The 72089-nt window shown below is 42.5% G+C and overlaps 2 protein-coding genes across 4 annotated transcripts in view; one reads left to right on the forward strand and one right to left on the reverse strand.

Annotated features, from left to right (window-relative positions):
- Positions 1–26275: 26275 nt before the first annotated feature.
- Positions 26276–55883, forward strand: LOC117450052 (carbohydrate sulfotransferase 11-like). 3 transcript variants are annotated; one of them, XM_034088041.1, is made up of 5 exons: positions 26751–26822; positions 42656–43109; positions 52450–52526; positions 54193–54357; positions 54852–55883. In XM_034088041.1, the coding sequence occupies exons 2-5, from the start codon at positions 42692–42694 to the stop codon at positions 55530–55532; spliced, it is 1341 nt and encodes a 446-aa protein (XP_033943932.1). In that variant the 5' UTR covers positions 26751–26822; positions 42656–42691; the 3' UTR covers positions 55533–55883. The 3 variants fall into 3 exon arrangements, with proteins under 3 accessions (XP_033943934.1, XP_033943932.1, XP_033943933.1); XM_034088042.1 differs by having other exon boundaries at positions 54196–54357; XM_034088043.1 differs by lacking the exon at positions 42656–43109 and having other exon boundaries at positions 26276–26822.
- A 3771-nt stretch (positions 55884–59654) lies between these two features.
- Positions 59655–72089, reverse strand: part of gss (glutathione synthetase) — a 15531-nt gene continuing 3096 nt past the window's right edge. Inside the window, exons 5-13 of the mRNA XM_034086128.2 lie at positions 69427–69566; positions 68891–69007; positions 68230–68310; positions 66393–66470; positions 63931–64000; positions 63275–63469; positions 62654–62735; positions 61627–61816; positions 59655–60640 (exon numbers count right to left, since the gene is read on the reverse strand). Coding sequence (XP_033942019.1) covers positions 60517–60640; positions 61627–61816; positions 62654–62735; positions 63275–63469; positions 63931–64000; positions 66393–66470; positions 68230–68310; positions 68891–69007; positions 69427–69566 — 1077 coding nt within the window. The 3' untranslated portion in view covers positions 59655–60516. The remainder of the gene's footprint in view (positions 60641–61626; positions 61817–62653; positions 62736–63274; positions 63470–63930; positions 64001–66392; positions 66471–68229; positions 68311–68890; positions 69008–69426; positions 69567–72089) is intronic.

The following is a 72089-nucleotide window of genomic DNA, read 5'->3' on the forward strand; positions in this document are numbered from 1 at the left end:
CTGATGGAGTGTTAGGGCGTTGGAAGGAACACTTTGAGGAACTCCTGAACCCGACAACTCCGCCCTCTATGTTAGAGGCAGAGCTGGAGTATGACGGGGGATCAACACCAATCTCCCGGGGGGAGGTCACTGAGGTCGTCAAACAACTCCACAGTGGCAAAGCCCCGGGGGTGGATGAGATCCGCCCAGAAATGCTGAAGGCTCTGGGTGTTGAGGGACTGTCATGGTTGACACGTCTCGTCAACATTGCGTGGAAGTCGGAAACAGTACCGAAGGAGTGGCAGACCGGGGTGGTGGTTCCCCTTTTTAAAAAGGGGGATCAGAGGGTGTGTGCCAATTACAGAGGCATCACACTACTCAGCCTCCCCGGGAAAATTTACTCTAAGGTACTCGAAAGGAGGGTCAGGCCGATTGTCGAACCTCAGATTGAGGAGGAACAATGCGGATTCCGTCCTGGTCGTGGAACGATGGATCCGCTTTTTATTCTCGCAAGGATCCTGGAGGGGGCCTGGGAGTACGCTTATCCGGTCTACATGTGTTTTGTAGACTTGGAGAAGGCGTATGACCGAGTTCCCAGGGAGTTACTGTGGGAGGTGCTGCGGGAGTATGGGGTGAGGGGGTCTCTACTCAGGGCCATCCAATCTCTGTACTCCCAAAGCGAGAGCTGTGTCCGGGTCCTCGGCAGTAAGTCGGACCCATTTCCGGTGAGGGTTGGCCTCCGCCAGGGCAGCGCTTTGTCCCCAATCCTGTTTGTAATATACATGGATCGGATTTCGAGGTGTAGTCGTGGGGGAGGGGGTCTGCGGTTCGGTGGACTAAGGATTGCACCACTGCTTTTTGCAGATGATGTGGTTCTGATGGCTTCATCGGCCTGCAACCTTCAGCACTCACTGGATCAGTTCGCAACCGAGTGTGAAGCGGCTGGGATGAGGATCAGCACCTCCAAATGTGAGGCCATGGTTCTCAGCAGGAAACCGATGGACTGCCCACTCCAAGTAGGGAATGAGTCCTTACCCCAAGTGAAGGAGTTCAAGTATCTCGGGGTCTTGTTCTCGAGTGAGGGAACAATGGAGCGTGAGATGGGCCGGAGAATCGGAGCAGCGGGAGTGGTACTGCAGTCACTTTACAGCACCGTTGTGACAAAAAGACAGTAAGGGGAATACTTACTTCCCGGGTGTACAATTCTCCGTTATCCAATGAGAATGGACGCTCACATTGCCTTTAAGGGCAGCCGACACAAACGAATGCCGTGCTTCCATGAGCGTCAAATCCCGCCGCAGATGGGAATACATTGCAATCAGTTGAAAGCTATTTGCGTCCCTTTATGAAGCTGAAGGAGCCTAGGAGCGTCACAACTGCACGCCACGGACACTGACCAAACGTCGCTCCTGGACGATTATGGAGTGAGAGTGTGTCGCCCAGAACGTCTCGTTGGAGATTTCTCTTTTTCTTCCTGGGTACAGTGACATGCAAATGGACCCATTGGTCCAAATGGACCAATCCGTGGAGCCGTTACATTGCGTCTGCGGAGGCGTTACGTTAAATGGACCAATCCACGGACTTCCTCACACACAATCTCAATCTGTTCTCAGCTGCAGCTCCGCCGATTTTTCCTCCCTGAGACGGCGGGACGCGGCGAGGCTGGGCGTGTGTGTGTGTGTTTGTGCGCTCGGGCTGGTTACGGGCTGGGTTTCGCTGTGTCTTGCTGTCTAGCAGACGGCCACTGGGTTCACAGGGAGGGGGGGGGGCAGGAGCTCCATCAAGCCGTTTAGGACAGAGAGTGAATACACATACTTTACAGAGATGCTGTATGAGAAACCAATGCGATTTTGGAAAGTTGCACAGTATAAATCTATTCTAGTAGACCTCAACAATGGAATTATGATCAGTAGAAATGGCCATGACATGGGCCCTTTAACAATAAATTACTATTCAACATCTTTCCTACAGTGGAATAATCTGCACTTTAATCTCTATAATAAACATTCAACTTCAATCCAATAAAAACTACCATCCTTTTTATGTACCTCAAAGTCAGGTTAATTATGCAATAACATCGTACCCATGATGTGACGTTAGGAAAAGTGACCTCAGACCTGTGCCTTTCTTGAGCATTGGGAAAAAATATAGCCAAAAAATAGTGGAGAAAAAAGTGGAGCATGCATTTGAAAATGAATGATTCGTTGTCGGGAAACTAAAACCAGCAACATTTCCAACAGTGACTTTGTGCATAAAGGTGTATTGTCATCGCTCATAACTTTCCTTTTGCTATATTCAAATACTGCTTCACATTGTGTGCCATGTTTTGTGTTTTCCTTTAAACATGAAAACTCCGGCTGGACTTCTTCAGCGCAGCTCTCATCTGCTGTTCGCATTACAAAGGGGATGCTTTGATGGAGAAGGTACTCCAGCGCTCCCTCTCTAAAACCCTAATGATACCTGCCTCCAAGCCTATTTCTAGTACATCAAAGGATCAACTAGCCTAAGTGCTTGTGCCACAGTGTGAGTGGTACATATTGAAGCCTGTGTTTGTAAACTCCCATCATTACCATACTGAGTTATTTTGACATACATGCTGCAAAGAACTTCACCTGTAAGAGGCTCTTGCTCTGACGTAAAGCAATGGCACCATCAAATGGACAGCAGGGGTATAAACCCAGCTGCTGCTGGCTGATAGTCTTGGTGGATAAAAGATGCAACCGTAAGACAAAAACTGTTGGAAATGTATGCATGGCTCTAGTTAGACATCAACTTTTGCCATTTATAAGATTCAAATACAGATAAGGCACTGACCGTCATGCTCTGAGAATGAAAGCCTCACTTATTACTAAAAGTCTGAAGAAGACACAACATCTGCACGTTACTCAAGACCAACTGTGCATTGGATGGTCCCATTTCTCGAGTTGGGAAGTGGTTCATGAGCTATCAGTCGTTATTTGAAAACAACATGTGCGCTACAAATAAGATATGTTGTATTTTATTACTTGTAGCATTTATAAATCACTTTAGTCTTTTCTGTTTCCGAGAAGTCATTTTTGGTCATATTCACCAGCCTCACATGTTATCTCACATGTTAATGCAAGGTCATTCATATCAGTCATTGATTCGGATTCACCTTAAGTCAACGTGTTTCCTCAGTACATGCTACTTGAAATCTGGGCTGTAGATTTACCGCAATTCTAATAACAGACGGCCCAAAACAGAAACTCCTTGGCAGAGATTATGGTACTGTTTACACGAGAACGCAAACAGTTGTATCCGCTACTTTTCTCTTTCGTATAGCCCGTTCGTTCACACGAGGCCGTAACGGAAACGCGGAAACGGACCCCGCAAACGATAACGGGTCCCAGGTGGATAGATCTGCAAACGGAACGCTCTGGGGGCCAAACGGCTCAGTGTGTACGTTTGCGTTTCGTTTGCGTGTAAATGGGGTCTATAACATTTCAGACAGCAATCACCAAAGTGTCAATGTTGGTTGACTTGAGTGAGCCAACCTGATGTCAGCTTGTGATTTTCTGTCATGGCTTGAAAAACATCCTCCAACGGCATCTGCTGCGGGAGGAAGGCCAGAGTGATATATCTGTTGCTAAGCAACCACTTTTGACTCTTATTTTGTTGTGCAGGAACACTAAATTGATTTTTCAGTCAAGGTTGCATCAGTTTGGTTTGATTCTTGCAACACTGGAAACTTGCAGGAATCAAAGATAGGGCTATTTGTTATTGATGTGCCCTAATTAGTGAAATACATTGAATAAAACATGACTTTCGGCACAAGTGAAAATATTTAGTAAGGCAAACTCTGTTTTTTCATTATGTTTGTTGCAGATGCAGATAAAAGTCCAATCATGGAGTTAAGACATTACTGAAAAAATACGCTCTTTAAAACTCCTCTAAGAACTTTTACATTTTGTACTTTTCTTCAGTAAATAGGTTATTTAAGGGAAAGTTGCGAAGTGGTCGTTAATGAAACAAGAACACAAACTTGGTCCAACTTATAACATGAATACCTACTAAATTATCACACGACTCGATTCACAATATCATTTTTATAGATTTCGAAATATGGTTGTATTACTTCTATGTTTTCTATTACTGACCAAGTGTTCATATTTTCTTTTCCATGAACCAGTCTTTAAACACAGCCAGAGTCCATGCCGTGTTCCTGTTAGTGTTAACTTCCTGTCTCTCTTCTTCTGTTGATTTCTTTGAATTCCAGCACTCTTTCCTTCTCCTGCACTGTTTCTCTTTTCTGGGGACAGTTTAACTACCACGAATCTAAAGTATTGTGCCCCCCACAAATATAAAAATGAATATTTAAAAAGTATTCCATGGTGTTTACGAATGGAGAAACGGATGTTTGTTGTCCACAGCTGAGATAAAATGTACCAAACTTCTTTCTGTGGATAAGACTGCACATAGTCCCTTGATCCTCCTTAACAACGGTCTGCTCTCCTTGGCAGTGGTCTGTTGGCGAGAATCAGCAACCTCTAAAATGTCCAAATTGACCAATCAGAATCGAGTATCCAACTAAGCCATGTAATAACCAGTGATAATTGCCTGTACATCTATAAGGTATCATAGCCGACTAACAGAATCCATAACAATCTTTGCTTCCTGTTTTGGTTCAGGCAATGTAATCCGAGGGGGGGGGTCCAAACTGACTTCAACCTCTAATTCTGATATAAATAATTAAATCCATTCAACCCTATTTTTATGGAATAAAGCATAACAAGTGAGTGTTTTTATCTGCCCTATCATCATTCCTCAGATTTTAAATTCAATGCTCAAAACTAATAAAGTAATGGCATTGAATGTTATTTTGAATCATATTCATGTAAAATACTTCTCATTTTCAGTACCACAACATTATACTGCAAGGCTGCTCCAAAGCTTTTGTTCCGTAATACACTCACTGCATGAATGTAGCACACACCACATACAATGTATACTAGAGAGGTTCCAAATATCAGCCCACCATTGTTGCAAGTGCCCTTTAGCATGGCACTGATCCACAACTTGCTCCTCTCTGAGAACAAGTGTGTATGCCTAGAGCAGTGTACTGTAGGTGTATACAGGAGAGAGTAGCAAAGTACAGGTAATACACCAGGATACATGAATATTGCATACCCTATACATTATCATGTATAATACATACCACTCTATATACTACATAAGTTTACTGCAGTTTTGTTTGGCAGCTTTTCATCTACATAAGAGTAGAAAATGCATATTATTTACAAAAAGCTGCTGTTATTTGTACTTTTAAAAGAGCAATGTGTCACAAGTAAAAGACTAATGACAGGCTAGGAACACCACTGCACGATTAAAGACAGACTGGTCTTTGCCGGTATGACATTTAACGTACCCAACAAGCTCTGAAATGCCACTTCTAAGCTCTTAGTCACCTCAGAGCTACAGAATTCAAAATAAGGGAACCCCTAGTTAATATTGGGATTTCAGGAATGAATCCTGAAGCCATCTGTGGCTGCATGGAACTGTCTGATCTTTTAGCAAGATCCAAGCAAGACTTTAACAGCCACATGATGCCAGGAGGCAGCCTGATGAAAGACTCAGGACATTCTGAATCCACAACATAAGCTGCAGTTAACTGCCGCAGTATAATAACAACCATCTCAAATACAAATGATGTATCTTACTCTTGTAACACAACATAGCAAAAGTCAATACAATCTAATTCCCAGAACAATTGAGAGACATCTCATAACTGCAGAGCTGTGACATTCTATTATGCTAAGCATGGAAATATTAGAATTTCATTTTTCAGCGTTTTGTTGGTGACAGGCAGGGAGCAGAGAATAATTCTCCATATGTATCTGTTGTTGTGACTGCAGCGAGGAAAGTGACAAATTGTTTTTGGCAAGTTGCTAATAGAGGGCAGAGCTCACTTTGCGCAGTGACAAGTGTCTCCGTTTTACATTACAGATGGGACGAGTATCAAAGAGGAAGCCTGGGGCAACTGCCCCTGTGATATGAAGCTGTTCACATAGAAAAAATGGCTGTGTGTTAAAGTGTAATTGGAGCAAAAGTTTGAGGAACACCTGACATGGTTCAGCAGTATTAGTAGATTTTACATTTGCTAATTAAAAAATACCATCACTATTTCAGCAATGTCAGTCAGGCACATTGAGTAAATAGTCAATAGACTGGCATTTGGACTTCAGCGACTCAAACCCTCTCAAACTGTGCAATAAGAACTTTACTTAGACTAGATAACCTGGGCAATTATTTCACTGTGCATTGCTCTGCATTACATATTTAACTAAGATCTACATTAATTATGTCATAGTTTAATATATGAATAATTATTATCACTGAATTACATTTGTATCAATGATCAGTTATTACATGAGGGAACTGGGGATTAAAACAAGTATTTCTTGTTATGATGAACTAGCCTAGCTACTCTCCCCGTAAAACAGTGAACAAACCAGCTCTCAAAATATACCAGTAGCATGACTTGTAAATGTTATTAATGAATTATAAATTGTAATATGTTGTACTGCACAGTTTCTGAAATTAAAGAAAGAAACACAGCCTTCTCCCTGAGAAAATCCCCAGTATCGGTCGTCTTTGCAGGCAGATTAGTACAACCCATGTCGAAGTTTATTGTTAGGCAACGCAATCTGGTGGGTATAGTAATTATGACAGAGTCCATGATGACAGCCATACATCATTTGTACTCAGCTTCCAGAATCTATAGGCTGATTCATTCATATGTGGCATGATGTCATTTGATATATCACAGCAAAAAGTATCAATTAAAGGTGGGGTATGTCATTTTGGAGAAACCAGCTCGAGTGCGCTAGAATTTGAAACTAGGCAGCCGGAAAAAATCTGCCTCTTCCTTCAGACTTCCTTACAGAGCCCCTCCTCCAACACACACGAACGCGCACATGACCAATGAGGCCACGAGATCAGTTTGTGCACAGATGTAAGGCTGACCGGCAGGTAGGCCATCCAGTTATTTTAGCCGGGCCGGCTCAGATGATTGGTCGTGCTTTTTACAGTACTACGGCTTCCACAGATGACATTTGTTTATGTATTTATTGTGAAAGCATTTAATGTATTCATTGCTATCGGGATGTTAAGAGCATTCCATGGAATATAACAAAAAGTGTTTCTGAAGTGAATTACAGACCCCACCTTTAATCCAAATGGGTCTTTTAAGCTTTAGTCTGATTCTTTTTTACACTGGTGGTGGTTTTCTTTGTGATCAGTAGAGGTCATAGTTTACCCATCTTTATTGTGATTTCTAAAGGCAAACTGGGCACAGACCAGCGGAGACCAAACATGCTTTGGTTCACATTGCAATGCATTTTTCTTATATTTCACTATATTGGACAATACAGTCACATTGGACCAGATTGAATCAATGTAACAATTTCTTGTAGGAGTTGCTTCTGCTCATGTCTCTAACAAGAACAAAAGGCTGCTGTTCATTAAAGTTGCCCTAAAGAATCTAAACGGTGTGTGCTGTAAATCCACAGGGACTCCATAAAGAGTCCCCAGCTTCCTTCATGCGTTATTCATCTTTGCTGAAATGATTTTCTGCAGGCTTCCAGCTGAGTTCTCTGTAACACTGCTTGTGTGCTTTTGAAGACTGCACTGGCATTTATGAAAAATGGGGTAACGTGTTGAGAGCACATGTTTCCTGCCACATAAATCAGTCTAACAATAATATTGTGTCTGTTTCCCAGTAGGTTCACTCAGTCTATATTACATGCATATTATTTGAACCTTGGGTCATTTGCCCTGGCTTTGAAATGAGGTCTTATGCAACCTAGCCCAGGACTCTTCTACCCCTCTCATATTTATATTTCCTTATCATCTTATCCCAGATGTGTGGTCTGAATATGGTTTTTTGAACCATCAAACACATTGTAGTTATTGTGTCATTTCAATTTTATAGTTCTGAACTTACATCTCTATATCCTTCTCCTTGATCAGTCTGAGAATCGTTAGTCTTTAAAGGCGCCCTTTTGTGCTGATTTGCCGGCTCATATTTTGTGCCTCTAGTGTGACAAGCTCTTTATTTTTCTCATACTGCCATATCTTTTCACCCTCTGTCTGAAACCAGAGCCCAGTCTGCTCTGATTGGTTAGCTGTCTGGCTCATTTGTGATTGGTCAACTGCTTTGAGATGTGTTGGAAATGTCCCGCCGCCTCTCACATAGAAGGTGTTGGATCGCTAGGGCCTCTTCAATCAAAAGGAGACATTCTTGGTAAAAGACTACAATAGATTCAACAACCTTGTTGCAATTTTCATATAAACCTCCAGCACAAATCCTGAGAAAATACTGACATCCTATGAATAGTTGTTTTGAAGCTTTATTTGATTTCATACTGTAATTTACCAAGTTCCTTTGTTATTGTCATTGGCATTTTATAGTTCCATTCCAAGTTGGATGCACCTCTAATTTACTGAGATGTAGAGTATTCAGATCCAGGATGGAATATGAGTTTTTGCATGAATTTTATATCTTCAGTTGTGACAATAAAACACACAGTAGAAGAAACCCTGTCTTTGAATTCTTACCCAAAAATAATGACATCATCTGCACAATGATATGTATTATCTCTTATCTCTTTTTTCAAAATGGACTACAGTTAAACATAGAAGTAAAGTTGAAAAGTGTAGGGCTCATAGCTTTGTCCTGTAACCTTAAAATTCCTAAATATCCATGTACCTTAACTCTGGCAGTCAGTTCTTGATGTGGTACTAATTACCCAGTTTACACTAACCAAAGCCTTTTTTCTGCATCAAAGTATAGTTTTCATATAGTATAGTGTGTGTGTGTGTGTGTGTGTGTGTGTGTGTGTGTGTGTGTGTGTGTGTGTGTGTGTGTGTGTGTGTGTGTGTGTGTGTGTGTGTGTGTGTGTGTGTGTGTGTGTGTGTGTGTGTGTGTGTGTGTGTGTGTGTGTGTGTGTGTGTGTGTGTGTGTGTGTGTGTGTGTGTGTGTGTGTGTGTGTGTGTGTGTGTGTGTGTGTGTGTGTGTGTGTGTGTGTGTGTGTGTGTGTGTGTGTGTGTGTGTGTGTGTTTAACGCTGTCCTGCAGGAAGTGTGGAGCATGTGTGTACCACTGACAGCTCTACTGGCTACCAAGGCTTCTTAATTTAGGGCAGATGTGTCCAGAGACAATACTTCCTATTGTTTCCTAATCAATCAGGCACCCATTCAAGCTGAACAAACACATTGTTTCTGGGTAGAAGTGAACACCCCTTTGTTTCCTTGATCATTTACTGCTCAAGGCCTTTGTAATGGAGATTGAGACATGGCGAAATGTACAGTATGTCAACGGGAGGAGACGGACATATCCACAAGCTGGTCTGGTGACCAGGACTATAGTTATTTTGCTATACCTCTTTACTTGCCGCAGCCTTTTTCTTCGGATAAACTGTAGCCAATGTCATCTGGAACGTAGAAACTGTATAATAATAATATCAGACATGATCAGGGGTGCTACCAGGAATGTTGGATGAATGACTATTTAAATCCTTCTTGGATGTTTCTGTGTTTGAAGCGATAGGTGGAGTAGGAAATATTAAGGTGGCACATAATGTGCTGGCACTTCTGATGCCCAGCTGGCACTTAGCAGTATTGCCTGCAGATTCACTTTGGAAAATTCAGCCTGACTCGTCATTTTTTTTGTATGTGGTCGGTCACTCATTCTTTCGCTGGCACCTTCTCCACCTCCCTCCAGTCTCACAGTGTGATGGCAATTTGGATGTGGGATGAATAGCAGAGCCTACTGGTGGTACAACTGGCTCATAAGGTGTAGCATATCTAATTCTTTTTTTACTGTTCACATATACAGTATGTAAATATGTTGTAACACCCAGATAACTGGTACTTTTATTTGATCATTGATTCTAATTCCCCTGTGCAATAGAGCTCCAGGTGAGAGTCACACTGTGAGTGAAGCAGAGAAGAACAGCCTGGATGCATTTATTTTAACTCCTGGGGAATCTTGAAATACGTTGATGCCATATACAGTAGGAGTTGTAATCCCTCCAACATTTTGTATGTCAGCGCAGGGGTATTTTCACAGTGGGGCAGAATCAGAACTACCTCCCCAGGCTGACCCCGGCTCATCCTTTCTACTGTCACCATTGCCATTTTCTCAACAAAAACCAAGCAAAAAGGAACTGTTGCTTTTGAAGAATGTAACCTTGATCATCACCATAGGTACAAATTAATATCTCTTATTTATGTTATGTAACTTTTGTTGTGTCTCTGTGTTCAAAGTGAGAGTCCGCAGTTGATTAGCTTAGCTTAGCATACATCAGATATTCTGTCTCTGTAAAAAGGTTTCTTTAGTGATTAAATAAAGCACACATAACATAATTATCTCAAAAAATAACATTTAAATGTGTTTAAGAAGGCATTTCAGTTATTTAAATTACATATAAATTGCATTTGTAAATGAATTTAGATAAAGCTAGGCTTGAAGTTTCTTTAAAGTTCTTAAAATGGCAAACAAACAGAAAACAGTTGGTGGAGACCAAAACAGAGCTAAAAGGACAGTGAATTGAAGAATGCAGAATTGGACCATTTATCAGGTCGGCAGAAACAGACTCCAAATGAATGCCTATATTTCTTCTGATTGGTTGGATATGCGGATACTCAATTCCTTCTCAGATGTACATTTGATTTCCCATTGCCTGGGTGGGGCCTACAATCCCCAAAACGTTATTCTGTTGGAAATAGCTGTAGCCACATCTGCTTTGCTAATACCTTACATTCATTCTACATACTCCTCTCAACACATTTTTCATGTGAGGGCTTAGAAAGTAGCCAAAAGGAATAATGTGTGTTTGTATCAGCCCATCCTTTGTGGTCACTTCTCTACTTTTGAATGTTTAATTACGTTACCCTTCTGTTTCAAATGCCTCGACTTGAGCTCAGATGGCTGAGGCCTGAGTTCCACATGAGTGACGTTGTATACTCTGGGAACTTTAAAGTGGTTCCTCTGTGGTCAGGCTACCCATTTGCAACATACTCTTTGCAGTCTTACCTTCCAGCTGGATTGAAACTGAAGCTTTATGGACCAATTGCAGAAACATTCCACAGCCATGACCTCCCCAAACATTTGGAAAGGTACGCTCTACAATAATTTGCTGTGTCAGGGTAGATAATGGCCCAGTCACCAGGCATGCCTCGCTGCAGCGCAATACTTCATTTTGGATGCACAAAAACCATATGCAGTAGAAATCACTGGCCTTTCTGCATATTACAGTCTCCCCAAACTCCATTAGATCACTTTAATGACAAGCCCCGCATCCGGCTATTGATGTGGCATGATAGAAAGTAGCAGGACATGCTGAGGCTTGGGTTCTTATTAAAGCCGTGTGCCAAACCATTAGCTAAAATGCAGCATGTGTAAGTACTCAGGCTGTGTTAAGGCCACTCCCCTGTGAAGACCACCTAACTGTTGCTGCAGAACAGCAATTACTGCAAATGAGATAATCAAAGCTATGTGGGGTAGCACAGATTTACTCGATGTGACATCTGTGCCCTTTGGTGTGTGCTTCTGTTTTACCAGGCGAAGCAGCACATGGGGTAAACTATTGATCACAATGGATTTTCGTCCATTTGACTATTTACCATGGCATCATAACATTCCTTAAGGCAACATCATCAGGAATTGGGGTTCACTCAATTCACTTATAAACAGCTGTTGTTAATATGGACAGCTGCACATTTGTTATGATTACACAACTTACTACATTAGGGAGACAAGTACTTTGCTAACACAGCCAAATACCAAGCATGTGCAACAACACGAGACATGGCAAACCAGATAATAGTAATTACTAGTCTTACAGCAACAAAGCCAGCTGTCTTGCAGCCTTTTATTTTGCAAAGACCAAGATTGACTGATGAAACTATTCTAGCTGAAAGCAGCCGTAGATAGCAGCAGTTAGCAATTAGCCTTACTGTAGCAATAAATATAGATTTCTCTCCATCAGGAAACTCTGGAAAATCAGAGAGTCCAGGCAGATATCAGATGGAAAACCAAAATAAATGTTCTCTCTAAAATATGATCCAATTTCAAAAAATGCAACTTCCGTGAGATGGAATTCTAAACGATTCTATCTGTAAAGTTTGAGAAAGCAGATTGGGACTGACATCATTCTCCCTCTTACAAGTCATTGTTGCATCAAAATGATTTTAAAGCTGTTTATTTGAAGTAAATAGTCACAAAATGTTGCTTTAGATTCTAGTCTTTTGTGTCAAATTATTTTTTTTAAAACCTTGAAGACAATCAATCCAAGTCTTTAACGGTTTCTTTTTTCTCACCAACAAATTCTATTTAACACCAAAACCACCCATTAATAGAAACGCATAAACCACGGGGTGACATGCTTCTAAATTGCTACCGCATACAAAGACGTAATACATTTTGAATCACCCCCAACAAATCCATCACATACTTAGCTAAAGTTTAGAGTTCAATAAAGTTTTTAGTTTTTTTTACAACCAACTGTGTAGTTGACATAGTCGTAGAATCACATCCTGAGTGTGATGGAATTAAATAATTATGAACGCAACTGACTAGGATTTTTTGGCGGAAAGGACAAAATAAGAAATTAAACCAGCCTTATTTGTTAGAGCCAGACCTATGTTCTGAAAGGTTTGTAAATGTTGTCCTTTTCTTTCTCTTAATCAATACAGACTTTTGCAGAATTAGCCTTATTTTTTTTTCTACTGGCATTAAATAGTCATTGATACTTATCCTGTCAGCTCGCAGTATTTTAAAACATAAAACAGATTGTCCATCCATCTATCCATCTTCTCCCGCTTATCCGAGGTCGGGTCGCGGGGGTAGCAGTTCCAGCAGAGAGCCCCAAACTTTCTTTTCCCTGGCGACATCAACCAGCTCTGACTGGGGGATCCCAAGGCGCTCCCAGGCCAGCGAAGAGATATAATCCCTCCGCCTGGTCCTAGGTCTACCCCTTTGTCTCTTCCCAGCTGGACATGCCTGGAACACCTCCCTAGGGAGGCGCCCAGGTGGCATCCTAAACCACCTCAACTGGCTCCTTTCGATGCGAAGGAGGAGCGGCTCAACTCCGAGTCCCTCCCGGATGACCGAACTTCTCAATTTATCCCTAAGGGAGACACCAGCCACCCTGCGGAGAAAACCCATCTCGGCCGCTTGTATCCGCAATCTCGTTCTTTCGGTCATGACCCATCCTTCATGACCATAGGTGAGGGTAGGAATGAAAATGGCCCGGTAGACAGAGAGCTTTGCCTTCTGGCTCAGCTCCCTTTTCGTCACAACGGTGCGGTAAAGCGACTGCAGTACCGCTCCCGCTGCTCCGATTCTCCGGCCCATCTCACGCTCCATTGTTCCCTCACTCGAGAACAAGACCCCGAGATACTACTTCACTTGGGGTAAGGACTCATTCCCTACTTGGAGTGGACAGTCCATCGGTTTCCTGCTGAGAACCATGGCCTCAGATTTGGAGGTGCTGATCCTCATCCCAGCCGCTTCACACTCGGTTGCGAACCAGAGAGTGCTGAAGGTCGCAGACCAATGAAGCCATTAGAACCACATCATCTGCAAAAAGCAGTGGTGCAATCCTTAGTCCACCGAACTACAGACCCCCCCCCCCATGACTACGCCTCGAAATCCGATCCATGTATATTACAAACAGGATTGGTGACAAAGCACAGCCCCTCACCGGAAATGGGTCCGACTTACTGCCGAGGACCCGGACACAGCTCTCGCTTTGGGAGTACAGAGATTGGATGGCCCTGAGTAGAGACCCCCTCACCCCATACTCCCAAAGCACCTCCCACAGTAACTCCCTGGGAACTCGGTCATACGCCTTCTCCAAGTCTAAAAACACATGTAGACCGGACAAGCGTACTCCCAAGCCCCCTCCAGGATCCTTGCGAGAGTAAAAAGCTGATCCGTCGTTCCACGACCAGGACGGAATCCGCATTGTTCCTCCTCAATCTGAGGTTTGACAATCGGCCTGACCCTCCTTTCGAGTACCTTAGAGTAAACTTTCCCGGGGAGGCTGAGTAGTGTGATGCCTCTGTAATTGGCACACACCCTCTGATCCCCTTTTTTAAAAAGGGGAACCACCACCCCGGTCTGCCACTCCTTCGGTACTGTTTCCGACTTCCACGCAATGTTGATGAGACGTGTCAACCATGACAGTCCCTCAACATCCAGAGCCTTCAGCATTTCAGGCCTCCTTCTTCAGTCGGACGGCTTCCCTGACCACCGGTGTCCACCAGGAGGTTCGAGGGTTACCGCCCCTTGAGGCACCTAGGACCTTGAGACCACAGCTCCCCGCCGCGGCTTCGGCAATAGAGGCTTTGAACACCGACCACTCTGGTTCAATGTCCCTAACCTCCACAAGAATGCCCGAAAAGCTCCGCCGGAGGTGCGAGTTGAAGGCCTCCTGAACTTGGGCCTCCTCCAGACGTTCCCAGTTCACCCGAACTACACGTTTGGGCTTACCAGGTCTATCCAGAGGCTTCCCCCGCCACTCGACCCAACTCACCACCAGATGGTGATCAGTTGACAACTCCGCCCCAAAACATACGGCCTCAGGTCCGATGATACGATAACGAAATCGATCATGGACCTTCTGCCTAGGGTGCTCTGGTACCACATACACTTATGAGCATCCTTATATTCGAACATGGTGTTTGTTATGGCCAATCCATGACTAGCACAGAAGTCCAGTAACAAACCACCACTCCGGTTGAGATCAGGGGGGCCGTTCCTCCCAATCACGCCCCTCCAAGTGTCTCCATCATTGCCCACATGTGCGTTGAAGTCTCCCAGCAAGATTAAAGAGTCCCCTTCAGGAGCCCCAAGAAGGCCGTATACTCTGAACTGCTGTTGGGTGCATAAGCACACACAACAGTCAGAGTTTTCCCCCATAACCCGCAGGCGTAGGGAGGCGACCCTCTTGTCCACTGGGGTAAACTCCAACAACGAAGCACCCAACCGGGGACTTGTGAGTATCCCCACACCCGCCCGGCGCCTCACACCTTGAGCAACTCCGGAGAAGAATAGAGTGCAACCCCTATCCAGAAGTAAGGTTCCAGAGCCGACGCTGTGCGTAGAGGCGAGCCCAACCAGATCCAACTGGTAACGCTCCACCTCCCGCACAAGCTCCGGCTCCTTCTACTACTTTGGTATATTAGTGTTTGTCAGTTTCCCCGCCAAGCATGTTAGAGTTTAAATTGTGTCTGCATTTATTTATTTGATGTCAGCTGCATTTTAGGAGAAAAGTGTTCATAGTTTAATCTTGCATCATAGCTGTCTGCAGCAGGAACGTAAGCCTGTAAATTGTTGAGGTCATATTTGGCAGATGCTAGCGTCCTGAAGAGCGCTGTTAAATGCCAAATGATTGGCCTTTCTGAGAAAGAGTATTGATTTGATCTTTGTTAATGTTTATTGAAGTGAGGAACGGCAGAAACGTTGGTTCTCTTGAATATTCAGAGTATTCCCTCAGTCGGAAAATTAAATCATAATATGCATGACTGTAATAGTATGTACTTAAAGCTTTTTTAGTACCTTACAAATCTTGAATCCTTACATTTAGTAAAAGTTAATTCCAACTTTTATGTGCATCACAAATGAAATTATTTACATCTGCATAACCAAAGAAAATTAAGAATTCCAAGGCAATCTTCAAGGATTATTTATAGCAACGAATGTGTTTAATTAAAAAAAAATATTTTATTTTATCTTGCACTGTAAACATCTCTAATTGTATGGACAATAGGTAGTGATGGAGTTATTAGTCCACCAAGTAAAACAAAGGTATAAAGGTGTCTTCAAAATGGAAATGTAGCAAATGTATATTATTTGGGGGAAATATTTCAAACAGGTAGCCCTCTATATAACTCTTTACCCTTTAGGGAACTATCAGTCGGTATTTGTGATGACCGCTGCTGCATAAAATGGCCTAGCTGAGATATGCAGACACCTTTCATTTTATTGTACCCTTTTCTCTATGTTAATGCATTTAAAAAGGGCCCTATTGTCACAAACGAGCTGAGAACAAAAATGCAACACACGGGACACCAGGGATAGACTGTAACCAGCTTTATTAAAGGCAATAGGCTGGTAGGAGACAAAACGGCAGATAGTAGGCAAAGGGCTGGTCGGGGACAGGCGAGGGTTCCAGGAGAACGCATGACGGGAGTCGCAGGTACAGAACGGGTCAGGGAGCAGGCGAGGCAGGCTGGTCAGGGACAGGCAGGGTCGAAACCGGGAGAGCAATCTGAAGGGTAATGCGGGAAAGACTGGCATGCTGCCAAGAACGATCTGGCACTGAGGTGAAAGTGAAGTGGGCCTAAATACTGTAGCGATCCTGCATAGGATGTTCAGGGTGTCACTCAGGCATCCCCCGTCTCTCTGCCAATCATAGAGCTGCACAGTGATGCTGGTTGAGGTGCGGGCCTGTGGTTGGGGGAGCGGACGGGGGCGGGGAGTTGTGACGTAGACACTCCTATATATATATATGTGTAGTAGGGGTTTCACAACTACCAATATTTACTAGTCGACTATTTTTCAAAATAGCAGTCGACTAGTCGTTGCGTCATAATAAAGACACACAAAGAGAGGTGTTCAACTGTATTTTATTTTAAATTTGTGTGACATGGCTGAGTAAATAACAAACAGTGCCTTAGTACATAACAAACAGTGACTTCGTAAATAAGAAACGGTAACTGGACTCACCAAAATGTACAGCAAAAAACTCGCAAACTTAAATGTCACGTAAATCCATTGCGCAACACATTATTCGCTGTCCTCCGCGAACTTCGCAGCACTTTTATCTCCCAGGTGTCTGTGATGTAGTGGGCAGTTATGGTGATGTATGGATCCATGGTGCAAGATGTCCACAGATCAGTGGTTAGTGAGACACTTTTATCTTTCATCTCATTGGCAATCCTCGTTTTCACAGTGTTGTACTGTAGCATGATGTTGCTCCAAAGTGTAGCATGTGACGGGATCTTATAGCCTCGCTCGAAAAACTTCATAATGTCCCTGAAGCCTTCTCCGGAAAGGGCAGAAAGTGGTCGAACATCCTTGACGACAAAGTTGATAAGCAAGTCTGTTATCTGCTGTCTTCTTTTGTCCGTAACGGGGCGTTGGAAAAATCAATAATGCTCGTCTGTCTCTGTCCTGTGCTGACGGCGGTCCGTTGCTCGGTCCGTTGCTGGTGCTGCTAGCATTACTGCTACAGTAGTGCTAGCTGTCGGCAGCGGGTGTTTCATTTTTAGGTGGTTGCGCATAGCAGAAGTATTTTTGTTGTACTTTAGTACAGATGTACACAACTGACACTTAACTGTGGAGTTGGTTACGTCTTCTTTGAAGTACTGCCATACATATGAATGTCGGACGTTTTTTGGAGCATTTTGCGGCACCTCGTTCACCTCCATTTTGTTCACGACTAGTTGACTAGGGCCTCCAGCGCCGACTAGTGGTAAAGGTAGTCGACTAGTCGACTAGTTGGTGAAACCCCTAATGTGTAGGGGTAGGAGTTAAGTCAGTGTGGGAAGTGTGAGGTAGAACCCACGAAGTGACATGTACCTGTGATCATCTGTGAATAAGAAGAGTTATTAAAGCCTAATAACTAGAAGCCTGTTTCCGACTCCCTTTGTGAACGTTACAATACTAATGAAGCTGATGGGTGTAACAGAGTGAGAGAGAGAGACAGGGTGTGACCAGGTGACTAAGAATTAATGCAGAAAATAGGTGAGTGAGAAAGCAGACTGTGACACCTATTTTACAAATGTTCAGGTTCATATTTGCATGTTGTGCCTCTTCTGTGACATGTTTCCATGCTTTATGTTCAAAAAGCTCTTTATTTTTCTCATACTGCCTGTGCTGCAGCACCTCTTTTCACCCTCTGTCTGACACCAGAGCTCAGTCTGCTCTTATTGGTTAGCTGGCTGGCTCTGTGTCGCATAGAGATGTGTCGGAATGTCCCGCTCCTAAGCAAATCATGTGTTAGAGCCCGAGCAAATAAAAGAACAAATGTTACATAGTGATGTCTTTATGCTATGGAAGTTAACAAAGGAGTCCAATGGAGGGAACTTTTGAATATTAGCCTTTGCAGACCATTGACATGCACACACACACACACCTATACAACACCCCAAAAAGCTTTATAGGGCCTCTTTAAACTTCCATTGTGTATTTATGTTGTCTTTCTAATTGTTGCATTGAGTCAACAAATCATCTGGCTGTCTCCAGAGACCCACCGCAATAATCTAATTAAATGAAGGAATCATTCGGGAAGTTTACAAGTCAAGGGAGGAGTTGGTTTGTATTTACAGCTCACAGCAATCCCAAGATAGAAATTCCTTAAATTGTGGTTGATATTCAGTCTTGACTTGAAAAATACTATTTTGGCATTTTGAAAGGCCAATAAAAACATCCATAACACTTTAAGGCCAACATTGATTAATGTTGGAGAAAGTGTGTGCTGGATTTGCGTCAGTCAGATTGTCCTCACAGACTATCTTTCAAACTTGTTTTGCCCTGTTGCTCTTTTTCATATCAACTTGATACACTATATATTCTTGATAACGGGATCTATCGGCACCTAAATGCCAATTCAAATGCCATGTTTTTCAAGTCAACACTGAATGCTTTAAGGGGATGAAGAAGAGTAGCAGCACAGAGCGGACTGATATGTACGGTTTATTAACGGTGTGCAATGCTTAAAGGTGGGATAGGTAAGTTTCAGAAACCGGCTCGAGATACACTTTTTGTTATATTCCATGGAATGCTCTTAACATTCCGATAGCAATGAATATGTTAAGTGCTTTGACAAAAAATCCTCAACAAAATTTCATCTGTAGAAGCCGTAATACTGTAAAAAGTACAACCAATCCGTTTAGCCGGCCCTGCTAAAATGACTGGATGGCCTACCTGCCTGTCAGCCTTCCATCGGGGCACAAATGTATCTCGTGCCCTCATTGGTCATGTGCGCGTTCGTGTGTGTTGGAGGAGGGGCTCTGTACGGAAGTGGCATATTTTCTCTGGCTGTGTATTTTCAAATTCTAGCGATCTCGAGCCGGTTTCTCAAACTTACCTACCCCACCTTTAAGAATAACAGCGCGTAAGAGACAGCTGTCAAGGTGTTGATTAACTTGTGTTGATTGATTCATACATTTGCTGTCATCCATTCATCCATTACTAAGCTTTGATTCATGTACAATGTGTAATGCAGGGTTAATTCCAGACCCACAATAGGCAAGACCACTGGAAATGGTTGACAGGCCCTGATGGCATCCAATGTCAGCACTGCGCACCCAGCCAAGTCAGACCAATCTATCTCCCAGGATTTACTCAACCGTAAATACCAACTACTACCACATTAAAGGCGGGGTAAATATAATCATATAAACAGATGTTACTTTGGTAGAAGGAAACAACGGTACATTTACAGTAAATGACAGGTTTATCGTACTAACCCTAACTTGCTGCACATTTCAAACTACTGTTTCAGTGCTGGACTTCAGTTCACAAAACTCTTTGCAACGTTTTACGATTTCCCCTCAAATAATACTGCAGTGTGTATTGCAGATGTGTTGTCCAACTCTAAATGTTCTGTGTTGCTTTTTGTATGAATCGCTTCTTTGCCACACTGTGTCCGTGTGGGAAAATAAATGTTTGGACTGTTGTGTTTGACCCAGTGCCCTGGTTACTGTGACCGGAATGCTGAACCTGTGCAACTGATGTCCTCGTAAAAAATGTTAAATCTGAGTTAGGACACTAAAGTTGCTAAAGGTTGCAGGCCAATTATTGGTGCATTTGGTCAAATATGGTCAACAAGGAATACACCATTTCTAATCAGACAAATGATTGGACTTCTTTAAATTAGTTTAAATATATATTCTTTGTCCAATCGGAAATTAGTTTGAAGTTATAAAGTTATACAAGATTATAAAAAGGACTGCAGACCTACATGGGAAGATTCCCTTTAGTAAAGCATTACAAGTAAAGGTTGTTAAAGAAACATGTTACTTTTGTAAACAAAAATCATGTCACCACACCATCATGCACCAAATACTTTTTAACTTTTTTCTGTGAAGGAAACAAGCTTGTTTTTTTATCGGAAAAAGTAGACTTAAAAGGAACAAGTGGACATTTAAAATGACAAATTGGACAGTTAAGGCTGTGGTGCTTTATTAGCTCCAATAAACCTTCATGAGTCACTTCCTGCATTTAATAAGGGACATTTGCCTCTGCCATCTTCACACATATAGTTTTACACATGTTCAGATTAAATAGGCAGTCAGACTGTCATATACTAAACCAAAATGCCACTTTGTCAAACAGCTCATGGAAACATGCATATTCTCAGGTTCTTCAAAGGAAAATAAACCTCATGACCAATCTTAGTTTTCACTAAGCAACCTCAGTAGTGATTGCAGTCTAGAAATGTACGTTTGCCCCTATCTGCCGGGGCCACAAATAGTCACTTAATGGTTTGATGACCATGAAAACAAAAACACCTTTAGGGAGCTTCTGGTGTGCCATGTGAAGAACGGTACTTTCCACCGTCATCAACAAAACATCAGATGAGGTCATGGTTTGTGAAAGGGTCGTCTCCATCTTTTAAAAGTGCAACACCCTGTAAAGACGTGTATTGCCCGTCAGATTTATTTTGGCATTTATCTGAAGTTATAAACCAAAGTTAATGAAGGTCCCTTAGCAACAGTGTCCAGGCTGCTGTTTGCTTAATATCTTCTTTCGCAGCATTTAACATGTACTATTACTGCCATAATAGCAGAAAGTAAATTAGCGAGTGCACACACACACACAGTGATTCAAGCTTTCCATGGTGCAAGTAATGGCTTAATAAAAACGTTTTCAAAGTCCAATAATCCCCTAAAGAGCTTCATCAGATTGAACACAGAAGGGGGGAAGAGATCAGATGTCACAGCAGTCATCTAGCTAACGCAGTGATTCCTAACCTGGAAGTCAGGGCCCCGACTAAAAAGGAAAAGAAAGAAAACGTCTGTTCTGCCAAAGGTTGTTTATTTTTCAGATTGTTCTCTAACTTATGGTACTATTTTATAAAGTGCTAGGACATGGTTTCACATATGTAGGCCTCTGAGTTATACTGTACATATCCAGTAATCTGAGAAGTGAATCGGATTGATACTGACTTAATCGGATCAGGTATCAGCCAGATGGGACCAGTTCACCTTAGATACTTTCGCTTTCTCAACGCTTTCTGTTTTTCTCTGTTTGCTGCAGTGAACTTGTTTCAACATGATGATCAACTGCTGTCAGTGGCCGGGAAGGGTTGACAAATGACAATGGTTTCTGGACTGAAGAGTCGTAGAGACTGAAGACACAATGCCTATCCTGATTAACCAACTCCTAATAATCACAGTGGTAGAGTACGTAAACAACCATTCATTCACATCTTTTGGCGATTTTGGCAATACATTTGGTTGGAAAACCGTGCTGGTGACATTCACTGCTTGCAAAGCCATTTGGAATCATTGCGTGGAAGAAGAAACAAAGTGCGTTAATAGAGATGAATAAAACTAGGACTGATCTTAGGTCTTCTATCATAATTGACCATTTTTTGCCACTGCGACAAAACACCAAAAGGGAGCAGTTGGGTTCGTTTAGTACGTCGCTTTTGAAAAGGAACACACACACACAGGGAAAATAGGGCATACAGGGCAGTAAAAGCATGTCATGTAGCTGAATGATGAATTGTAACCCTTGCTCATGTGGACCTAATCACTGCTCTTCACAGCTTTTTCACAATAGTAATCTTAAATGAACTGTTGACTGTCTGTACTAAGGTCAGGATATGGTAAAGATGCATTTTTTAAATATTTAAAATTGTAAAAAAAGGAGAGCACTGTTATGACATTGATACTACTCGATATTGGCAGATGCACAGCTCGGTTAGGAACAAATCAAACAGTTTACACTGCAAGAAATCTCTCTCTATTGAACTGCTGTGCATTGCTTCAAAAAAATTGTTTACATACAAAATGATTGGGAACTAATTAGCTTGAGAATGCTCTTAGTACATAAGGCCAGTTCTTAGGAAGAGTCCTTCACAAAGTGGAAGTGTCATCATGTGAATAGCCAACATGCTGCACTTTTAATTAAAAACCCGATCATGTATGATCATGTTATTTTTAAACATAGACCTGCTTTACTGACATGGTTGTAGAGGTTTTTGGTAGGATTTTACCCAGACTGATTTAAGTACAGGCATGCAGATGACATACAACAAAGGCTCTGGTTGTTTTAAACCCGGGTCATACATGTGCAGCTGAGCTCCCTTACATGTAATATGTTTACATAGGCATCTTATGGTTGCATTGATGTTGCCTTGATGAGTGGGTTCCATGCTTTTTACAGGCGCATGCTCATTATGCAGTGAAAATTAAAGTAAAAGCAAGCCATGAGGTTTTTGTGGGACTTTTTTCTTGTTCTCACTTTAGGTCCAGGGGTTGAAGGATTCATTGAGGGAGGGTCATTTTCAGTTGCTGTTTATATAACATACAAGACACTGGAGATTTGATTAAAGGTCATAGAAAAACCTGATTTGGACTTTCTTTGTGAACTTTAAATGAAAGCATGGATGTTCCTGGAGAAGTATGGTCAGCAGATGGTGCACTGTATCATGACAAATTGTTCGTTTTGTTGCCAATATGACCTGGTTCATTTGTTTGACATGGTTGTCTATAATCTGATGTTAAACAGTTGGTGCACTACAGGCTGGCATTGCATGCTTATGATTTACCAGTTTAACACTTTAAAAACTGACTTGAGGTAATTTTTAGGGAAATATCTCTTTATGTCAGCATATTTTAGCACCCTATTATTGTGTTTCAGTTTTACAAGGGATGTCTAGTCTCAGCCCATCCCAGCACCACAAACAGAAAACCATATGAGATCAAAGGATGGTAATGAACCTAACCGCTAACTGCAGGTCTTAAAAGCACATGTTAGAAGGAAAACGGCATACGTTTACTTTCATGAAACTCCATCAGGCACAAACAAAATATATTCTAAGGACTGTGATTCCAGCCCGGATGAATGTAGGCCTACTTTCAGTCGGGGCTTGTCAAAACCAAATATTTTCAGATGGGTATATGTTTTTCACATCAATACTGAAAAAAAAGAGTAATCACTAGCATTTTGTACATTTGTACACAATAATTGCAAGCCGAGAACGCTTTATGCCTTTTCTGGACAGCCATTATAGTTTGAACATGTTCTCCACTACTGTATGTTTTGATTACTATCCTCTAAAAGGGTCTGTTGCAGAAGAGTGGCAGATTACAGGCAGTTTTTGGGACCATTATGGTAGCGTACACAACAGCAGAAGGTTGTTTTTGTTTGTCTTGTCTTCCTTTGAAAACCAAAAATAGATCTTGCTAGCCTGAATCCTAATAGCCTGCCAACATCAATACACTCTTGTTATCATTCGAAATGACTCACATTAATTGTTATTTTTCACAGCACTGGTGACAGTTCATCAAGTTTCTTAGCATAAAGATTGGAGAAAACGCTCTAGTAGCATTGCTCTTTTTGCAGTTGAAAGTCTGCCTAGCAACACCCTAGAAAACATAGAAATCAACGTTTTATTTTGCCAAGACTCCCTCGTTATGCTAAGCTATGCTAATCAACTCCCTGGTCTAGCTCGATATCTGTGTCGATATTTGTGTTGCTTTTTAAGGGAAAGCCAAAACTACTAAAAATACTAATCATTTTAAAGACATGAGTTGAGTTCACATCATTCCCAACCACTGTGTGATCAGCAGTGGTTCAAACATTCAACATGATATGATTCGCCTTTATGTCAGATCAAGTCTAAAAATATTCTTGCATCACAGGAAGTTCATAGCCTACTGTGAAGCATACACTATTTATGTATACTCATATAACATTTCAAGAACTTAATTAACCAATAATAAATACAATCAAATGTTATTAGATCTCTGCTAGCACAGGCAGGATAAACATGCTAACAGTTAGCATCGATAGAATCCAGGAAACTGACAACATGGTGAAACCTATAGAAACAAATATTCAGCTGACTACAAAACATTCTCATGCCAGAGACTATAACACCAAAGTGAAAATACACCCAGGATTTATTTCCTTCTAAAGTCAAAAGACATGGAGCTAAGGCAAAACAAGTTACATCCAATCAGCAGTCATTGGCCCAGTACTTTTCCTTGGACTAATGATGATCCTCCACCTAGTCTATGGTGATCTGTTAGACACAAGTAAGGAGTATGTCAGGACCCCGTGGGTGGTCAGTAAACATCTGCTGGTGAGAGTTGTGTGGTAAGAGCTAACATTGGCCCAAGCAACCACATCATTTGCCAAGTCATCCCGAACCAAGCCTCTCTCATTCTCACGTCTAAGTGTCTGCAAGAAATCCAGGAGGCGTTGCAAGGTGAGGGATAATGATGGGCATGTGTGTAATAACAGCATTTGTAGATATAACAGCACTCTGTGGCTAAGTTCCTGCCGTGTATTCAGACTTTGATTCAGTTCAATCCTTAATCAGCACTACGCAGCTTGGACCATTTTGGAAGGAAGCACATCACACGGTCATGGCTTTGCTCATTGGTCCATCATTATGTCTAATGAAAATACCTCAACAGGGAAGCTTTAAATTAAAATCAATCATCTTCAGCGACAACAAGCTAACACTGTTTAGATTTGTGAAATGTCCATCTTCTATAATTGCTATGTGGGTATACTGTATATTTCTCCATCATTATTTACCAAATGCACATTTAATAGACATACAGCTGTTGTGAAATGTGCATTTAATGGTTAACACATTCAGCATTTAAGCGTGCGAGGGTCAACGCACTAACAATGTTTATGTTTCTGGTGCTGCTATTCTTTATGTGAAGCATGCTAGTTCTGTATGTTAGACATATGCTGTATGCCGTAAATGAAACCATGACATGATGTAATGCCCTGAGCATATGGCGTGTGGCGTTACAAAGAATGTTTGGACAGTTTATAGATGGATAAGCAACAAGGATAGACAATCTACAAAATCCAATGCTCTTATAGATTTTACATTATTGGACTATTTCTTTCTTAATTGTGCTTTCAGTCATCTGTTATTTTGAAATATGTGTCTTCCTCCTTCAATGGTAATGTGCAACTATTCATCAAAAACCTACCCCTGTCGTGATGAGATGTGATTGAATGGTTTGCATTGAAACTTCAATGCTGCATTAACTTATCTGAGAGCTGCCATGTGGAGAAATGTGCTCTTCAGAAGGAGATCCAGGGGGAAAAATGCAATTTATCTGTGGAAGTCTGTGGAATTTTATAATGTCTAAAAGGTGGTGTTTAAGAATTTAGAAGAAAGAAACAAAGGCCAAAACGCAGTTTAGTCTGGCATATGTTACTGTACATATAACATTTACAAATGAACGTAAATGTACTTTGCATAATGTAATATGATTATTAAATAAACAGTATAGATTGATTCATACATTGAAGTATGCCCAGGTATGTCGTTTTTGTGAGTAGGCTTATTATCTTATAATGCATGATGTTACACAAATCAAAAAGAAGCTGGGTCAGTACTGATGCCAAATTAAGTTACTAACAGTGACACAACAGAAGTACAACACTGTTCCCTGCAGCTTTCATGTTTGCATCAAGAAATACAACGACAGATTTGAGTTACCAGCAGGTAGAATACGTTTAACTGTGTGAGTTTTCTTTGTTTATTTTCTGCCTATTTTGTTAAATGTTGATTTATGTCTGATAGTTTAATGTGGCTGCAGTTTATTTTACATGCTTTTTCATCTATTTATTTTATAAAATGACTTAGGCAGCGTAATTTAGCAGTCAGTTATTGCATGATAGGACATGCTGTACTCAATTCATGTGGACATCTCTCTGAGCGACTGCAATGCTGCCTTCATGTGCTCCTCGTGTGTCAAATATTCTGATTTCAATAACTATAGGCCTACTGGTAAGCCGCAGACTTACCAGTATAGTTACAGTAGAGGCATGGTACATTTGTATCGTTGAAAATAACCTTTATTTTTCCATCTTGCACACATGTTATACATCAACGACAACAACAACAACGGACAGCTGAGAATAAATCAAATGAAATATACGACTTTCTCAGACCACCTGTAACATTTCCGACACTCCTCGAAGGCAGCATGCAATCGGGGAGAGGGCTCGAGAGAGGAGGGGGCGTGACGTCATGGCACAGTGCCCCGTCCATGTTTGGCGAAGAAAAAGTTTATGTAGTTTCGACAAACTCTTGTCACCACCAACGACTTGGGCTAAGGAGCAGCAACATTTGTCTCCATACCTTTTACTTTTGCTTTGGGGTTTGTGATACGAACTTACCATCACGACATGATTTATCTTAGGTGACCTTGCTTGATTGGTCATCATTATTAAGTTAGCGTTACCAAAAAAAAAGACCATAACGGGCGGTTCTGGATTTACGTCCCACTCACGTTTCAATGAAAGGCTAATTGCTGGGTCGTTCAATAGGTCCAGCTAACGTTACCCCTGGATGGACTCCTGTCATTTTTTCGTCGCCCATAATTGATGAATAAGGTACTTATTCCTCGGGGAGTCTCGCATCCTCCGTCGGGTGGTCTCGTATGAAACGTTTCGTGGCAGCGACTAGGGGTCGGGGGCTCCGCTAGCAGAGCCCGGCTTCAGGATGAGGATGCCCAGAGGAGGACGCCTGCTCCTGGCGATGTGCCTCGGCTCGCTCTTCGTGCTAGTGCTTTACTTTCAGACCATCACCAAGCCAGGTATGACCCCACATACACTCCGCTTCCTGACCCAAATAACCACACTAACAGTATGGAAAGATTATTCGGCTGAAGTGTCGTTTTCACTAGAATAGGTTGCTATATGAACATAAGAATCACACAGCTACCAACTGACAGTGATGAAGTAAGTGGTTAACAGTGCGGTGGTACTGAATACACTTTTAATGCAGCATTCAGGCTTTAAATAAGTGTTCTAACAATAATGTGGCCACAAAAAGCATTACCGGTACACCTGTTGGTGTTAAACTGCTGTGAGGAACAGCATCATTACATTAATGTACACAATGTTCAAATACTGCTTACTGCACATATTCTTATTTCATATTCTATAACTCATTGCATTCCACTTCGCTATAAATTACTGCTTTATTTTATTGCTATTTAACTATATTTTATTACAAAAATATGTTTTGTTTTATATTAGAGTTTTTGTTTTATATGGAGATTCTTTGTTTTATATTTGATGTATGCACCATGACATCAAGTCAAATTCCTCGTATGTGTGAACCTACCTGGCCATAAACCCGTTTCTGATTCTGAAGTGAAATGAAGAATGAGCTCACTGTGAACGGTGTGATGTTTTTATAGCCCCCTCCCAGCGACCCCCTGCATTCCTGTGCGTTAACCCTCCTCTCTCTTCTTACCTCTCCTCTGCCTTTGTTCCCAACCCCACATCGAAAGGCAGATTGCCCCCCCAACTCTCAGGGGACTGCAGACACCTAGGAGTAGGAGAAAGAGGGAGATAGATGATTGATAGCATTGTGGATAGTATGGAGTGGAGAAGGAGCAAGAGAATGCTGCACAGAGGAGAAACCAGTATCCATTATTTGGTGATATTGTAGGGTATAATGTTCACAGCTTCACATATTAAAACATTGACAATCATCATTACACCCATAATTTCACCTTGATTATCTCCAGCACTCATCACATGATCTAACAGTTAAAAACCACATCAATAAATCAGCTTCCACCAAACATGGAACAATGTTGTCATTCACACAAGCTGCATGTAGCCAACAACAACAACAACACATGTTAGAACCCCTGCAGCAGCAGCAGAAGAGTGTATGTTACTCTTATAGCTTAGCTTGTGAGCTGTTCAGGCTTGTCTGCTTTACAGTAGACATGAGAGCCACATGTAAAGCATGTTGGAGCCACACTTGAGAGGACCAATTCACAGGATGTCAACAAAGCACAGGGCTTCCTTAATTACCGTGTATCTAAGTCTGTCTTGTTTAGTTCTGTGTTATCCCTTTCATTTCTCACTTCCTACCCTGTTTGAATCTGACTGCAGCACAGTCAAGTAAATCATGGCATAAGGAACCAGCCGGTAGTCCTTAACTAGAATAATCTGTTGCAAAACGTATGTGTCTTGACTTTGAATAATGAAATACACCTAAACCATGACAAGTTATTCATTAGGTGTTCATATTTCTAATTCTATCCAGATCGTTTTCTGTCAAAGTTCCTGGATAAAGTCGTATCTGCTATAGTGATAAGTTAGTGTGATGAATAGAGTATAGTGTCTGTCTGAAACATGTGAAACACGACAACACCTCATGATCACAATTCATGGAAATATCTTGAGTACGACGTGTTGTCACAACCACAAACTGTATGATAATGTGTCACAAGTCTATTTCCTTTAACACTGCACATTTAAAACGCATTTCCATAGTGTGTTTAACCAACACCCAGATTATAGAGGATAAGAGATGTACGTTTCCTTCCAGTAATGTCGCCTTCATTTTGGATGGAGTGGAGAAAACCGTTGTAATGTAATAAGCTTAACTCTGTGGTTGGCGTTGTTACTTGTGATACTGCTGGGACTGTTCCAGTCTATAAAATGATGATATGCAGTCACCTGTGAAGGTCAAATATGACAAAAGCCAAATCTCTGCAGCATCCTCTGATCTGATTTAGCTAATTTAATTGTTTTCGTGCAACCATCATTCAAATAAACAGTTTACCCCATAATCCAGGATGCATTTTTTTCCCTTTTACCTGCTATTAATCAATATTGACTCAGTTCAGTTGTGAGTTGCTCGTGTTATACATAATATTGTCTGTAAAGATGTCTTCTCTTTTTGAAATATAATGGAACTACATGGTGTTTGGCCTGTTGTGCGCCAACTTCAAAAAAGGACAAACTTGAAAAACTCAATAGCAATTTCCAAAAATCATTACCCCCATTACTCAAGATAATCAACAGGCTTTGTTATGAGAAGTTTTATTCAGAAATATTTTGATTTGAAGTCTGCAACTCCAGTGCTAGGATTGAGTCATAGCAGCGGTGCTAAGGCACGTGGGCCCAGCATAATGTAAGCGCGGGGAATTGGTTATTGCGTGCGAAGTCTGCCAGCAGCACAAGAAAGGCACTTGAGGCCTAGTACCAGGGCCGGTTCTAGCCAATTTGCTGCCCTAGGCGAGATTTTAGGCGAGATTTTATATATAAAGATTAAATGAAAAATCTCTACAAAAGACAAATACACTACAAAAACAGAAAATTATGGACATAGGTAAATACCTCAACATGGCTTGAAATTTATTGTATGAACATGTTTTAATTAGGGGGTGGACATCACATCCTCTAGGGGGGTCCGGGGGTATGCCCCCGAGAAGATTTCTTTGAACATTTTAAAGTAAAATGCTTCAATCTGGTGCACTTTGAGCAGAATTACTAGCGACCTGATCTAGTGGGTACAACTCTAAAACACCCATATGAAAAAGATCTGTTTACATTTTAATAATCAAATAAGTATGTGAACTTAATAGGGGTGTAACGGTTCACAGAAGTCACGGTTCGGTTCGTACCTCGGTTTGGGGGTCACGGTTCGGTACGGTTCGGTACAACAAGAAAAAGCAAAAAAAAAGTCCCAAATGCGTAATTCCAGGTTTGTTGTTATTTATTTTTGAACAGTAGTGCAAGTTTCAGTTTTAAAATAAGGAACTCTGACATTTTGAATAATTAACTGTATTAAACAGTTAAAAACAAACCACAAACAGCACCACACACTCAGATGGCCATATTATCTATAATGGCAGATGTCAAACTAAAAGGTTTCATCAAGCTGTAAAACTAAAAAGAATGTCTTGAAAATATTACATCATAAATAATAAGAAAGTGTTTCCAGAGCGCAAAGTCGTTGAAAAACATATGCCAAAAGCTTCCGTTATTTATTTTGGTCTCACTGCTTTCATGCCTATTGGCTTCTTAAAAACAGCGTGGATCAGCTGTTGAACAGCTGTTGTCTTTTGCCGGGCTCCGGTGATTGGCAAATCTGGGTGATGCCTTCTGATATGATTTAGCATGTTTGGCGTGTGTTACCATTAGCATACCGCACCGCTATCGAACAACGCCGACAAGCCGTCCTCTTCCGATCCACCACTCGCACACTCCATCGTTATTGTAGTCCACAGGGAACCCGAAATGTTCCCACACAGCTGATTTAAAAGAAGCAGGTGGGTTCTAGCTCCTGTGTGTTATCTGAACTCACCATACTAACTTTTCTTCTTCTTGTATTTAGTTCGTTTTGTTGTTGTTTCTTCTTGTTCTTCATTTGTTGTGTAAGGGCGGCTGGCAAACAGCTTTTAGGCGCAATACCGCCCCCTGGATTATATATAGTGTAGTGGATACTGCCCTGAATGACAGACTTTTTCCCCCACTCGTTAAAAAAAAGGCGTATTCGCCGTGTGACTGCATGTGCCGAACCGTGACGTCCGAACCGTGACGGTACGGGACGGATACCGTTACACCCCTAGAACTTAACCAATAACCTACCATAGCCAATAACAAATAAATGTAACTTGTTTTATTTTTGTTGTTCATTTATATCTTATTTTACCTTAACATTTATTTATTCATGCATATTTTTGTATCTCTCCAACTTTAAACAATATTTTTGGTTTATAGTCCTATAGTATATATTGAAATGATTTCAAACCTGTTTTTATTTATCCTAATTTATTATAAAGGAGTGCCTTGGAAATATGTGTTTACATAATTTGTAAACACATATTTGTTTGAGACCCACTGAGATAACTTAGACTAAAATGAACTATCTAAACACTCCTTTACCTCACCTGAGCTGTTTTTCTCTCTCAGTCTGACAGCAGAGGACTCTCCCTCCACCTTGTTGTTGAAACAGCTCCTTATGTCTTTTAGAGCAGCTAGCTAACCAGATGCTAACAACAAAAATACAAGTAACCGGTGCGCGCTCTCTCTCTCTTTCTCTCTCTCGCTCGTGCCATACATACACACACCCTCCCGAGCTTGAATAATACAGAGACCAATCGAGGGCTTTGATTTATGATCGGTATTGAAGTGGCCATGTCGGCAGGCCACATCATGTAGACAGACAGTCACCCTGTGTGAGGCAAACCCACATTTGTGCAGCGTTGCGTTCACAATACATAATTAAAAAAAAATCGCCAGACCAGCAGGCCACTTAACAGGCCAGGCCATCGGGAAACCTCCCGGTCCTCCCCATGGCCAGTCCGGGCCTGCCTGTTACATACAGTGGCAATGTCTCAAGATTTAGCAAAATACACCTTTTTGAACATACAGTAACACAAATACTAAAAATCCACAGAACAAACAATCAAAAAGGGTCGGCACTTATCATTATTTATAAATGTTTGGTACCTGGCTGGCGCCCCCTAGCAGCGGCGCGCATATTCCAGCAGTAGTGCAGCACCGCCGCTATTTGTATATAGGGGAAACACTGAACTCAGAGCAAAACTATACAGATTGATGAAAAGCACTAAAGGGAAAAGTATAAACACAGGCTTTCTATGAGTCATTTTAAAGTGTGCTCATGTTTCCAGTTCACTTGTCTTCAAAGTTAAATCTTGTAATTAAGCCTACTGTTTAATACCGGAGAGGAAGCACAGTCTATAATATTATTGTTGTGAGAGGTTTGGCCCTCAGGAAAACATTGGACTTTTAGTCCAATAGACTATTATAAACTCATTAGGTAAGTCATGTCAGATTTGTGTCTGTGTTAACTGTTTATTTATTGAGGAATTTGAGTTGGTTTTATTCAGCAATTAATTAAAACCTTTGTTCTAGTTCCTTTATGTGAGAGATTGCTGCACACATAGACCATTGAATGATGTTTAGTCCAAACCAAGATTCAAGGCTTTATAATCCCGTGCACAGTAGTACAGTGTACATATTAGAGATGTCCCGATCCGATCGGGGATCGGAGCCGATCATGTGATTTTCAAAAGATCGAAATCGGGAGAAAAAAATCGGGGATCGGGATTTAAAAAAATATATTTTTATTATTTTATTTAATGTTACAAAACAAAAATGACCATGTTGACGTCTTAAAGTCATCCTGAGGCCTTAGTTTTGGTTAAAAATTACACAACATCATGTATGTGTTGCTTCATTGGGCTTGTTTTCATAGACCTGGTTGCTTATTTCTCTCAAAGAGTGGGCGCAGTGTCTAATAGTAGCAGTAAGCTAACGAGAGGCTACGTTCAGCTGGTGACTCGGGAGTCGGGACAGAGAAAATGTCAGCAGTTTGGAAGTAATATAAAATTGAAAGCGAAGGCAGTGTAACAGCCAGATGCAATGATTGCAAGGCGGAGGTTCCGCGTGGTGGAAATAACAGAGCTACGTTCAACACGATCAATCTAATACGCTACCTGAGAAACAAACACCAACAACAACACGACGAGTACACAGCGGCCACTCAGGTAACGGCACTGAAACAACCGACACTTTCAGAGACTTTCAAAAGGAAAGAGAAACTGCGCCGGAACAGTGAAAAGGCCAAAAGAATAACAGCCAAGATAGCTGAATTCATCGCGTTGGATGACCAGCCGTTATCGGTTACCTTTTTCTCTTAATGCATTGCATAAAGATCGGATCGTGAAAAATCGGTATCGGCAGATTGTCAAAATCAAATGATCGGAATCGGATCGGGAGCAAAAAAAGGTGATCGGGACATCCCTAGTACATATGGCAATGAGAAACCTCAGTCGCAGGCTCCTCCAACAGTGCAACATGAAACAAGGTTTCAGTATTCTGTAGCAGTTACAGCCTGCAGGAGTGCACAAAGATTAGCAACATGGCTAACCCTTGTAGCCTTTTGACAATAATGGACCGTTTCTTTGATAGTATAAATTACCTTTGCAGAATCAACATTGCTAGTGCAATTTAGAAATTGCGGGGAACCAGTTTGTGAGACTGACCGTTGAGCGGCCCGACCAAGCAAGGAGGCAGAGGCAGAACGTCCAAATACAACCCGGTGTGGGCATTTATTCAAATCTTGGGCACATGATTCACAGCCTCAATTGCTGTCCACCTGAACACAGTCAGCAGCCACAAGGATCTCACACACACTACCTGTCCACTGACAGGGAAAACAGAGCCTAAATACACACACACACTAATCAATCAACAAGACACAGGTGAGGGGGGGAGGGGACAACACAAGGCACCAGGTGAACACAATCAGGAGCAACAGACAAAACGGGTTTGGGGAACACCCCCAAACCAAACCACATGTGCAATATTACAAGGCCCGAAGCCATCAGTCCACAGTGACGAGGTTACCTTCGTCACACAGTCAAATGTCCATGTGTCCACGAGAATCACTGGCCAAGTGCATCTAACATTATGTAATGCTTCTATTATGATATGGTTTGCTTTGTTGAGGTCCACAGTGTTGAGGACTTAAAAAAAAAAAAGCATATGTCCCCAAGATGATGGAGGATTTATATATACAGTAACTTGCAATGGCAGCAGCCATATTGGATTGTAGGGCTGAAACAACAAGACAATTAATTTGAGTCTTCTAACGGAAATTATTTCGACAACTTTTCTTTATGATTATTTATTAATTTAACCAAACATTGACTGGTTCCGACATACAAATTCACACATTTAAATATATGACGGTTTTCCTGATTACTCTATTATAGGAAACGGCAAAAAATACATTTGAAATTGTTGCCTTGGACTTGAAGAGTTCTCTTTGATTTGATTTATGTTGAAATGCAGGCAGCATCAGTTTCATCTCACATATCACCCAGTTAACGACAGGTTAAGATCTCAACAGATATTGATCATGCGTGTATTTAAGGTTGGCGTAGTTTGTTGCTGTGCTCGATGCTGCAGGGTTTTCACATGGTTTTAGCTAATGGGCAAGAGAAATTCGACCCTATAATCACTGATCTTCTATCCAAACTTAGGCCCAGAAACATTGGACTTTGGGATATTTCTGTTTTGGAAAAGGGGAACATTATCTCCTATGTCCCTGTTAAAATATTTTAAATGTCCTCTTGCATGTTGGCAAATGAAAGGTTTGCAGAGTAGTTCCTGTAACATGCTCCCATCACTTCTTAATTGTTACATTTCCCCCAAAAATCCTCCCTCAAACCAGTGTGACATTTTGAAGGGAAAATCCTCTGACATGTTCTATTTTCAGTCGTCCTCTCTTATTAAATACATCATAATTTCAACCAAAATAGACATGAAAACCCAGTTTCTATTTCCCCTCAGTACTCCTTTTATGTGGCTGCATTGACTCAGCAGCTGTGTGACGTTTGAGGTTAAATGTTACGATGCCAAGAATCTTACCTCAGTGTGAAAGGGTGGTACGCAGTGTGTGCACTTGTCAAAGGTGGGGTGACCTTGTCAGCATTTACAAAGAAAGTGAAATCCACACTTGTGCTTACAGTGCTAATTTCAAAGTGGTGACACAGGAAACCATTTTCTATCCTAATCCAGATTATCAAAAAGATTATAATTTGTTACGAGAACAACATGAATAGCACAATTTTAATGAAGAAGTAAAACATGTCAATCTTTAACCAACCTGCATTTATTTATCCTTGTCTTAAGATGTAATGATATATCATGGCTGTTAGGGTTAGGTTCATGTTTTGTTTGCATTATGGCTGATACTGAGCTAATATGTGTTGTCACTGGTCAGAGCCAGGATTCGTACTCTTGATCCAATCATAATTCCTGAACCACACACATATCCTCTGTTGGTGTTGATGTTTCCTCGACATTCACCCACTCAAACTTTTCCACTCTGCTTGCTGGGCAAAGCTTCGTGGCTTCACATCCTCGAGGGTGGGAAACACCCTTCTCTCTCTTTCCCAGCCATAGGAGACCATAGTGAAATGTCTGATCAAGTTGAAATGCCCACGGCATTTTATCACAATTTCGCACCTACACCATGCCAATGTTTGAGGTCTAGATTGTTCCGACAAAACTCTTGTCACACAATCATTAAACCTGAGCGGAATGACACATAAATAAATAAACCGCCTCAGATGGATGACAGGTGTTTGAAGATTGTTTTTGCCAGATATCACGGATGCTCTACTTTCTCGTTAACAAAAGCAGAATCCACTCTGCTGGCTTCTTTCTTTGTCCTACATACAATCAGTGCACAAATTAAAAACGTTATATTTTACAATCTTTAGGCACACACATTGTAATCATCGTCTTTGAACAAATGTATTTACCCACAAACGTGCTTTTTCACCACCAAACACAAAGTATAATCCTGAAAGCAAGCGTGCAAGTTGCTGACGACCATCTGACTTTTCTATCAATGCAGCTGTTGTGAATCAAACAAACAAACAAACAAACAAACAAACAAACAAACAAACAAACATATATCCTTTATTATAATGGCCCCCACAATGCCCACAGCTCTTTGGAGAGTGCTGCTCACCACATGCTGCACCTGCTGGCTATTTATTCTAAAAAGACTACTTGTTCATCTCTTTTACATGTTATATCTTGTACATCGTTAATCCTTCTGGCTGCCATCTTTCTTTTTAAACTTGCCAATTATTTGGCTTTGTAAAGGCCTGATTGGCCTCAACAGAAAGCTCAAATCAGTTGGAGATGATTTGAGCTTTGGGACATGGCGCGTTATCCTGCTGGAAGTAGCCATCAGAAGAAGGGTACACTGTGGTCATAAAGAGATGGACATGATCAGAGACAGTTACTCAGGTAGGCTGTAATGGTAAATGGTAAATGGACTGTACTTATATAGCGCTTTATCCAGTCTTTAAGACCCCTCAAAGCGCTTTACATACTACATGTCGTTCACCCATTCATACTGAGCAGGGTATGTTAGGACATGCACTAACATACATACACATTCACACACCGTTGGCCATGCCATCGGGAGCAACTCAAAGCTGTGGCTTTTAAACGATGCTCAATTGGTACTAAGGAGCCTAAAGGATGCCAAGAAAATATCGCCCACACCATTACACCACCAACACCAGCCTGAACCGTTAATATGATATTTATGCCAAATTCTGACCCTACTGTCCGAACATCGCAGCATAAACCAAGACTCATCAGACCAGGCAACCTTTTTCCAATCTTCTATTGTCAACGTTTGGTGAGCCCGTGCAAATTTTAGCCTCAGTTTCCTGTTCCTAGCTGACAGGAGTGGCCCCCCATGTGGTCTTCTGCTGCTGTAGCCCATCTGCTTCAGGGTTCCACGTGTTGTGTGTTCAGAGATGGTCTTCTGCATACCTTGGTTGTTTCGAGTGATTATTTGAGTAACTTGTTTCTATCATCTTTAAACAGTTTGGCATCAACACTGCATTTTCGCCCAGAGAACTGCCGCTCGCTGGTAGGGCTGCTCAATTCATCGTATTTTAATCGCAATTACGATTTTGTCTTGCAACGATTATGAAAACAACATCATTGAAATAAAACGAATATTATTTTTTATTATTTATTTTTTTTGTAATTGTTTTTTCAGTTGAATTATACTTAAAGTTCAGGGTAATCAACTGTTAAAAACATACTGTCCACATTTCTTTCTTCAATAAATGAATAATCGTTTTTAATAATCGTGATATCAATTATTGACCCAAATAATCGAGATTATGATTTTTGCCATAATCGAGCAGCCCTACTCGCTGGGTATTTTCCCTTTCTCAGACCATTCTCTGTAAACCCTAGAGATGGCTGTGCGTGAAAATCCCAGTAGATCAGCAGTTTCTGAAATACTCAGACTGTCTGGCACCAACAACCATGCCACGTTCAAAGTCACTTAAATCAACCTTTCTTCCACATTCTGATGCTCAGTTTGAACCTCACCAGGTCGTCTTGACCATGTCGACATTGAGTTGCTGCTATGTGATTGGCTGATTAGATAGTTGCCTTAAAGAGCAGTTGAATGAGGCTGCGGCCCCACGAGGACGAAAACGGCTAAACGCATAGGATTAACGCAAACGCAATCGCAAACGGCTTCCGTCCACATGCAATAATTATCCGGATAGTGTCTGCCCACACGAGACCGCTCCGTTTAGCTCCAACCGCTGGAGAAGCTGCAGTACATATGCAGGAGCCTCTACGTGGCGCTGTAACTTCCTCCACAAAAGCAGCGAAGAAGCATGGTTGTCATGGTTGCCCTTCTGTTTATTCTCCGCGGTGGGGGCCGAGGGAACCGGGCAGAGTTTTTCGCCAGTCAGCGTTTATTAAAGTTGAAATCTTCCGGACAAAATTATAAAAGTGCCGGTCAAAGGTCTTCTTTGTTATTTATTGAGCTTTAAAACAAATGAATAACGACTCTATATAATATAATGATAAAATACACGGAGCCTCTCTTTTTCCTCCTTCTCTTCGGACAGCGTCAGTGTCTGTCTCATGCAGCAGCTGATCCAGTAATGAGTGACCCGGCCGTAGTGTTGTCACGATACCAACATTTTGGTTTCGATACCGATACCAAGTCAAGAATTGCGATTCCGATTCTTTTTCGATACTTTTCTTAAAAAAAGGGAAACACGGAATATCGGCTTTAAAATTAGGAATAACAGATGATTTTAGCAGTCAGAACAACTAAAGCAGCAGGTAATAATAACAGAAACGCCAAAGAGTCACATCTAATATAAATATATATAAAAGCATTTATTTTAATTGTGTAGCAGTGAGTTTAACATTTTGGCAGCACTGTTGAGCATTTTGAAAATGTATTTTCATGCCTCTGTGCAAGACTTAGTCTTTCTATCTTTATAGCCACTGGTGTAAAGTAACTAAGTTCATAAACTCAAGTACTACTTGGGTACAATTTTGAGATACTTGTACTTTATTTAAGTATTTCAATGTTTCTTTTGTTACTTTGTACTTCTTCTCCTCTACAGTTCAGAGGTACATGGTGTACTTTTACTCCACTACATGTATTTAATCCCTTTAGTTACTTCACAGATCTGGATGAATGATGTGAAATATAACCAAGTGTTGAATCAGACTTTAGTTCCACCTGGAGTAAATCCACCAGCTACCCTGCAGTCTACAAAGTACTTCAGACTAGCTACACCTTCACCAGCTACCCTGCAGTCTACAAAGTACTTCAGACTAGCTGCACCTTCACCAGCTTTGAGAACACTTTCATGATCAATCATTATAAAACATATCATATATATTATTCTGAAATGGACCAATCTGCACAATGACTACTTTTACTGTCGCTACTTTAATACTTTTACTTGAGGAACATTTTGAATGCAGTACTTTTACTGTAACAGAGTTTTCCTACACTCTGGTGCTTCTACTTTTACGGTCGCTACTTTAACTATATTATATTTTGATGATAATACTTTTGTACTTTTATTTGAGGATCATTTTGATTGCAGGATTGTTCCTACATTCTGGTACTTCTACTTTAACTCAAGTACAAGACCTGGGTACTTCTACTTTTACTCAAGTACAAGATATATACTTATAACACCTCCGTTTATAGCCTATGAAAAAAACTAATAGAAAACGAAGGCTAAAGCTAACGTTAGCAGATAGTGATGCTAGTTTGCTAGTTAAGTTTGCTCAACGATAATATTGCGACAGAAAAACTTTTCAGTGCACATCACCCTCTGCCGCTCCGACAGGGAGCTCTGCTCTGAAACACCTGAACGGCCCGTTCACAGACTTCTGGCGTCTTTTCTGTCAACAAGCCGAGGCGCAGCGGCAGTTGCACTCCCACTTGCAGCCATGCTTCTCATTTTCTCACATGCTCTGGCAGCTAGCGCGTGGCTGCGTGCACGAGAGAGGGGAGGGACTTGAGAGGAGCGGGACTGCAGGCACGGCTACAGGGAGTGGAAGCAGAGCGCTGAACACACACGGCTCTTATTAAAACGGCGCTTTTTCACGGGAGTACTTTTCCCCGTCATTCTTAAAGTACCGATACTAATGAAACGGAGGAATCGTACCGTTTTTAACTGCAGGGTATCGCGGTACCTTTCAAGTATCGATACACCGTGCAACACTACCCGGCCGACAGTAAAAAATAAACATATTTATAACTAGTTTAGGGAGTTTGAGAGGTAATTAAAATAGCTAAGGGTGATGATCTGACTTGACGTGTGTGTTTTGCTGCAGCGGGAGGAGCTGCAGGTGGGCAGAGCTGCGTGTCTCCGTCCTGTCAGATTAGACTTCACTCGCGAGAGAAAGATAAATAATCTGAATTCAGGATGCAGTTTACTTTGACGTGGGGGTGAGCAGCAGAGGTGGGGAGAGGCAGGGCTATTGCCTCATCATTATTGCTGTAGATGTTGCACAAACAACTGTAGCATGGTCAATAGCGTCCGGAGCACGATAGCAACTCTGCGATCCGCCATTGTTGTTGTTGTTGGTGGCGAAACACTTCAGCACTGGCGCGGGGTAAGCGGAGGTGAGCAGAAGAGGTGGGGAGAGGCGGGGCTATTGCACAATCACTATCAGTGATCTGAAAATGTCCGTATAGGGCGCACACACGGAGCTGTTTGACCCCCCAGAGAGTGGCGTATGCATTTCTATCCACCTTGGGACCCGTTGTCGTTTCCTCAGTCGTTTAGTGCCATATTCGGTCGTCCTCGTGTGGCCGAACGGTCTATATGACACTAAACAGTAACGCAAACGACCGAATTCGTCCTCGTGGGGCCGCAGCCTGAGTGTACCTAATAAAGTGGCCAGTGAGTGTATATTGTTAGCTCTGTTTAAAACCTGTGCCAACTTAGACAGGAAACTGCACCAATTAACTTTATCTAACATCAAATGCAGAATATACAGTTGGTGCTTACCAGTATTTGGTTGCTTTCCTTGGAATAAGTCAAATGATACCTCTTTTCACCCTCTGTCTGAAACCAGAGCCCAGTCTGCTCTGATTGGTTAGCTGGCGAGCTCTGTTGAGATTGATCAACCGCTTAGAGATGACCCGCTCTTTAGCCTATCATGTGCCATGTGTTGGAGCAAGCCAATAGTAGTGCTAGTGTTGCATAATGATGCCATTTTGTTACGGAAGTCCCTCCGGAGGAAACACTGGGATTTGAGCCTTTGCAGACTATTTACATGCACAAAACCTAAAGAACATACTACAGGAAAGGGAAAACCAAAGACAGGGCTTCTTTCAAGGCAGTTGTTGAGCTCGACAGAAATAGTGCTTTGATGTATATTATGAGTATCAGCTGAAACGGAACTTGTATTATATTAAATTGTTTTCCCATATTGCCCAGCAAGTCTACACACATGATGTACCCTCCTAGTCACCTTATCCCCTTTGGCCCCTCTCATCATGGCCCCTACATGCATGCTGTATTTATACAGTGGTGAATAATAACCCAAGTGTGTTAACGCCTCACATTACTACCTTCATGTTAAATCTATCCGAGTAAACCCATAATCCATCAAACTGAAGCCTTTTAGTGTTAAGGAGAATTAGAGGGGCCTGCAGATGTATCTCCGGTCAGTTTGAGCTGTGATATCATACCAAGTGTGGAATTAGCTGGTTGGTGTAGTAACTTCATCCTTAAATCTGTTTAAGCAATATTTTAGTTGGAAGTGTCTTTATTTGAACTGTGCAACTTAACATATGGAGGGCGATGTTAAACTGGAACAAAGGAGATGAGTGATCGTAAAGACGCCTCATGTTGTCGGTCTAATTAGCACCATGTGCTCTCTGAGCGTGTTGATGGTGTGACATTCACAAGTGAATCAAGCTACGTTCAAAACAAAAACGGAAAGTCTGGCAGCTGTGTTAATCCTGATGACCCCGATGTCTCTTCCTGTTATCAGTTGTTTTGTGACTTTTAGTTTCTCTCAGTGAATCTGCCTTTTACATTCAGGTTTTCTTTCAGCTTGTGGAAACTTCCATTACGTGGCCCTCATGAACGCAGTCCTTCATTTCAAGTGCAATTAAGTGTAATTTGACCTCTTTAAGTAAATATTTCATTTTCATTTCAAACCTTTATTTATACAGATAAATCCCATTGAGATCATTGATCTCTTTTTCAAGGGAGACCTGGGGCCTGTACTACGAAGCTGGTTCAACCTAACCTGGATATGTTTGAGTTAGCCGGTTGGTCTAATCCAAAACATACGCGCTCTCGCTAAACGGTCCTACGACGCTGGTTATCAAGTGGATCGCTCAAGCCAGCCGTGTCCTATCTAGTTAGGTGCGCGTTCACATGAAAGCGGTGGTATCTGGAGCATTCGACCAATCACAAACATGGAGAAGCATACTGACAGCGCAGCGTCATACTTCCTGAATGAAAAGTCAACTATAATATTAGACATATGAAGAAGTTAAACTTTAAACATCCATGACTTAAACACTTTATCCAGGATAAAAGCCACATAGCTGCACCTGCAAGGTGAATACAGCTGGTTTGAATGCATACATTAACAGGTTTATGATATCACTGCCCTGTCTAAAACACGAGTGGATCTGACTTTAATTAGGCTACATTTGTCTCGAGTGTTTCGTCAACTTAATGTGTTGCTTAAAATAATACTTCTGCATACAGTAGGCCTATGTGACACTGTGAGTGTTGCACGGCCAGATACGGCTCAGCTGACTCGGATAAGAAAATATATGATACATTATGAAGTGATATGCCGCGGACTGTAGGCAACTTAATGTTACTCTGATCCGGTTACTTATGTTGTGGCAGATATTTAAGTAAGCTTTCTTAACGCTAATGTTATAATAGTCAGATTGCTCTGAAGATGGGAGGTGATATTCTATTAATGTTCACGTTCACACAGTCGGTGATTTTTGCCGGCCGTCTTTCCTGCGACGGCAGTTTTTCTGTATTTCCTTTCTCCTGTAATATGACTTGATCGCTTTAAACTCCGCACACTGAGCTCTGATTGGTCAGCAGGCGGTGCTTTCACTGAGTTGAGCTCTTAGCCTGCAACCTAACCTGGTCCCGACCAGGTTAGCTGCTTAGCATATATTACCATGGAGATCTAGCTTGCTAAAAAGAGAACCAGCTTCGGATGACCGGAAAGCCGGAGTTTTCCCTGAATTTAGCCGGCTAAGCGAAAATCCTGCTTCGCAGTATACCCCCCTGGTCCCGACCAGCTTAGCCGCTAAGCATAAGGACATCATACAGCATCATTTACATAATTATCCACATAAACAGGTACCAATAGCTTCCGATTGACTAGCATTCAACCGAGCTTTAAAAACATTTAGTGGCACCAGATTGTTCATGTTAAGATCTGTCTGTGTTGGTGTTTTGTCTTGTCTAGATCTGTCTGTGGTTTTCTGTCTGCGTTGTGTTTTGTCTTGTTTAGATCTGTCTGTGGTTCCCTGTCGTTAGTTTCCCTGGTGTGTCTGATTACCCGATTGTGTTCACCTGTGGCCCCTGTGTTTTCTCCTCCCTCCTCACCTGTGTCTTGTTTGTGTGATTAGTCTTGTGTCTATTTAAGTTCTGGTTTTTCTGTCTGTCTTTATCGGTTCGTCTTGTGTCATGACTTGGTACGGGAAAGTGGGAAAACAACGATATTTGGAATACAAATAAGTTGCTGTTTGTACGATCCTCTCCCCTAACAGCATTTCTGTGGGGGGGGCCCTATCTGAGTGTTCGTGATGGCTGAAAGAGGAGAAATTACGAAGGGAATTGACGTGCATTCAGGAATGCAGGAAGCTGTGTCAAAGAATGCGGAAGTGGAGCGGGAGACGGGGAAAATGGCGGCGGAGAAGTCTAATAACAAGACGAAAAGGCGTGAGGGCGAAGGAGAGAAAGCAGCGAAGGACACAGAGGCTGGAGAGGATATCGGGGCTGCATCTCTGGAAAGAGGGCAAGCTGGAGTGAAGACGGGAGTGACGGCCGCGAAAATGGCAGAGGTCCCGCGAGGCGGAGGTGGAGTTGAGGGAGCGGAGGAGAATGGTCCAAACGACGGAGTGACCGGGGGAAACGGCAGAAGAACAAGTGAAGATGGAAATAGGAGCGAAAAGAGAAGAGAAAAAGAGGGAGTGAGCAACGAGGAAGAGGAAGAAAATGCGGGTGAGCTACTCCGCAGAACTGACGTTGGGTGTGTACGTAGAGGGGCGAAGAGGAGAGGTATCAATGATGGACTTGCTTAAGGCAATAAGGAACTTGTGCGGGGTAATACTAGGGTGCAGGGTGAGAGGGGAGGGTGGGAGTGATGATGATGATGTGATGTTGAATGAAGGGAATGATGATGCGGCCAATGTGGGGGGGGGAAAGCGTGGAGAGTTTGGAGCATGATGAGGGGAGGAAGGGTAAAAAGAGGATGAAGGGGAGTGAGAAGGAGGGAGGAGAAGCTGAGGAGGTGGGAATTGAGGGAGAAAATTAGGTGGAGATGGAGGGGGGGGAGGAGGTGAAGAAGTAAGGGGAGAAAGGATGCAGAGCCGGGGGGAAAGGGTGGGGGGATAGGATGGATGAGGAAGAGGAGGAGCAGAGAGAGGAGGAACTTATAAGAGTGAAGATATTAAGGCATAAAAAGGACAACATTGAGTTGGAGGAGAGTAAGGGGAATAACGACGCGGTGGTGAGGGAGGTGGAAGAAGAGGTGGGAGATAGTGAAGGACAATCGAGCGATGAGGGGAATATGAGTGATGTTTGGAATAGTGAGAGGGAGGAGAGTGGGACTGAGGAGCAGGAGGTGCAGAGACAGAAGAGAAAGGACCTTAGATTTGAGAGGGGGTTGAAGGGGATAAAAGAGGGAAGAGGAAAATAAGCCATAAGAGCGAGGAGGGAGGAGCTCAAGGGTTGGAAGCGAATATCAGTTAACATAGGGGAGGGAAATGAGGAAGGTGACTGGGTGGAATGAGAGGAGAATGTACATCACCTCAGGGTTAGGCAAAGGCCGTTTGGGGGGAGGGAGGGGGAAACGGTGGCGATATGGAGGGACATGTGGGAAAAGAGAAGAGCAAAGGCGATAGCTATCACTCGGATGGACGTGGAGAAGGGAATTGGGGATGGGGATATGTGGGAATAAAGATGTGATGCAAGGTACGGGTGGGGAGGTTGAGCAGGAGGAAGAGGGAGATAAGGGAAATGGGGGGGAAAATTGATGTGGAAGATGGGTCGGGTCGTAATTCTGGTCTGTTTTGATGTGGTGTTGATATGAGGGAAGGTGGAGGTGGAGAGCACTAATTAATGTGTGTAATAGAGAGATGGTGATTTGTATGCAGGAATAACATCTATGGAAAATGAGATTGAGATGTAATTAAATTGGTAGGAAGCCTTGGGGTCCTTTCTTTTTGGGGATCAGTAAGGTGGGTGATTATGTGTTAAAATGTAATTTTTCTAAGAGAAAAAAAAAAAAGATTTGGCTTGTCCTCGGTGAGTGTTCTGTTCTGTCTTTGTTAGTATAGCCTTGAAATAAAGGAATTGTCATGTTAATCTGCATTTGGGTCCTACCTGCTTCACACACCGTAACATTACGAACCGACCCACGATATGGGCCCAGCAGATCCGTGTGAGCAGGAACTAGTGGATTATACCTTTTTCTTTGTCTGACTGCGCTCATCGATGGATAGGAGCGGACAGGGTTCAGCAGCGAGATGCTGCTCTGGCAGATGCAGTCCACCTTACGCTGAGGAATCAAGATTTGGTTAAATTCTTACCGGCCTGGCTTTTGGATTACCTCACAGTTTGTTTTCCCGATCCTGATAGACCCAGGTCTCCAGATTCCCTTTTTGATACCACACGCATCGGTGTGGTCCGTCTGGCGTCAGCCCCTGCTTCTCACCCAGTGTTTGCTACAGTCCAGGAGCCATTCGCTGGTACTCGTCTGGCTTTTGGCGGTCCACGGAGCCTCCGAATGGCTCCTAAGAGGAGTCGCCAGGTTAGCAACACGAGCCTAAAAGGCCATGGTTCCAGAACCAGTTCAGCCCCCAGCAGCCATGGTTACAGCTCCAGTACAGGCCCCAGCAGCCATGGTCCCGGCCCCAGTCCCGGCCCCAGCAGCCATGGTCCCGGCCCCAGTCCCGGCCCCAGCAGCCATGGTTCCGGCCCCAGTCCCGGCCCCAGCAGCCATGGTTCCGGCCCCAGTCCCGGCCCCAGCAGCCATGGTTCCAGACCTAGTTCTGGCCCCAGCAGCCATGGTTCCAGACTTAGCTCTGGCCCCAGCTGCCATAGTCCCTTCTCTGGTCCCCCCTCTAGTCCCTCCTCTAGTCCCTTCTCTAGTCCCTTCCCTAGTCCCTCCTCAGGTCACTTTCCTAGTCCCTTCTCTAGTCCCTTCTCAAGTACCAACTCTAGTCCCTACTCAATTCCTTTCTCAAGTCCTTTCTCAAGCCCCTCCTCTAGTCACTTCCCTAGTCCCTTCTCCAGTCCCCCCTTTAATCACCTCTCTAGTCCCTCCTCTGGTCCCTTCCCGAGCCCCTCCTCTAGTCCCTTCCCAAGTCCCTTCTCTAGTCCCTTCTCTAGTCCCTTCCCTAGTCCCTCCTCGGGTCACTTCTCTAGTCCCATCTCCAGTTTCCTCTCGAGTCCCCTCTCAAGTCCCTTCTCGAGTCACCTCTCAAGTTCCATCTCTAGTCCCTCCTCAGGTCACTTCTCTAGTCCCATCTCCAGTTCCCTCTCGAGTCCCCTCTCGAGTTCCCTCCTCTAGTCACTTCTCGAGTCCCCTCTCCAGTCCCCTCTCGAGGTCCCTCCTTTAGTCCCTCCTCTAGTCCCCTCTCTAGTCCCCTCTCAAGTCCCCTCTCGAGTTCCCTTCTCTAGTTCCTCCTCTAGTCCCTCCTCTAGTTCCTCCTCTAGTCCCCTCTGGAGTTCCCTCTCTAGTTCCCCTCTCGAGTCACGTCTCAAGTCCCTACCCAATGTCCTGGTCCGTTGGAGGTTCCGCTGGGGGTCCTGCCAACTCCATGTCCTGTCCCGTTGGAGGCCCCGTCGACTACTCCTCTGCCTGGGGTCCTACCAATCGTATGTCGGTCCCGTTGGATGTCCCGCCGTCTACTCTCCTGCCAGGGGTCCTGCCAGCTCCTTGTCCTGTCTCGTTGGAGGTCCCTCCGACTACTCTCCTGCCGGGGGTCCTGCCAACCCTTTGTCCTGTCCCATTGGAGGGGTCGCCGTCTACTCTCCTGCCGGGGGTCCTGCCAGCTCCTTGTCCTGTCTCATTGGAGGTCCCGCCGACTACTCTCCTGCCGGGGTTCCTGCCAACCCTTTGTCCTGTGCCGTTGGAGGCCCCGCCGACTACTCTCCTGCCGGGGGTCCTGCCAATCCTATGTCCTGTGCCGTTGGAGGCCCTGCCGACTACTCTCCTGCCGGGGGTCCTGCCAACCCTTTGTCCTGTCCCGTTGGAGGTCCCGCCGTCTACTCTCCTGCCGGGGGTCCTGCCAGCTCCTTGTCCTGTCTCGTTGGAGGTCCCGCCGACTACTCTCCTGCCCGGGGTCCTGCCAACCCTTTGTCCTGTGCTGTTGGAGGCCCCGTCGACTACTCTCCTGTCGGGGGTCCTGCCAACCCTTTGTCCTGTCTCGTTGGAGGTCCCGCCGTCTACTCTCCTGCCGGGGGTCCTGCCAATCCTATGTCCTGTGCCGTTGGAGGCCCCGCCGACTACTCTCCTGCCGGGGGTCCTGCCAACCCTATGTCCTGTCCCGTTGGAGGTCCCGCCGACCGCTCTCCTGCCAGGGTTCCTGCCAATCCCGTGTCCTGGTCCTCTTCCGTGGGGGATCCTGCCGAGGCCTGTCCCACCAGCTCCGACGCCGGTTCCTGCCCGGCCTCCGGCGCTGTCCCGTCAGCGTCTTCCTGCCCGGCCTCCAGAGCTGGCTGGTCTTCGCTCTCGAGCCCGGCCCTTTGAGAGCCGCAGTATTCACCCTCGATCCCGGCCCTTTGAGAGCCGCAGTCTTCACCCTCGATCCCGGCCCCCTGAGAGCCACGGCCTTCACCCTCGAGCCCGGCCCCCTGACTTTCCCGGCCGCGGTCCTCGCCCTCAAGCCCGGCCCCCTGAGAGCCGTGGTCTTCGCCCTCGAGCCCGGCCCCCTGAGAGCCGCGGTCTTCGCCCTCGAGCCCAGCCCCCTGAGAGCCCAGCCCCCTGAGAGCCGCGGTCTTCGCCCTCGAGCCCTGCCCCCTGAGTGCCGCGGTCCTCGCCCTCGGGCCCGGCCCCCTGACTCTTCCTGCCACTGCCTTCGCCCCTCCATAGCCCCCTTTTCAAACTCTGCTTTGCCCCCGGGCCGTCCGCCCGAGACCCCTTCCGGGTCCTCCGCTGTGCCTCTGGGCTGTCAGCCCAAGCCCGTCCTCCAGACCCCCTCCACCCACCCTGTTGGCCCTCGTTCTGTGTCCCTCCTCCGGGACGTTAATCTGCATTTGGGTCCTACCTGCTTCACACACCGTAACAGTTCAGTTTCCATTTAATTTGCAGACTATTCCAAGGTTTATTGGAAATAATCCAAGGATTTACAGTATTGGTGCCACAGAATCCTCTTTGCTGTACACCATGATCCCAGAGGGGGTTAGAGGAAACTTTATTTTTTTAAAGTGGGATTTTTGTCCGCCGATAGCAGATGGCAGAGATTTGTTTTGATAAGAAAAATAATATTGACAAAAAAGGTGCATGCAATGGTCCCACACACAGTGAATGCATTTTAGAATAGTTCTCAATAAACGTTTTCACCTTCTGTAAACTGATGAGATAGTGCTGTCTGTTTATAATGCAGCAGTAGAGTTTACAGGGTTAATGGAACCTTGTTTGTCTGTGAATGTAACATCATAAAGTTCAATGTGGGCCTGTAAGTGCATTTGTAGTAACACTGCGGCTGCGATTCAACCGTCAGCAATTGTGTCACTTCTGGGCCTCAGAGGAAGTGGTGATAGAACACATGTCACAGAGCGAGTGCTGGCGAGAGATAGCTGCTAATGAAAGAGAACATTTCAAGTATTTTTTATTAGTATGTACAACTACATTTTCAAAGATTGAAACCTTCCATGGGAATTAACGAGGATTTATGGGAATAAACTGGGAATTTTTAAATTGAAGGTTGGCTCTTCATAGGGAATTTAAATATAGTTGGGGAAAGTATATTTGAGCATAATCTTGACTAAAACAAACAGATGCCATTCAAGTACACTTGAATATCCATGCCATTCCTCAATCACATTACATTACATTGCATTTAGCTGACGCTTTTATCCAAAGCGACTTACAATAAGTGCGTTCAACCAACAAAATACAAACTTGAAGAAAACAGAATCTGCGTCGCTTTCTGGGTCAGCTGGGGACGTATCCTCCACATCTACATAGCACACTGCTTACTGCATGGCTATTGAGACCACACCCCCTAAAGCAAGGGTGGGGAACCTCCGGCCCCCGGGCCGTATATGGCCCGTGAGTCCATTTGATGCGGCCCTCGAGGTAATTTCTAAACACACGCAAAAAATTAAAGAAATCTAGAGTGCAAAATAATTAAACAAGTGAGTGCCTGTTTTTGCTGGCCGAGGTCAGGGTCCTTGACACAACACAAGCCTAACGTGTCATCACGTGGTATATGTCTCGTCTGACAGGGGTGTAGTTCTGACGGAGAGCACCAGAACGCCGCTCCAGCACTTCCAAAAATTGCAGTACCCATAAGGAGCCGTACACATGCCGCAGTTTTTGCATGGCTGTGTCTTTAGTTGAAAGCCCAGTGGTGATCTGTCATACTGATCATACAGTCAATAACTTTGTTGTTATTAGCATCTGGTTAGCTAGCTATGCTAACGAATATAAAACACTTTTTCTCCAGACAGTGAGGTAAAGGCACATCTTTATATGATCATTATAGTTATAAAAAAATAAGAGAATAAAGTAAACGAGTATAAAATACTATATGACAGTAAAAAAAAGTTGTTAAATAAACAAGAATACAGTTTAAAAGGGGAGTGATTTGTAAAATATCCATAACGAATAAGAAAATCTGCTTATCCATAGATCTCCTAATGTTGCTCTCACACCAGATTGATGCTTTTAACTTCAACATTTAAAGAAATATATTCCCGGGGGAGCATGCCCCCGGACTCCCCTAGAGGAGGTTAGGTCCCCCCCCACACTTAAATCATGTTCACATGGATAGGAAACTAAATACATTTGCACACATCTTGTGTCCATATCTTTCTGTCTGGAACAGATAAAACAAACAAAAAAATCGATTTAATTATATAAATAAAATGTAATAAAATGTATATTAAATGAGAATCGTATCCGTGTTGTTGATCGTATCCGTGTTGTCCTTCTCGGACCATGCACTACGCATTTCAGTGGTTTTGGGGGGGCATCAGCGGTAATTAAAGTTTAAAAGTCTCAAAAATGCTACAACTACTGTCACAAACTGGATGAATGTGACGTATTTTGTTAAAGGAGGATGAAAGCGTAATTAAGGAGCACTATTGGAGTGACTTTGATGGTTATTGGACTCAGGAGGGAGGTGTGTCTGTCTACAGAAGGTCCAGTTGTGATAGACACGGTTCGCCACTGGTAGAATTACTTTAGATATATTTAAAGTATTTATTTAAACCAGAGCCCATGGACATGTGTAACAGCATGCTCCCCTCAACTTGCTTTCACATTCACACCCATGTAAACACTCACACATTGAGAGGTTGTATCCATAATTAAGTTATGCTAACGGCTCTGTGAGGCTGTACTTATGCCCAGTGATGCTTTGAGCTAAATGCTAACATCAGCATGCTTAATTGCGATGTTTAGCTGGTATAATTTTTACCACAGTCACCATCTTGGAGGATGCACACATTGGTAAAGTAGCACCTTACACAAAGCACAGCTGAGGTGGCCGTGAGTCTTGCCAAAAGCGTTGGGCGGAGTCAAACGATGACCTGATGATGGTTTTATATGAAAGCTCAGGGGATCATTAGGGTCAGTAGGCTGTGCCCACTGGGGACCATGCATTTCTAGCTGATGAGATGTTTCAATCTGTCCTCTCTAGAGTCACACTGTTAGCATAGCTTAAACAGTGTCTGTGTGTTAAAGGGCACACATTATGGTTCAGGGTTCATATATATTAGGGCTGTCAAGTTAACGCATTAATAAAACATTTTTTTTAAATTAACGCCACTAATTATTTTAACACGATTAACGCATGTGTATTTGTTGTCCTCGGCCGCTCCATAGTTTCAGAGCGCATCGAGTTTAAAATACCATCTACTGATGCTGACAGCCCCGCTCCTGCCGCCTGCTTGCGTCTTTACGATCACTTCCACGCTCACCGGCAGGCCCGGACCGGCCATCTGGAGGGTGTGTGTATGTGTGGCGCGCGCGCGTGAGAGAAAGACATTTAGAACAGATAAAAAATGTGCGATTAATTTGCGATTAATCGCGATTAACTATGGCCAATCATGCGATTAAATATTTTAATCGACTGACAGCCCTAATATATAGATATATATTTGTTTTACTTTTATTGTCATTACACAGTAGGCCTACTTACTATGTAACAAAATGATTTCTCTGCATTTGACCCATCCTAGTGTTAGGAGCAGTGGGCTGCCATTATGAACGGCGCCCGGGGAAAAGTGTAGGGGACGCCTTGCTCAGGGACGCCTCGGTAGCACTTGGTCTTGCCGTGACTTGAACTGGTGACCTTCCAGTTGCCAAGCCAAGTCCCTATCCACTTCGCCACTACCACCTAATTTTGTATTTTCATTACATGTTTTTTATTTGTCTAATGCTGCCTGTGCTGCAGCACCTCTTTTACCTTTTCACCTGTTTTTAGAGCGCATACACATAACATGTGAGTTTTGCATTAAACTACAGTCCTTTCTGAACAACTTGTAAAAGTTATCATCATATCGAGGCACTTTTAGTTGACAAACTATCTCTGTAAATACTCTAACATCTTTCCCTTGAGAGATGATGAATGTTTCCCCTCCCAAAGCAGACCATTAATATGAGGAGAGCTTCCACAAGTGACTGTTGACCTACTTTCCAGCTTTCAGAGGAAGCTTCCTGAGTTTGTGGAAAGCTTACTGTAGCTGCTTCTAATGTGCTGTTGACTGAGGGCTCAGACACCTCTTCCTTTATATTCAGCTCCACCTGGAACTGAAGAGTGTCTGATTTCTACGCATGATTAGGGTTTTTACATCTTAACACTGTGCCAAAATAGCATCACATGTTACTGTTTCCGTGCCCTGCTTCCATACACAACCTAAGATATGGGTTTCATGTGTATCCAGTAGAGCTTTCAACATGGTCCAGCAGGACTTGGATGTCTATCTCTGCGTGATTGGATGATGTGGCACTGATTCACCCAGAGGAAGTGGAGGATTCATGTGAGCTGAGGCAGAGCGGCTGCATCACGACACTTTCAGTCTCACCGTCTAGCTCAGATCCACTTATACTACACTGCATGTGCTCAGTCATCCAAGCTGTTCTCCTTTTTCACTTCCTCAAAAATATCAGGAAGTAGATAGGATTTACTGTCTGATTTGAATCCTTTTGTTAACCATAGTGTCTCAAACTGACACAGAGATGTATTGCATTTGGACTGAGCAAAAGGTAGAGAAAAAGTTTGAGAGAATAAGTTGCATCTCCTTCTGGTTTCTATTGCATAGCCCTCTAACTTGCCCTTTTTTTGGCTGACTGATATGCTTTCCATATGATGGTATGTCATTTTCTCCCTGTCATTCCACGCGTCTTCTTTCAAGTAGATTCCCTCCTGCTAACATTACATAAAGCACATTCCCATCTCTCTCCATCTCATTCCAGCCTGGTAGGAGGGAGGAGGGGTGTGGAAGGAGAGGACAGATGTGTTTATAGAGGCTAGAGGAGAGATGACAACAAGGTCTCCGGACTGATGTTGAAAACGTCCTCACACGAGCTGAGCCGCCTGCTCCAGCATTACAGATGCAGGATGTGCAGCCGGACGTAGTTCGAACCCACAGCTAATCAGCCATGTATTTTTATCATATGTTGGTTTTGTTGTGTTTAAAATAATTGGTTTTGAATGTTCTCCAAATCTCTTTTTGTCTTGACTGTGCCCCAGAGTGAATTTGCTGTGCTATTAGATGTCCTAAAGGCTTGCAATATGTTAGAACAAAGAGAGAGCTGAAGGGGAGACATGCAACTTATGTAAGAGTTACAAAGAGAACACACTGTTCCTATGGAATCTATCAATGAAAGGAGGGAGGATCACGTCATGACAAAGGGTTGGAAACTTGGCTCTGAATGATACGGACATCTTTCAAGTGTCCTTTGAACCTCTGTACTACAGTTTTTTCTAAAGTAGAGTGTTCAGACTTGAATCAGTGGTGACAAAGCAGCATCTGATAACACATGACACAGAATGACTGTATCCAATTCATTACGCCTGTGGAAAAGTAAGAAATGAACAGGACTGATGGAAATAGTTGAACTATTTTGTTGAATTGGGATTTGTATTGTTGTCTGTCTTTGTAGAACCTGGTGTGAACACAGACAGCAGACCAGGGAAAAGTAGGAGGAGTCCACTGCAGACTCTCTACAATGGAGACCAGGTGAGAACACACACACACACACACACACACACACACACACACACACACACACACACACACACACACACACACACACACACACACACACACACACGGGCTGTACCCGAATATTCGTTCATTGGAGTACTATTCGGGTTTCAATTTCGTTATTCGGATATTCGTTTTTCTTTGAATTTATTGAAAACTCCAACATCAACGTAAGAGCGTGTGCCTCTTCGGGGGGTGCTAACACTTAACCATAAAGGTAATCGTTTACTTTCTCCGTCTTTATATGTAGATATTACTTTTTCTCCATTAATCTCCGTCACGTTGTTTCTATAGCAACAATAACTTCCTGTCAACAGCGCTAACTCTCCTTCAAAATAAAATAAATAAAATGTCCATTCAAAATAGGAAGCCAAGCCAAATTACACTTAAGAGATCTACAACTGCAACGAAAGTAACACACACAATGCAATATCCTTTTCAATTTCAAAGAACACAAATTGGGTTATTTACATTAACAAATAACTATAAAACAACAATACTGTAGAATAACAAAATTAATGCCGTGAACAAACCGAAATACATGTGTTGAAGCGGTTTGCTGCTGATTACTAGGCCTCCCCCGCGCGGGCCGAATATTCGCCGCTGATTACTACCGAATATCCGGAGCCCGAAAAATGGTATTCAGCCCTAACACACACACAGAAATAATATGTTTGCCAAAACTGCTTTTTAAAGGTTGAATAATAGACTACCACTTAAGTCAAGACTGAAATGTCTCTACATTTCTGTATTCCCTTAAAGTTTTTTTAACTATCCGATTACTAGTACATTTAAAAAAAAAAAAAAAAGGAATAAATAAGATTACAATGTTACAATACATTTAAATTAAAAATAAAAAAGTGATGCAATTAAAATCAATATAATACAGCTAAAGGTACTGCCTTCTTTTCTTTTTGGTTTTACTTTCATTCTTCGTTATTTAAAATATATATATATATTTTCATCTTGTATTTATATATTTAAATGCAGTAGGTGGACACTCGAGGGGAATAAGTAGCACCAGTGTGACTGCAAACAGGCAGCTATAACGCCAGCTCTGCCACATTAAGAAGCCCCCTTTAGTTTTTCACCTGCTTAAACAAAAATACTGTGTTTGATTTGAGTTAAAGTAAGTAACGTTTATTTTCTCTTGTATTTATTTACATTACATTTCATTTTGAGGACATCCAAAATTAAAGAAAAGTAATCGGGTCACATTACTTTTAAATGGTGATGGTCAGATTGGGTTAGTGATTACGTTAACATGTAAATATAGTAATTGAGACAACAGCATAAATTCTTAAAGTAACCCCTCTTTAGCTTTGAAACCCCTGGCAACAAGCAGCAGACATAGTTCTAGCTGGTTCTAATGTTTCCCTGCAGAAGAGCCATGGACAGATCTAAAAATCGGTCAGAAAAGCTACAAATGCTTTTTTTGTAAGATATTTTAAGACAAAGGAGAAATCTGCTTGAAAAATAAATCCCCTGAATGTGTGTTGTGATAAGCACGCTGATGTCTGCTCTTATGAGTTTCTTTGGGCGCACAACATTTCTGCAACAAATTGAAAAGGTTTTTCTATTTCTGCTTCCCCCTCAATTCTCCATTTGGACCCATTCCTCGCCCTGATCACATCACAAGCAGCTGGAGCTGCTGGCGGCTCAGAGGTCGCTCCAAGGTCGCAGGGAGCTGCTGGAGCAGGCGTGTCTGAGCCACACCAGGAAGCGCCAAGTGCTTTCCCCCGAGGACCTCAAACACCTCATTGTGGATGATAAACACAGCCTCATCTACTGCTACGTACCCAAGGTTGGTGACAGTGAGATTAAGAAGTGCATCTGGGGGAGAGATGAAGGGGGGACGGGGGGAGAGATGTGAGGCAAAGACATGAGATGAAAGACACCGCTGCATGCAGATGTTCTAAAAACCAATGGAAGTTAATTATTGCTGTTTAGCCTCAAAAAGCGCCGACACATTTTAGAATCCATCGTAATTTTTCACTTTTTTGGAGGGGGGATATTCATTCCCATGGTGCAAAAAATGTATATTTAGCTACCAGTCTTGCCACCATTAAATTGACTGTTATTTGTGTTGTAATATTATAGTCTTACTGATAAATGTACTGGTATTTATATTTATTGTTTCTACTTTGATTTGTGTTATAATTGTAAGTGTGATGATAATATAATGAAAACATTTATGCTAATAGCTAAATAATAGCTACATTTAATTATAAGTATGAATGTGTATTTTGGCTTGAAAGATAATCTCCCTCTCTTGTTCCCCCCCCCCCCCCCCCCCAGGTAGCCTGCACCAATTGGAAGCGAGTCCTGATGGTCCTCACCAGTGACGGCCGCTACACGGACCCCCTCTCCATCCCTGCCAACGAGGCCCATGTGGCGGGGAACCTCCGCACGCTCTCCGAGTTCTCCGTCCCCGAGATCAACCGACGCCTCCGCAGCTACCTCAAGTTTATCTTCGTGCGGGACCCCTTCGAGCGCCTGGTGTCGGCGTACCGCAACAAGTTCACCAGGAGCTACAACACGGCGTTCCACCGGCGCTACGGAACCAAGATCATCCGCCGGCACCGGCCCGAACCGGATCCAGAGGAGATTGAGAAAGGAAATAACGTTTTATTCCACGAGTTTGTCCAGTACCTCGTGGACCCCCGGACCCAGCGGGAGGAACCCTTTAACGAGCACTGGGAGCGGGTGCACTCGCTCTGCCACCCCTGCCTCATCCACTACGACGTGGTGGGGAAGTACGAGACCCTGGAGCCGGACGCCCAGGCCGTGCTCAGCTTGGCCGGGGTGGAGGGGACGCTTCAGTTTCCCACGTCTGGGAAAAGCACCAGGACTGATGGCAACATGGCCGCACGCTACTTCAAGCACATCAGCCCTTTCTACCAGAAGAAACTGTTCAACCTGTATCGTATGGACTTCCTGCTCTTCAACTACTCCACCCCAGAGTACCTCAGGACTTGATGAGGGGGGGTGGGGGGGTGAGAGCGTTGACATCAGTCTGATGGTTTTCCCTTCAGAGTTTCAGTTTGTGATGGTCACGTTGCACGTTTCGGCTGCCATCTCTGCCCAGCGTAGTCCATCACACGCTCTGGCTTGTCACTAAGACCCACGGAAAGAAACCGCTGTGGAGAAAGAACCAAAAGCAAATGGAACCAAAAGACAGTTTGCCAAGCATCTGTAACACGTGTCTGCTTTCTAGGGTGAAAGAGTGTATTGTTCTGACGTCAAGCAGAACAAAGGGCAGACTGGTTCTTCCCAAAATGTGTTAGAACCATTCCAGGTGACACAAACAAGTCCTTTCTAATGGGGGAGGGGGGGGGGGCTTTAGGTTAATTTAGAACCCAATATTTATTTTTTATTCAGTTCCTTGTGTTTCTCGCCTAGAAATGGCCTCTTCAAATAGAACAAACGTTTCATTGACTTGTATCTTTGTCTTCCTTCCCCTGTGGATTTGAGCATTCTGCCCCACCAGCACGTCCGGTGCCCTCTACAGTGAAACATATCCCGTGGCTTATTCTTCTGAGAACCAATGAGCCATGAATCAAAGTGACACTTTGGGAGGAGCAGGTTCTCCTCTGGTCGGGTGAATGTGCTGACTGTGAACCTGAACACAGCAGATTCATCCAAAGCAGTAGAATATCTCTGGATGGCTTTTATTTATGTATGTTGGTGCATAAAAGTATTTATTATGTGTGTCAGTAATGGCCTGTGATAAATGTATTTGATATGAAAGAAGGGATTCCTTTCTGCATGGAAAGTTACTTGCTGTTTTTGCTTTTGCACATGCCAAACAGAAATCAAAAAATGTTGTTCTCCTCGGTGAGGTTCAACTCTAGCTCTAAAGCCATTGCCTGGGCTTGTTCTATCTAACATGTGACACATACTCAGGGACTCTACCTTGAGTCATTTCCAGGAAAGCAGCCGTCTCTCCTTGATTCCAGTCAAAGTGTGTTGCCATCCCTCCTCTATCACTGTCTGTATTTAGCTGTGGGCAGGTAGGCTGAACAAACAGCCACATAGCTGTGGTGGGCCAGGGTCTGGCTCAGCGCGGCCCCTCTCAGAGCTCCCCTTGTTAGCTCGTCCAGGGGTAAGGCCTCTCAACTGCAGGGCCTTGTTCAGCAGAGTGACAGAATTGACATTGGGGAGAACACAGAGGCTCGTGTAGGAAAATGTTTATCAATGGCCTCTGCTGGGGAAAGTATCAGTAAATTGTTCCTTTCATACAGCCTTCAAAGTCTAGAGGGGATGTTAAACTTCAAAGTCAGCTCATGGGGTGTTCTACTGCGTATAGCCATGTTTTGACAAGACAGAAAAATGCATGGAATTTTAAAAACGATATCTTTACGAGTCTTTTTTAAAGTGATAAGATGTTAAAGGAGGGTAATGCGAAATGGGCGGAAGCCCATAATAATCTATGTTGAAACTAGCAGTTAAGTCATCTCCAATGACATGATTTTAATTGGAAAAGTTTAATCTAGTGCAATTTAAAAAATATATATTTTTGAAGAAAGTGAACTTTAAATGTTTAAAGTAAATAAATAAATAATTTATTTGTCTCTGTAAAATGACTGAAACATTTCTTTTCAGGTTTCTGAAGGATTATATCATTTGGCACTATTCGTACCTACAAAGTGAGGCTGTTTTTATTCCAATGTTTTCCAACAACCTCCAGAAAGACAAACAAAACAGACAAGCAAGACATCATCTCATTGTCTGAGGGAATAACGATCTCAAAACTGAGTTTCTGTCAACCCTATGATTAAGCCAAATGATTGACTTCCTTTTCTCAGAAAACTTGCCAAGTCATCTCACGTCACAAACAGTTAAATGACAGGAAACTGTTAAATTAGTTTATCTTGCAAATGTATTTAGTCAGACGGGCCCAGGCACGTCCTCTCTGGAAACATTGCTTTTCTTTCTGCCTGCAGCAATGCTTTCAAACGTGCAATATCTCTGTTAGATCAACGCTGTGTCTGTGTGACTTCCTCTTGCATAGAAGCCACAACCCATGTTTCTGTTTGCTATGAATGCATCAATGGATTACAGGGTTTTCATTTCAATGCTACCCTTTGTAAAAGTGTGAGTAAAGCCATCATTTGCAAGAAGATGTGACTTGCCAAAAAAACAATCACACCCTTCATTTTTTTTCTTCCACTGTCTGGATGTCAAATATATGTTTTATCTTTCCTGGAAAATACAGATTACAAATAACCAGTAGGTTGATCTTTCGTGTGTGTGTGTGTGTGTGTGTGTGTGTGTGTGTGTGTGTGTGTGTGTGTGTGTGTGTGTGTGTGTGTGTGTGTGTGTGTGTGTGTGTGTGTGTGAGAATCTCATGACCAGACGCTGCTGTGAATTAACACAGCTAGTCAAAAATCTTTAGTCATACCTGTCTCTTGGTGAGTCGTGAAACAGTTAACAGAGAACAATCTGGAAGGTCTCCTGCACCAGTTCATTTGTGCCACAAAACTGTGAATGTGATAACTGAAGTGCACTTGCTGATGCTCTGGTTGACTGGCTGGTTACCTTGAACTTTCTACAAATACAATCCTTAAACAGCAACAGTGTGTGTGTGTATTAGTTTTTTCTACCATGTCTTTTTTTACAATATAACATACTATTCTACGCCTTTCTTTCCAACATACAATCCTATTCTTTTGGTATTATACGGTATATTATATGGTCATTTTCTCTCACATTTAGACATCATTTATAATGTTTTGATGATTAGCAATACTATTTAGATTTTTCGACTATAGTACTACTAGTATTCCAAAACACATAGAAAAACAGCATAGTATGCCTTTTTTACATTTCCGCCATTTTGTTGCATATTTTTTTAACAAATGTTTTTTATTTTATTGTTTTTATTTAAAACTGAAAATGACAGTACTGATGTGGGTTTGAAGATTCAACTAATATGCTATATTACAGCAGCTTTTTGAGAAACCTTTCGTAATAATAATACATTTTATTTATATAGCGCTTTTCTCTGACTCAAGGTCGCTTAATCTAGGCACACGCGTGTGTTTTTGATAGCAGCACTTTACGTTAAAAGAAATCATGATATCAAAAACGGATAAAAACTTGGTCCTTATAAAGTTCTTCTGGAACCGCTCACATTTGTACTTCAGCCAAATCTCACGAGAGATAAAACAAATACATTAGTGCGGACCCCCTCTTACAGCAGGACGTTCATTCTTCATCCACACTGATACCTCATTCACACCAACTGTGTTTCAGGGCCGGTTCGGAGCTGGAGCTTGAAAAGCACCGGGTTTTCCTGTTCACACCGCAGCGGAGCAGCCTCTTAGCTTCCGGAATCCGGTTAGTTTCAAGCACCAAAAAATTGTCTGGCCAGAGCAAAAGCACTGCATACGTCACGCTTACGTCGAGGTGGGGGCAAGGGCGGGATCAACTCCTGAACAACAACAAGAAGCCAGCGTTTTATCCAGTTTGTACTAGGGCTGGCACTTTCAAAAGCACTTGGCAGGTGATTGGATCAATCTGTCTATCACCTTCTATCATGGGCTACTTCTGATTTATTAACAATGGCTGGTACATGTGGAGCACAGCACTTCTGATTGGTGTGGATGACTGACACACAATAAAAACAAAATAATAATAATAATTATAAAAAAAATCGCAGGCTTTGCGATTTGATAATCGCATCATTTAAAATCGCGATTTCGATTTAAAATCGATTAATCGTTCAGCCCTAGTTTGTACACAAACCAGCTACCTGCTGGGAATCTGGTCTTCTGAAGAGGAACAGAGAAAGCTGGAGCACAATCGGCCAAAGCTCTAGCACGGAGCTTGAACTGGAGTTGCGTTGGTGTGAATGAGATATTAGAGCAGGGGTGGGGAACCTTTTTCCTCTCAAGGGCCATTTCAATTTTTACAATATCCTCAGAGGGCCGTACATATTATTGACCTCTGCTTAAAAAAACTAAAATCACAGCCCATTCATTTCATTCTGTGCAAAGAAAAAGCAACCTCTTAATCCAGATATCTCACCATGACTTGCGTATGCAGGCACGTGCAGGGTGTGGCGTGACCACCAAAACAGAAAGATATGGACACAAGAAGTGTGCAAAATGTATTTAGTTTCCTATCCATGTGGACATGATTTAAGCATCAATCTGGTACACTTTGAGAGCAAAATTAGGAGATCTATGGATACATCTCTCAACACACATATGAAACAGAACTGGAAGCAGATTTATTTTTCTTTATGAATATTTGACAAATCACTCCCCTTTCAAACTGTATTCTTCTTTATTAATAACAACTTTTTTTACTGTCATATAGTATTTTATACCCGTTTACTTTATTCTCTTATTTTTTTATAACTATAATGATCATATAAAGATGTGCCTTTACCTCACTGGTTGTAGACAAAGCTTCTTATATTCGTTAGCATAGCTAGCTAACCAGATGCTAATAACAACACTGTTATTGACTGTCTGATCAGTATGACAGATGAACAGATCGCCACTGGGCTTTCAACTAAAGACACAGCCACGCAGAAACTGTGGCATGTGTACGGATCCTTATGGGTACTGTCTGCAATTTCTGAAGTGCTCGAGTGGCGTTCTGGTGCTCTCCGTCAGAACTGCACCCCTGTCAGTCGAGACATATACCACGTGATTACACATTAGGCTCGTGTTGTGTTCAAGGACCCTGACCTTCGCCAGGAAAAACAGGCACTCGCTTGTTTAATTTTTTTGCGGTCTAGATTTCTTACATTTTTTTCTTTTTTGCGTGTGTTTATAAATTACCTCGAGAGCCGTACCTAATTGTCTTGCGGGCCGTATACGGCCCGGAGGCCGGAGGTTCCCCACCCCTGTATTAGAGGAAAGGCTAGTTCATGTGAATCAGATGTGGGTCCTTGACTTGATCTTTGTCCATTTCTTTTGTCTGAAGCAGCAGGGAGGGGTGTAGACTCTCAGAAGAGGAGGGGGTTGTCCAACACCGCCACCCCCGATGCCACGCCCCCGTCAGAGTGCTCTGAACTCTTGGTCCTCAGCAGGTGGCCCACACACTCGTTCAGCACCATGTCTTCACCTTTTCTGTTAGGGACAATGAGAGGTAAAGAATTAGAAGATCAAATAATGAACGTTACCCTAGATTCAAAGACTGATATTAAACATACGTACAGTTCTATCTGCTCGCAGTGCGATATTAAGTCATAGTTCAAACTTAAAACAATTAACTTGTTCTGAAAGTACAAAAACAGGTAGACTTTCCTTTTGTATTTGTTTCTCTTTAAACAATATGTATTCATGTGGCAGGATAAATGAAGTGAGCACACTGAAGAACTGGACAGGAGAATGCAGGGCAAGATGTTAATCGGGGTATTTTGAAGGGGAAATATTGAGAGTGTGATATGTCATTATGGAGATACAGAAAAGAAGTAGCATGTTATTTTGTATCATGCCCCGATTAGCTTTTTTGATTTGCCATCAAATGAGCTCAAACACCCAGATTTAGGCAGAGAGCAAATAAAGCAACTTTTGTTGTAGTTGTAGTAACTTCAAGAGTTTTCTAATGATTCCCTTCTCAAAGACAGAAGACAGGATATCAAAAGCATGATTCTGACAAAACCACTGTTTGGCTGCATTAAAGAAAATATGAATATGAAAAGAGACAATGGGATGTCATCAGTGGCTGTGGGCAACAACTTATGTTCTTGTTTGAGAGGCAGAACACTAAATCCAGCTGTAATACTCCAAATGCTTGGTATTATTGACGGTAAAGTGTGTAATTACACTTAATAATTGGACATTTAGTTAAACAGGGCATTCTATGCATATTTTCAGGTGACATGTCTCCGTGCTTTAATGTTCAAAAAGCTCTTTATTTTTCTCATACTGCCTGTGCTGCAGCACCTCTTTTCACCCTCTGTCTGAAACCAGAGCCCAGTCTGCTCTGATTGGTTAGCTGGCTGGCTCTGTTGTAAATGTCCCGCCCCTTAGTCTATCAAGTACTGTGTCGGGGCACTAGCCAATGTAAGAGCGAGTGTTACACAGTGATGTCATCAGTATTGATTACACACCTGACGTATGCTCCGAACACTCCCAGCTCACTGAGACAGGTGCTGATCTGGAGAGGAGCGTCTCGTCTCAGCAGGACGTTCTGGACGGGGGCGGGGTGAATCTTATCCATCAGGATATAAGCCGTCCTCTCGGTGCCGTCCTTCACTTCCTGCAGGACCTCGCACATCTCTGACCCATAAAAGTTGTTACCTAGAAATAAACAATATCTTAAAGGTCCCCTATTATACTGTTTTTCATCAATATGTTATAGCTCTCAGATATATACAAACATGTCTCTGAAGTGATTGGCTCCAAACACCAAACAGAACATGGCAGCATTACCCATAATCCCCTCTGTTTCAGCCCTGTTTCCAAAGTGCTGATTCTCTGTCTGTTACTTTAGATGAAAATAAGGAGCCCCTCCCCACGCCCCTCTGAGAGACATTTAGTTACAAAGGACACAATGGTGCTCGAGGAGGAGATTCAGGTGATAAGGGGGGGGGGGGGGGGATCAGGACAAAAAGAGAGAGAATCTTTGTTCCTGAAACTTTCAGAATCTCTTTCCACAGAGAGGACACATGTTGATGTAGAAGAGACATGAAGAAGAGGGGACACATGTTGATGTAGAACAGACATGGAGAAGAGGGGACACATGTTGATGTAGAACAGACATGGAGAAGAGGGGACACATGTTGATGTAGAACGGACATGGAGAAGAGGGGACACATGTTGATGTAGAAGAGACATGAAGAAGAGGGGACACATGTTGATGTAGAAGAGACATGAAGAAGAGGGGACACATGTTGATGTAGAAGAGACATGAAGAAGAGGGGACACATGTTGATGTAGAAGAGACATGAAGAAGAGGGGACACATGTTTATGTAGAACAGACATGACAAAGTGGATTTTAGCCTGTATTCAGAAACGTTACTTTAAAATGTGGATCTTTCAATGCTCTCAGCCGTAGTAACTGTGGAAAGCACAACAATGAAGATACTGACAATTCAAAGTCCTCTGGTTTCAGAAATGGTCGATATGAATCTTACCTCCTCCCTCTCTCTGAGGCTTCAGGACAAACCGGTCTGGTGCTGCCAGCGCCATGGCAACCGTTTGGTCACCTTCGGGTCCCTAAAGACAAAAAGGTCAACAAAGGTCAATTATGCATCAGCAGCACACACTTCTTTTGTGACTTCATGAAAATACTTGATGTGATGTAGTTGGATGAGTAGGCCACTAGGTGTCACTGCTGCGTTGTCTATTCCGAGGAGAATTCAGCAAACTCCTGTTTGGGCTGTAATTCTTTTTTTAATTGTAGGTTGCAATGTATTTTACACTTGGAAACTGGATCACTAGATAATGTCAGTTGGTGGGTTCAAGTAATGCATATTTGTGTTTTATAATGTGGCAAATCATTGTGCTAGCTTCTAGTAGTTCCTTTGATTATTTAGATTTGTGTTGATCACTTGAAAGGCTATGAAGCTATCTGCAACTGTGATAGATGTCAAAAAGAATCTTCGCTGTCAGACATAAAACCTTTGACGGTCTAAACTACAATCCCCAGCCCTACGACACAGAGTTCCATGGGAGTGCAGAGAGGAAGTGAGCCTTATATAAAACTGCTCAATAACAAAGCTGAAAGGACTGAGTAGCGTGTGATGTTTCCTCACCATGTCCAGAGTGTAGAGCCCAGCGAACGTGGCTCTGATCTGCTCCACTACCTGGGGCTGGTGGGGGAAGAACTTCTCCAGAACTCCAGGTGTGGCGAGCACCTGCTGGACCTTCTTGGTTCCGACCAGGTGAGTGCTGATGTCGGGACACTTCACAGCCAGAGAGCGCTCCATCATCAGACGAGCATCCCAATCCTGCGATCAAAAAGATATCATAAAAGCAAAAAATGCTGTTTTTCTTACCTTCTAGTATGAACTATGAAACGTTGAGTATATTTAACCAATGATGCAACATGAATGTATTGAGACCTGGCTTAATACATGACATTTACATTTTAACCCATACTTTTGACCAGTTCCCACATTTTAGCACTAGTGGCTGCATTTGATCAGTGGTGTAAGGTAAACACGTTTATCAACCCAATTATTGTACCCGAGTGCAAATTTAAAGTATTTGTACTTGATTGTTTTCTTTATTGCCACTTATTACGTCTACACCACTGCAATTCAAAAGGGAAATATTATATACTTTTTACCTAATTGGACCTATTTGACAGCTTTAATCACTTTACACATTTTAGTTTATAAAATATGATGCTTTATAAATGGTCATAATTCATAACTACCACAACTAGAATACAATTTAACGTGAAGACCTTTTCAGAATTGTAGTTCTGAGGCATGTATCCATTCCTGAAGTACACCACAGCAACCTCCTGGCCATCACTGCAGAAAGACAAATATGAAAGCACATTAAAGAACCACTATTTTACTCAATTCAAGGTTCAGATTTGGATTTAGTTTCTCTACGGCGACATGTCTCCATGCTTTAATGTTCAACAAGCTCTTTGTTTTTCTCATACTGCCCGTGCTGCAGAAACTCCCTCTGGAGAGTAACTAGGGCTGCTCGATTATGGCTAACATCATAATCTCGATTATTTGGATCAATAATTGATATCACGATTATTAAAAACGATTATCCATTTACTTTGAAAACATCCATTTATTGAAAAATAAAAAAGGTGTAGTATGTTTTTAACAGTTGATTAACCTGAACTTTAAGTATAATTCAACTGAAAAACCAATAATTAAAAAATGTTTTATTTCGATGTTGTTTCCATAATCGTTGCAAACCAAAATCTTAATTGCGATTAAAATATGATTAATTGAGCAGCCCTAAGATAAACGCAGGGATGTGAGCCTTTGCAGACCATTATGCACACAAACCTATAGAACACACTACAGGAAAGGGAAAACCCCAAAAAGCAGAATCGGGTCCCTTTAATAATTCATTGTTACCTATGTCAGGGTTCATACATTTTTTCACCAATGATTTTCAGTGACTTTTCCAAGACCTCTCAATGACCTTTACCTCATTTTACATGACCAACAAAAAATTCCCACTGAAAATGGTTTATTTTAACATGGAACAGGAAAATAAGGTCTGCATATGAAACATGTAGTGCCTATCTAAAACAAATCAAATAGTAGGCTTACTAGCTTCGACACGCTAAAGCAACTGTAGTCAGGGATGCAAAGTCATCAGGTATGAAAAAGGTGACAAGGATCCGAGCCCCCGAGCCCATGGAATATCGGCTTTAAAATGAGGAATAACAGATGATTTTAGCAATCAGAGCAACTAAAGCAGCAGTGTCAATAATAACAGAAAGAGTCACATCTAATAGAAATATATAAAAGCATTTATTTTAATTGTGTAGCAGTGAGTTTAACATTTTGGCAGCACTGTTGAGCATTTTGAAAATGTATTGTCATGCCTCTGTGCAAGGCTTAGTCTTTCTATCTTTATAGCCAGTGGTGTAAAGTAACTAAGTTCATAAACTCAACAAGTACTATACGTGGGTACAATTTTGAGATACTTGTACTTTATTTAAGTATTTCAATGTTTTGCTACTGTGTACTTCTACTCCACTACAGTTCAGAGGTACATGGTGTACTTCTACTCACTACAGTTCAGAGGTACATGGTGTACTTCTACCCCTCTACAGTTCAGAGGTAAATGGTATGCAATACCTTTAGTTACTTCACAGATGTGGATGAATGATGTGAAATATAATCAAGTGTTGAATCAGACTTTAGTTCCACCTGGAGTAAATCCACCAGCTCAGCTGCAGGATACAAAGTCATTCAAACTAGCTGCTCCTTCACCAGCTTTGAGAACACTTTCATGATCAATCATTATAAAACATATCATATATATTATTCTGAAATGGACCAATCTGCACAATGACTACTTTTACTGTCGCTACTTTCACTATATTTTGATGAGAATACTTTTCTACTTTCACTTGAGGAACATTTTGAATGCAGGACGTTTACTGTAACAGACACTCTGGTACTTCTACTTTTACTCAAGTACAAGATCTGAGTACTTCTACTTTTACGCAAGTACAAGATCTGAGTACTATACTTGTATTAAGTACTTCGACTAAAGTACAAGATCTGAGTAGCCTACGAGTACTTCTACTAAAGTACAAGATCTGAGTGCTTCTACTTTTACTCTAGCACAATATCTATACTTCTACCACCTCTGTTTATAGCCTATGAACAAAACTATTAGAAAACGAAGGCTAAAGCTAACGTTAGCAGATAGTGACAATGTATGCTAGCTAGCTAGCTCAACGATTCCTTAAATGATATTGCGTTCACATCAGCTCTGCCGCTCTGCTCTGAACGGCCCGTTCTAACAGCTGTTCACCAGCAGTGCAGTCTGTGCCGCAGTGACTCCGCACAGTTAACGAACGTAGATAATGTAGCTGACCCGGAGCAGCAGAGTTCAGCCGGCCCGACAGGCCGACAGGACTCGAGCACACAGCTCGCGCTTCATATATTAAAAAATAACACCATGCGCGTCATGATGGCACATAACAGCTCGCGGCCGCAGATTATTTCGGCGATTAGATAAAATGTCAATTATATTTGACGCAACTTTAGTTACATTTCCAAAACTTTGGGGAAAATATTGTTTTCCATAACTTTTCCAGGGCCTGGAATTTGCATTTTGAATTTCCATGACTTTTCTAGGTTTTCAATGACCGTACGAACCCTGCTATGTAGCCATATCGTTGTTATAACATTTATTTATTGACATTTAACTTACACAAATAGCCTCTTGTCCTGATCCATGGATCCTGTTTTAGAAACATCATCGAACCGCCTTCTCATTGTGGCAATGTTTCTGAAACACAGGGACAGTAGTGGGCTGGTTACAAAAGAACAAACCCCTTCCTCCCACACCATTCAAACTAAAATGTGAAACAACATGTTCCAGCGTGTCAGGCCTGTTCCATTGAAACAACATCACTTAACATCACAGTGGCGAGCCGTGACTTTTCTACCTAGGCCCTCTGACCCCACCCCCCTCTTCCCTTGAAAAAAAAAAATGTTATTACGTCACAGCCTATAGTATACTTCTTCAGCGGAATATCAAACAGCGGCCCAGGGTGCAATACGCAAATTAACGCGTGCGCACCCACACGCACACGCACACACCCACAGCCTTCTACTTGCTACAAACTTAAAAAAAAAGACGACGCACACACACATCATCTCGGCTCGCGCAGCACACACACAGACATAGATTGCGCAATAATGTATTGCGCACCTTGGAGGTGCAGCGCAGGCATATTGTCACTCAAGAGATGCGTAGTTCATTTGGAAAACATGTTTTTCTTTTAGCCTATTTACCTCGTTAACGTAAATAATACTCTTTCATGCTATCCGTCATTACACTTGCGACAGCGCTGATCAGGTCATTCTGAATCCTTGAAGATGTGCCGGTAAAGACTGTTGATGTGGCGAGGTGTGTGTGCAGGTCGCTGTCATATTCTGCCACTAAATCCAGCAACTCTATGTAATTCCCCTTGTTTGATGAAGTTACACTCTCATCGTGACCTCGGAACGGCAACTCCTGCTTGCCCAAGTACACCACACAATTTATGAGGCGTTTCAAAATTCCTCGGTTCCTCTTCACCTTTTCATTATGAATGATGACACCCCGGCGTTGTTGCTCATCCAGCTGGAGCTCTATCCTGGTGTCCCCAAATGTTTTAAGCCGAATAGTAGCTCTGAGGTGACCTGAAGCATTCTGATGGCGATGTGCTGATTTGGATAAACTTCCTAAATCAGAATATCCATCTTTGGCCCATGACCCACTGTCCGCTCCAAAAAGCAAGCAATCCCAGCAGTACAGCTTTTGTTCCCTGGTTGATCCGGTCATCCAGTTGTATCTGGCGTAATTGCCGATATTAAAATGCCTCTCGAACCGTTTGGTTTTTTGAACCAAAATAAGCTGTGGTGTTGGTCGCCCTTTGGTAATTAACTCCAATTTATCCGTGTAACTCATTCTTGAAAAAGACTCAGTTAGTAGTTTCGCAACGATGTCATCACTATCACTAACGTGAGCCATCGTGAATGAACGTATGCTAATTATCTAATTCCTAGCTTGACCCGTTGATATATCACATGCATAAACTTGGCAGCGCAGCGGGCGGAACCTGTCATAAAGTCCGCGATAATAAAGCCCTCCCATTTAGAGGGGAGATATGATTGGTCAATTGGACTGTCACTTGACATTACTCTCTCGTTGAGTTTACTATAGCGGGCCCTCTGTGAATCGCAGAGAGGGCCAGACGAGCTTTTTTCATGTAACGGTTAAGCTAACCCTTCACATTCAAACAGAAACTGAACAGGCAGATTCGAAGGATTTATTTCTTTGGAAATGTTATTTTAAATACAATTAAATCAAGTTTTTTCGGTAAAACTAATGAAAAATATAACAAAAATAATATTTAAAAAATATATATTTAAAAAAAAGATTAATTTTTTAAATGTTTTTAAATATTATTTTTTAGAATATCTTAGGCCCTCACAGAGGGCCTAGAGGGCCCTGACCGCTCGCCACTGTAACATCATAAAAGCAGCTCCTCTCAACTCACCTGTTCCACAGCTCTTTCTCAACATATCGGTGATCAAAGATGTTCCTCTGCCCCTCCTCCACCAAGAACATGATGACGGCTCTGTAATGACAGTCATTGCTCCGGTCAATCACTCTCACAGCAATTCTGTATTCTGAATGAATTCACTCATCACATCTTAAGTTAGTATGAAGGAAATACATTCAGGATGTGCTGTTATGGAGGTAGATTGGTCTCAATATTATTTGTGTGAATAGATCGATAATCCGTTGATAAATGTGTAATCAGTCAATGTAACACACTTTCCACAAATGCAAAGAAAAAGGTTGAAGGCAAAAAAAATTATTCTGCTTATAAACAAATTCCCAAAAAATGATTTTGTATTGATTTACAAGTAAATTAAAAGTGTTTGAATATCTTTCCAACATCTGCAATCATCATTTTTGGACCGTGTAATTCCCTGCTCATGTCCTGGTGTCCACATTTCAAAGTAAGAGCATACTGTGGCTAGTAACATGCATTCTTTATTTTATTATATAAATGGGACAATATCAGTGTGTGCTAATGGTTGCATGTTTTGTATCTACTGTAGCACACACTTGTGTATTGCCTTCTTTTAATGTATTCTTTCAGGTGAGTCAAAATCCCAATGCACAAATGTACTATTTACTTTCATTCCTACTTCTCTGATCCATAGAGCTCCCAGGCTTTAGCCACGGCCCGGGCCAGGCCTGCTGCAGGGTTGTTGTCCAGGATCCGCTCACTCTGCTCCAGCTGCCCGGCCACCTGAAGGATGTGTCTGGGGAAAAAGGGGAACAATGCTTACAGCAATTTGAACACATATTAAATAAAGAAAAACAGTAAAAGTTGTTGCCTTAATATGGTAAGTTATTTAAGTCAATACCAAATTAATTAATTAATTAATAGATTACTAAATAAATGCCTTAATAATAAATAGGGTGATAAATTAAATAGATATGTCTAAGATGTAAATAAATGAGGCGATACAAATAAAAATAAAAAAGACTTAGTTATAAATGAATTAATACATTTTTTGTGGAAGAAATACATTTGGAAATATTAAATAAACATCTTCTGAATAAAGAAAGTCATTCTGGAAAAATAAAATAAGACAGTTTTAACTGATGTTTCTTTGATATAGATGTTCTCCCTAAATCAATGCAAGAACAGTCTATATATGAAATGCTGATGACTCACCGGTGAACATCTGGCGTGCAGGATGAGAGCCCTCCAAAGCTGGCGGCGATGGTGTTGATCTCGATCTGCTTCAGAGACGAGGAGCCGTCCTCCGCCTGGTCCAGCATGTAGTCGGAGCGATTGAGACCACACACCACAGACTGGAGAGCCGTTAGAGAAGTCAGTCAGACCACTCGCATTCCCAAAGGTCACACAGACTGACCGTACTGTGTCAAGGCTCAAAACTGGAGCTATTCCCAACCATTATCACAATTCATTCAACACTTTGTTTTTTAAGTTCCATCATTAACCATATTTTCAGCTTCTCAGTTTTAATCAATAACAGTTGTTCTTTGTCTTATGAGATAGTTCATTTAAATATTGACTATTTTGCTATTTAAATATAAATCTAAATGCCATTTTGATCTATTTTTTCTATTATTAGTGCTGTCAAAATTATCGCGTTAACGGCGGTAATTAATTTTTTGAATTAATTGCGTTAAAATATTTAACGCATTTAACGCATGTGCAGAATGGCCCGCCCCATACATGCCACCAGTGGCAGCGCCAGGGTATGGCTGGGGTAGGCTACACCCATACCAACAAATGGCTTAGCCCCACCATGAAAAAGTATGTTAAAGTAAGCAAAATAAAGTCTGCCAACTCGCGGAGTAAATTGCACAGACAGCAGTTAGTAAGATTGATTTCAGCAGCCACGGTTTTGAAAACTTTTGTCACGTAGTGATCGTCTTCTCAATAGAACATCTTTGATAACGGCGTGGTGTTGTTGCAGGAAGTCCCGACGGAGAATACTTTTGCTGTAGTACAGGGGTGCACATAACTGGTACGCAGGTTATGTGCGTAATCTGAAATGCGTACCGTCACTTGTGTCACAAAGCGCATTTGCGTACCGACGTACTTGTGAAGCTTTTCCAGAAGGCGGTTAGATCACCGGACGACAGAGTCGGTCTCCGTGTGCACAGACAGGGCTGCTGTTAACGTCGGTCTGTACAACGGAATTGTGCCAAAACTACGCCAACAGGCTGCGGAGGGAGACTCCCCTCTTCACTGGAGAACTGCGCTAAAACAGCTGATCACAACGTTCACACTCTGTGGTCACGAAGTACTCCACTAGCCGCCGCCGCCCCCCCCCCTGTCGACTTTCCTGAAGTACTCCCCCGTTGATATAAATCAACACGTAATGAATTAAGACCCCACGGTTTGATGATTGATAGGTGTGTGGGTTGTCTTTCATTTTGACACGCAGAAAAATGTTATAATAAACATAGATACTGTATGTTAAATGGATATATCCGCCTTCTTTCATTTATCTTTCCATTCCCACAACAATATACATAAATAAATGATTACTTAATTTTTAAACTGTGATTAATCTGATTAAAAATTGTAATCGTTTGACAGCCCTAATTATTATATTAACTAAGGAAACAATCTGCAGTTCAATCTATAAACATGTTATTGTTAGTAGCAGCCCTGATGTTCTTTTAATTGGCAGGCCAGTGTGGTCAAGCCAACTGAAAGACGAACATGCTTGAGAAATAGTGGCAACATTAAAACTACCGTACTTTTCGGACTATAAAGCGCACCTGCATATAAGCCGCAGCAGCTAAATTGTCCGTCTGTCTTGCTCTCGTTCTGTCTCTCGGTTCCACTTTTACTTTGGCGCGCTACCTGTCTCACTCTTTTCCGGCCTCCAGCTTTTCCTGCTGGAGCCCGCCGCTTAAAGGTGGCGGGCGCGGACCGGTCATAGAGCCCATAGTGTTAAGGTGGTTAATTTTACCTGTAAAATCCATAGCTTTAGGAGGTTCCCTAGTGGCCGTTAGTTGTACAAAAAAAAATGGGGGGAAAGTCGCGGCTTATAGTCCGATACTAATAAACTAGTTTATAACTTCATTTGGATGGAAACATCTCTATGCAATGTCAATCCAACAGGGTCATTACATTTAGATGTGGAGAACTTCTGAATGATCAGCCTCTTTCTTTCTCTAACCCTAACCCACCAATGATTTTCAATGACTTCTCCATGACCTTTACCTAATTTTCCATGACCAAAACAATTACTCTTTCTCAGCGGTACCACTGAAAATGGTTTATTTTAACATGGAACAGGAAAACAAGATCTGCATATGAAACATGTCGTGCCTATCTAAAACAAATCAAATAGTAGGCTGACTAGCTTCTACACGCTAAAGCAACTAAACTCTCAGCAGCAAAACACCTCGTCAGTTAAATGCCATTTTACGTTTCATTACTATACGACACATATCTATAGTATTACTATTTCGGCGATTAGCTAAAATATTAATTATATTTGATGCAACTTTAGTTACAATTCCATGACTTTTCCAAAACTTTGGGAAAAATATTGTTTTCCATAACTTTTCCAGGGCCTGGAATTTGCATCTTGAATTTCCATGACTTTTCCAGGTTTTTAATGACCGTAAGAACCTTGTATGCAGACCCGTTGAGTTGTTGCTCTTCTATGTTGATGATTGCTGCACTGCAAACATGCCGAGTCTTAAATACCATAGGTTTTATTAAATTGCAGAAAGTGTGACCTTAAGGGCTTAGTTCAACTGGAAGCCCTTTGTAATGGCTGAAAACATATATGTTGCTCTTGTATTAAAATGAACAAATCCTAAATGTTATTTGTCTGGCAATTC

Source organism: Pseudochaenichthys georgianus, chromosome 7 (assembly GCF_902827115.2).
Source record: "Pseudochaenichthys georgianus chromosome 7, fPseGeo1.2, whole genome shotgun sequence".
Taxonomy (NCBI): domain Eukaryota; kingdom Metazoa; phylum Chordata; class Actinopteri; order Perciformes; family Channichthyidae; genus Pseudochaenichthys; species Pseudochaenichthys georgianus.

Bases quoted from the DNA above. Each gene is read 5' to 3' on its own strand.
- LOC117450052 (XM_034088041.1), top strand. From the start codon at position 42,692: ATGGCTGAAAGAGGAGAAATTACGAAGGGAATTGACGTGCATTCAGGA. The intron at 43,110-52,449 runs GTGAGCTACTCC...CTGTCTTTGTAG, and splicing joins GGAAGAGGAAGAAAATGCGG to AACCTGGTGTGAACACAGAC. The intron at 52,527-54,192 runs GTGAGAACACAC...TCACATCACAAG, and splicing joins CTCTCTACAATGGAGACCAG to CAGCTGGAGCTGCTGGCGGC.